General features: G+C 37.1%; 4 protein-coding genes, 1 long non-coding RNA gene and 1 pseudogene across 5 annotated transcripts; 3 read left to right on the top strand and 3 right to left on the bottom strand.

The window, feature by feature from the left end:
- Window positions 1-26611: 26611 nt before the first annotated feature.
- Window positions 26612-26889, top strand: LOC113046215 (uncharacterized). The gene is made up of 2 exons (XR_003276064.1): window positions 26612-26666; window positions 26818-26889. It is a non-coding gene; the product is annotated as an uncharacterized LOC113046215 (long non-coding RNA).
- A 1267-nt stretch (window positions 26890-28156) lies between these two features.
- LOC113046210 (uncharacterized) lies at window positions 28157-31796 on the bottom strand. The gene is made up of 8 exons (XM_026207149.1): window positions 30671-31796; window positions 30429-30499; window positions 30179-30358; window positions 29944-30002; window positions 29793-29864; window positions 29657-29719; window positions 29428-29574; window positions 28157-29280 (listed from the first exon to the last, which is right to left on the bottom strand). Exons 1-8 carry the CDS (start codon window positions 30886-30888, stop codon window positions 29266-29268), a joined length of 825 nt encoding a protein of 274 aa, XP_026062934.1. The 5' UTR covers window positions 30889-31796; the 3' UTR covers window positions 28157-29265.
- Window positions 31797-34596: 2800 nt separating this feature from the next.
- LOC113046211 (SLAM family member 5-like) lies at window positions 34597-51080 on the top strand (annotated as a pseudogene).
- Window positions 39336-41580, top strand: LOC113046209 (putative nuclease HARBI1). The gene is made up of 2 exons (XM_026207148.1): window positions 39336-39986; window positions 40069-41580. Exons 1-2 carry the CDS (start codon window positions 39500-39502, stop codon window positions 40428-40430), a joined length of 849 nt encoding a protein of 282 aa, XP_026062933.1. The 5' UTR covers window positions 39336-39499; the 3' UTR covers window positions 40431-41580.
- A 2837-nt stretch (window positions 51081-53917) lies between the features above and the next one.
- LOC113046208 (uncharacterized) lies at window positions 53918-58964 on the bottom strand. Its single transcript, XM_026207147.1, has 2 exons — window positions 55019-58964; window positions 53918-54912 (listed from the first exon to the last, which is right to left on the bottom strand). The coding sequence occupies exon 1, from the start codon at window positions 58961-58963 to the stop codon at window positions 55592-55594; it is 3372 nt and encodes a 1123-aa protein (XP_026062932.1). The 5' UTR covers window position 58964; the 3' UTR covers window positions 53918-54912; window positions 55019-55591.
- Window positions 58965-59061: 97 nt separating this feature from the next.
- LOC113046489 (uncharacterized) lies at window positions 59062-62982 on the bottom strand. Its single transcript, XM_026207332.1, has 4 exons — window positions 62539-62982; window positions 60007-62432; window positions 59384-59562; window positions 59062-59205 (listed from the first exon to the last, which is right to left on the bottom strand). Exons 2-4 carry the CDS (start codon window positions 61757-61759, stop codon window positions 59062-59064), a joined length of 2076 nt encoding a protein of 691 aa, XP_026063117.1. The 5' UTR covers window positions 61760-62432; window positions 62539-62982.
- Between the last annotated feature and the right edge of the window lie 9107 nt (window positions 62983-72089).

The raw sequence follows: 72089 nt of genomic DNA, 5'->3' as shown, positions 1-72089 counted from the left end.
CTTGAAACAGTGATTGCTGTTACTGATCGTGTGAATTAAGGTTCGCTGAGTCATCGGATAGGGTCGTGCGTTGTTTGTCTTCTCATTGTGCCTCCATCAGCTGGGATTGCGGCCTCGTTGAATCAAGCTGCCGTCGTCAGGATCGCGAGGACAATCGCTGAGGGTTAGTGAGTGAAGAAACAGTACCCTGCCATCCATTGGACATCTTTCAGCACCTCATTCATGAACCAAGAGTGGTGATAAAAATTATTTTCCTCTTTTCCTTCTGAAAACTGGTAAGCAAACTGCCATTTTCTGTAAGTGAGTCATCTGAACTGTGAAATCATACAGATATTTTGATGGAACTGTGATCAGTGAATTTTCCTGCGAAGGGATTCATAGTCTTTCTTTTGTGTACATAACTGAACTTTTTGGGACTGTGAACTCCATATATGGATAGAGTATAACTTTTCACCTTTTTTTCCTGGATTTTTGAATTGGATCTTGGATTTTTGAGCCGGATTGAAGTGAACTTCAAAGTGTACTTTGTTTGAAAGGTTGAGTTAACTGTGAAACGTTTTGTTTAAGGTTACTTACAATAAGTGACACTGATTCTTACTTTCCTCAGATTGAACTGTAACTGACACAAATCTGTTGATTTTTCATCTCTATTATTTTCCACATTTCTTTTATTTCACTTTGATTTGTTTACACTTGAAATTGTTTTGTAAACTTTGTGAAAACAAGGAAAACGTAATCATTTAAAATCTTGCAGTACAAATAAATGTAAAATTTGTTTGTTAACTGAAAACTGTTTATGCTAATTTTGAGTCACTTATACTAAGGAGTGGGGGCGTCTTACCTATCCTGTTAGATTCAGGGGAGGGCGGGTTTTGCAGTTAACTAGGTTTACCTCCTGAGTTTTCTACATACACACACTTCAGGTGGCTGCCGTGTATTGAGTAAATCCTGAAGCCCACCTCGCTGATTCTTGAGCATTACACATTGCAACACGATAGACACTACATACAACTAGTCTAACAGTTGTACAAAGACTAAAAGCATTGGGTGGGGGGACTAGGATCCTGTTGCTCACTCAGTCATCCTTAGTATAGTGCTGAATATTTCCCCCACAAGGCGGTGGCATATTCCCCTCCGCCACATATTGGCGTCACGAACAGGATCAATTCCTGGTTCCTGATTCAGTGTAAGTTCATGGTCCTAGAGCCGACACTATGGCTGAACTGGACGAGTTAAAGAAACAGTTTGAAGAGATGCAAAGGCGTTTCGGTGAGCAGACATGCATGTTAGAGCAAGCCAGAGCCGAACAGAGAGAGGCGCTTTCCCTCGCTAAAACTGTTATTGAACAACAGGCTGCCGCTCAGAGAGCACCATCTACTGTTTACATCCCTAGGGATCGTAAGCTTCCAGAGTTCACCGGATGTCGTTCCAAGCCTGGTGAGTTGAGTATAGAAGAATGGATAAGTTCAATGAAGTCCGCCTTCAAGGTGATGAAAATTCCTGAAGAAGACAGAATTGAGTTTGTTAAGCAGTATTTAAAAGATGAGGCTAAGATGACAGTCAAGATCACACTCAACGGAAAGGAGAAGTCAGTGGATGAGATTTTCGATGCTTTGGATCAGACTTATGGGGACAAACTTCCCATTGGCAGCAGACTGAAAGAGTTTTATGACCGCAAACAAATGCCTGGAGAAACAATCCGTTCTTATGCTTATGACTTGCAGGAGAAGCTAAGTATCATCCAGAGTCGAGAGCCGTCTAGAGTTCCTGATGCTGATGGAGTTTTGAAGGAACAGCTTGTGTTGGGCCTGAAAGACGATTCGCTACGGCGTGAAAATGAAGAGGTAGAGTTAAAACTGAGAAGGACCTGACATTCATCCAGCTTATGCAGGAAGCTATTACTTGGTCTGAAGAAGAGGAGGTGCAGGTTCCAAGCAATCCGAGAACGAGTACTCGTCCACGTGGTGTCGTTCATGCTACCACTGCAACAGAGAGCTCTTCAGCCCCTCTCACCCTGGAGTCACTCCATGAAGCCCATTCAACAGATAGCTGCCCGACAAGAAGAACTGTTTCAGATGGTAAACAGCAAAGAAAAATTGAAACCTGCAGTGAAGGAAACAAGGCAAAAAGTGCACCTTTGAAAGATAGTGAAGGAAGGTACATCTGTTATACGTGTGGTAAGCCAGGACACACAAGCCGACGTTGTCTTCAGAGCAGAGAAAACTCTAGTAGAGTGCAACCTAACACAGCAGAGATAGAAAAGACAGCTGACAGAGACACTTCAGTGCTAGAGAGTCCAGGTCCATCCGTTATAAGAAGTCATACTGCAGACTGTGATACAGAGAACGTTTCCAAGTCACTTTGTGAAAGTGCTTTTGGTGATTGTATAAACCATTGAGGTGAAAATTGCGGGAATCAGAACAATCTGTCTCTTGGACACAGGGTCAGAAGTGACTACTATCACGAGTCACATTTTAAGAATCACTTGGAGAAGTTGTTCTGTCGTCTGCCAACTGGGTCCGACTTACAGCAGCAAATGGCCTAGACATTCCCATCATTGGATGTCTGGAAGCAGACATAGAGTGTTTTGGGAAGACGTTGCATGAAAAGTGCGTGTTTGTGATCAAAGAGAGCGATTCTAATGGGACAGAATTGAAAGGATTTGCCTGGCATTATTGGGATGAATGTGTTGAGTGAAGTTAATGATCTATTCATGACTACTAAAGACATGAAGAAGATGGACAGGTATAGCCATGGTTTTTAGGGAGGCAAAAGTCCAGCGAGTTTTAGCTAACATAAAGATGCAGACTGAGGCACTGAGTTGTGGTGACAAGATTGGCTTTGTGAAGGTTGCTGGGAAGCAATCAGTAACTATTCCACCATTCAGTGAACGTGTTTTAGAAGGCCGCTGCAGGATACCACCAAAAGTGAGCTGTCAAGTGTTGGTTGAGGCCTCGTCAAATGTCAGTTTGCCTAAGAGTGTTCTGATTGCTAATGTGCTTGCTAAGACTGCCGATGGTAAAGTTCCAGTCAGAGTGTTAAATTCTAGTGAAAAGCCTGTAAAGCTCCCACCACGATGTAGGATCGCAGCACTGTCCAAGCCCCAGGAAGTTGTGCCAAGGGTGCTCGTCGAGTTTGAGGAAAAAGAGAATGCTTTGCATGTTAAAGCTGTGCAGCAACATAAGGTGAAGGCAGAGATAAGCACTTCAGAACAGCTGCCAGTTCCAGTGCAAATTAATCTAGAGAACCTCACAGAAACACAACGTTGCAAACTCCAAAACTTACTGGCTAAGCACAGTGATGTGTTTTCAAAGAACGATTGTGACTTCGGTTATACAACTGCTGTCACACATAGTGTTCCAACAGGAGATGCTCCTCCCATTAAGCAAAGACATCGCAGAATCCCACCTCAGGTTTTTCAGGAAGTGAAAAAACATGTTCAAGATTTAGTATCTCAAGGTATTCTCAGAGAAAGCTGTAGCCCATGGGCATCTCCAGCTGTGATTGTGATCAAGAAGGATGGCAGCGTACGCATTTGCTGTGATTACAGAAGGTTGAATAAAGTGACCTGCAAAGATGCTTATCCTCTCCCTCGTGTGGAGGAATCGTTGGATGCCTTGGGAAATGCACAGCTGTTCTCCACACTTGATCTTACCTCCGGGTATTTCCAAGTAGCGATGAGTGAGGAGGATAGAACAAAGACGGTGGTCACCACTCCCTTTGGACTGTTTGAATGGACCAGGATGCCATTTGGACTTTGCAATGCACCTGCAACATTCCAGCGTCTGATGGGGGTGGTGCTCGGTGATCTAACGTTTGACATACTGCTCATCTACCTTGATGACATCATTGTTTTTTCGAAAGACTTCGAAACCCATTGTCAAAGACTGGAAATAGTATTCAATCGATTGAGACAGCATGGTTTGAAACTGAAACCCAGCAAGTGTTTCCTTTTGAAACCCGAAGTGAAATTCTTGGGTCACCTTATTTCTTCCCAGGGAATAAAGGTGGATGGAGAGAAAACTCAGGTTTTGGAATCCTGGCCTGCACCCACGAATGTCAGAGAGTTAAGACAGATCCTTGGATTCATGAGTTACTACAGGAGGTTTGTTCCTGGTTTTGCTCAGTTAGCCCGGCCCCTTCATGCCCTGGTTGGTAAAGGAGGGAAAGAGAAAATCATTGAACCCCTTAACCGGACAACAGAATGTCAAACTGCATTTGACAAACTCAAGCAGTGTTTAATGTCTCCGCCAGTTCTCGCGTACCCAGATTTCAGTCAGTCTTTTGTACTCACAACTGATGGAAGCCTGCATGGTCTTGGACCTGTGTTAAGTCAACGACAAGGAGGGGTTGAGCGTGTGATTGCGTATGCAAGTCGGGGTCTTAAGTGGATCAGAAAAGAATTATAGAAATTACAGTGCTTTCAAGCTAGAGCAACTTGCCTTAAAATGGGCTGTAACTGAAAAGTTCAAAGAATACCTGATCTACTCCAAGTTCTCTGTGATAACTGATCACAACCCTTTGCGCTACTTGGCGACTGCTAATTTAGGAGCTGTTGAACAACGGTGGATAGCTCAGTTGTCAGAATTTGATTTTGAAGTCTACTACAAACCAGGACGGCAAAACACAAATGCCGATGTGTTATCACGGATTCCATCCAGTGAGGAGCCTGAGCAAGAGGACTCTGCTAAAGACTTCATTAGGATGAATTCAGATGAAGTGCGTGCATGTTTATGGCCAGTTGCCAACAAGCATCAGATAGTACAAGCATCGGTTCAGGTATCAGTGACAAGGAAAGTCCCCGGATATAGCTGGAGTGATATAGAAGAGCAACAAAAGATCGACCCTCATATAGCTCCTATATACCGTACTGTACTAACCAACAAGAACCTGAGTCCAGTTGAGCAACGCAATATGGATGTTGAGTTAAAAAAGCTTTCTAGACAATTCACACGACTCAAGCTTAAAAAAGGAGTGATGTTCCGTTCCATCTTTGATCCCCGGGACGGAGAAGAAATTTGTCAATTAGTGGTTCCAGAACCCTTGCGTTACAAAGTGTACGAGAGTCAGCATGATCATTGTGGCCATTTTGGAGAAAGAAGCACGCTGGAGCGCATGAGGCGGAGCTATTACTGGCCGACAATGAGTAAGGATATTCAAAACTGGATTCAGGAATGCAAGAGATGTGCCCTTGCTAAAGACGTTTTTCCTAAAATACGAGCCCCAATGACATGTACTAATGTATCTGCCCCGCTGGAAGTCCTTGCTATGGATTATACAGTCTTGGAGGAATCTTTGGGAGGATATGAAAATGTCCTCGTCCTAACTGACATGTTTACTCGTTTCACGGTAGCAGTGCCAAACAGAAATCAGACCGCTCATACCACTGCAAAAGCCCTTGTGCAGCATTGGTTTGTCCACTACGGCTGTCCTGCACGACTACATTCCGACCAAGGTCGATGTTTTGAAGCAAATGTCATCAAAGAACTGTGTAAAGTCTATGGAATCGGAAAGAGTCGCACCACTCCGTATCATCCACAGGGTAACTCCCAGTGCGAAAGATTTAATAGAACCATGCATGATATGCTAAGGACGTTACCCCCGGAAAAGAAAAGGAATTGGAAACAGTATCTGCCCGAGTTGGCGATGGCATACAATAGCCGAATCCACACTTCAACTGGCTATTCGCCATTCTATTTAATGTTTGGGAGGGATGCCAGAATGCCGATGGATATCCTTAATGGGAGAGACTTGGAGGACAGTAGAGCTGACAATCTTGATGATTGGGTGAAAAACCATCATGATAGATTAAAGACCGCTGTTGAAGTAGCCAACTCAGCAGCACAGGAAGCTTCAAGGCGAAGAAAAAGAGCTTATGATCGGAAATCGCATGCCGCACTTATGAGACCTGGTGACCGTGTTCTGTTACGGAATCATTCACATTGGGGAAGGAATAAGATACAAGACCATTGGGAACCCTTGCCTTACACTGTAGTGAAACAGAATCACGCAGACACTCCAGTTTACACCATTCGCCCAGAGAAAGGGGGCCCATGTAAAGTTGTACATAGGGATCAACTCAAGCCTTGCACTTTTCAGTCATCACTACCACCTTGCACATCTAGACGTGAATCTAGAGCACACATAGGTCAGGCACACACTGATTCAGAAGATTCTGATGTTCTTCCAGTCCCTGTTGTTACATTTGCACCCGCTACACTCACAGACACACAAGGTAGAAGGGCAGGTGGGGATGAATCAGAGATAGGTATCAGGGACCATGTCGATGAAATGTCAGCTGATGATTCAGTAGAACAGTCTGTACTTGAGTCTATGAGTTCAGGTGGCTCCGAAGCTGAAAGTGAAAATGAAAGTATTACTGAACCTAGACGTTCACAGCGTTTGAACAGAGGTACTTTACCCATTAGGTATAGGACTGACTATGTCTTGAAATAAGCTTATGTCAACCTGAAGGTTTGTATGTTTCTTTTAATATGAAGGTTTTTCAATCTTGCTAAATGAAAGTGTTTAATTGCTGTACTTGATGTTTTCTTGTGTGGAAAGAATATTTACCTGCTATTCTCTGTCATTTATTTTTCAGGACTGAGTTGCTGAATGGAAGTCCGGTGGCATGGCAGGGTTTAGCAGGGGGGAATGTAGGGGATTTACATTTTTCTAATATGTGGAGACTTTTATTTTGATGTTTGTCGTGGGCGCCGCCATTTTGTAGGTTTTGACGAGTTGCGCGGAGAGAGCGAGAGAGCGGAGAAGAGCAGCGGTGAGCTGAAATTGAATGTTGATCTCGGGTAGTCAATCGCGGGAAAAAGTCCCGTTTAGACTCGCGACATATATAAGAGCTGCATGACGTTGCTTCTGAGTCTTCGTGTATATGAACAAGTTTAACGAAGTAAGCGTTAAAATGAGTTTTCTGCCGTGTTCATGCATGAAGCTGGACAAAAGGCCTGTTAGTTTCATTAAGTCTCAGTCACGTAGGAGTTAAACAGTCTCGTGTTTTCTTTGCTTCAAACAGTTTTTGTTTCATTTGTTCAAACGAACTTGAAACAGTGATTGCTGTTACTGATCGTGTGAATTAAGGTTCGCTGAGTCATCGGATAGGGTCGTGCGTTGTTTGTCTTCTCATTGTGCCTCGATCAGCTGGGATTGCGGCCTCGTTGAATCAAGCTGCCGTCGTCAGGATCGCGAGGACAATCGCTGAGGGTTAGTGAGTGAAGAAACAGTACCCTGCCATCCATTGGACATCTTTCAGCACCTCATTCATGAACCAAGAGTGGTGATAAAAATTATTTTCCTCTTTTCCTTCTGAAAACTGGTAAGCAAACTGCCATTTTCTGTAAGTGAGTCATCTGAACTGTGAAATCATACAGATATTTTGATGGAACTGTGATCAGTGAATTTTCCTGCGAAGGGATTCATAGTCTTTCTTTTGTGTACATAACTGAACTTTTTGGGACTGTGAACTCCATATATGGATAGAGTATAACTTTTCACCTTTTTTTTCCTGGATTTTTGAATTGGATCTTGGATTTTTGAGCCGGATTGAAGTGAACTTCAAAGTGTACTTTGTTTGAAAGGTTGAGTTAACTGTGAAACGTTTTGTTTAAGGTTACTTACACAGGGCTTGAATTTCGGTGCGGGAATGCGGGGATTGCGCATAATTTAAACCATTCCCGCAAGGTTAGCTTTTATAGTGCGAGAAATTCCCGCACAAATATATTTGCTTCATCTCAGAGCAAATGATTAAAAAATAAATTCACAGATGCGAGAAAAAATATGTCAAATTGTCTAGTCAAATTGTCTTTTATTTTCAAATTCAACTCCTCAATCAGCGCTGGACCGGCATTTTCTGTCTCAGCGCTGAGCTCATAGACAGTAAACGGCGGAGCCCTGGCTGCTGTAGACAGATCATGTTTCACGCTGTCAATGCAGCGGTCTGCGTTGCGCTGATCTTATTCACACTATCAAGTGTAGGTGCAGCATTCTAACATTTTGAGTCAAAATGAGCTGTTTGTGAAGAAATTATCCGCTTCCAAATTGTCGTTGTAATAACGAAACTGAAACATTAAAAAACATTTTGCTCTTTATGGTGTGCGAGTGATAGAGCGCGGCAGCAACGAACCAACTGATCAGCTTACAGCGTCACAACATTGAATGCTCGGTCGAACAGCTGATCATAGCTGTACAGGGCGCCTTTATTATTTTTCATCTCCATAAATCTATCTATAAATATATCTAGTAATAAAGTTAACGCAAGGGCTAGAAATCAATTAATATTTTGCTGATCCTTCTTGTCATCATGGAGAGCGCAGTTGGTTGCATGGCAACTGACAGACGCCACGAGAGTGCAAGCGCTTGTGGAAATGAGACTGCGGCGCGCGCGCCCGAGCTTTCCACTTTTTTGAGCATGTGACTGTGCGTTTCCCCTTGTTTTCTATTCATTATGCGCAGCATATTTCCCGCGCGCACAAACACGGCCACAGACAATGAATTGTTTGGTTAGCGTAGTAGTTTAAATATGGACCGTTGGCTGAAGCGAAAGACAAGTTCGGATGATGCAGATCACGATCCAAAGAAAAAAGTTTTCACTGAAATGGAGAAACTCATTCAGACAGCCATGGTCATACCAGTAGCGAGTGTGTCGTGTGAACGTGGATTCAGCACACAAAACAGGATCAAAACTAAATTCAGAAATTCACTGAATAATACAAGTCTCACAAATCTAATGATCATTTCAGAGCTTGGACCTTCCCTTGAGCAGTTTGACTTCAACAGAGCCATCATCAAATGGAAAGAAATGAAGATGAGGAGACAGATGAGAAACTTAGAATAAGTCACATGAAAAAAAGAAATGGAAAAAAAATGACTGAAATAGAACTGAAATGTATGAAAGACATAAATACTTATAGTTTAAACTGAGTTCTTAATATCAATTTACGATATCAATATCAAAAGTTAAAAAAAAGCAAAGAATTGAACTGAACTGAAATACATGAACTGAAATAGACATTAATATATAGAATAGGCCTAGTTTAAACAGAGGTCTTAATGTCAATTTGAAGAGCATGATGTATTTTGTATAAAGTTTTTTTTTTTTTTTTTTTTTTTTTTGTTAACTGATTTGAGAACTGGAAATGCACAATTCATGCATACAAATCTGTAGATATTAATAAATGAACATGATTAAATTAGACCGATGCATCAAAAGTTATTCTCCCCCCCATAATCTTTAGATCCCCCCCATGTGACCCATGTAAGGGGGGAATTCCCCCCCAGTTTAAAAAACGAAATTCAGGCCCTGTTACAATAAGTCACACTGATTCTTACTTTCCTCAGATTGAACTGTAACTGACACAAATCTGTTGATTTTTCATCTCTATTATTTTCCACATTTCTTTTATTTCACTTTGATTTGTTTACACTTGAAATTGTTTTGTAAACTTTGTGAAAACAAGGAAAACGTAATCATTTAAAATCTTGCAGTACAAATAAATGTAAAATTTGTTTGTTAACTGAAAACTGTTTATCCTAATTTTGAGTCACTTATACTAAGGAGTGGGGGCGTCTTACCTATCCTGTTAGATTCAGGGGAGGGCGGGTTTTGCAGTTAACTAGGTTTACCTCCTGAGTTTTCTACATACACACACTTCAGGTGGCTGCCGTGTATTGAGTAAATCCTGAAGCCCACCTCGCTGATTCTTGAGCATTACACATTGCAACACGATAGACACTACATACAACTAGTCTAACAGTTGTACAAAGACTAAAAGCATTGGGTGGGGGGACTAGGATCCTGTTGCTCACTCAGTCATCCTTAGTATAGTGCTGAATATTTCCCCCACAAGGCGGTGGCATATTCCCCTCCGCCACACTTACTATTCTCTGTCATATCTTTAAATGGTTAAAAAAAAGGGATATGCAGTTCTACTTTTCAGTCAAAGTTGTTGTCTTCTTCTCTAGCATTGGTTTAATATATTCATTTCAAACTTCCACAACCAAGTTGTCTTAATATTTTTGTGTGTATTTGGAACTTTTTTGTGTGAATTCTGAATTTGATATTGTTACACAGAACATATACCGTCTAAAAAAATAAAAGTGAGCAATATTAATGGAAATAAAAAAGACTGTGGCTCCACATGAAAATGAGCAAACACTGGAGGTATAATACTGACGTCACCTCTCATATTATATTTAGCAAGTAGACATTTGAATTCAAAGATATCCAGTACAAACATGACTTATACCTCAAGTATTACTTGTAGAGTTGCCAAATTACAAGTCTTGTCAGTCCATTTTGACTGAAAACCACTAGATGGCGACATTTAATCTTATTTCCGTCCAGTCGTCCATTTATTTATTTATTTAAAATCGTATTTCAATTATGCTTCTGTTGAATCTGTGGTGTATTTTGCCGGTTCTCCAAAGGATCAAATTCAGTCAGGGATTTTTCTCTCAGAAGAAAATACTTTATTTTAAGCAAAACAAAGTTGAGAGCTCGTTGCAAGGAGTTCTGTCTAAATGCTAGGTTGCATTTCATTATATACCCTTTACAGGGCGTTTCCAAATAGTCAAACTTTTCCTTAGGCTTGCAATTTTGATCCCTCCCTAGGGAGACGCTATGGTAAAGAGAAGAGACCCATTGCATGTTTTTCCAGATGTTTCCTGAGACTTGCTATGGTAAAGAAAAGTGGTGGTCAGGATGTTTTTTTGCAGACATAGGCACATTCCTTTCACACAAAGGCTATATGATTCTAATGGAATAAAACATGTATGTATATATATGACTAGATTCATCTTGATCATACTTGATTGAGCAAAATCCCACCAATAAAAATCTTCCACATATTCTCCCCTTTGAGACTTAATAAGTCTCACATTTGATTATTCTTATCCAGAGTGCTACTCCATAATCCAGTCATATTATTTACACTATCTAGTGACTAAATAAGTCACATTGTATTATCTCCAGTGACTAGATTATGAAATTCCACTCTGAGGGATTACTGGACCAAACATCTCTCTCCTAATTTGACATGGAGTGAGTAAAAGATCCAGTCTCCCTAACCCCTCTTTAATAGTAGACATTGTTAAAAACATGAATGTGCAATTGGTTCAGCATTTGCCTGGTTATCATAGTTTTGTATAAAAGGCGTAAAAATACATACACATACAAATACAAATCACATCACACATTGAATATCACAAGATTATAAGAGTTGATCTTCAGCTTAGATACCTTATGTATCCATTTCCCATTATTTTGATATCTTTGAATTTAATTTGCTTAACTGTGGCTTTGACTAGTGACCTCAATATAGGAAGTATACAGTAAAAGAGTAAATCTCCTGTCATTAATGCCATTCCTAAAAACTTTCCCTATTTAATTATAAACTATGCTCCACATGTTCCTAATTGTAAATCAAACCAGTCTTACATTTTATTATCTTTTCCAACATTTTCTTTATCACCATTCTTAGCCTTTTCAATTTGATCAGTTCTTCATTAAATGCTCCCTTCTATAAATACAGCATTTTCCCCAAACATAACACATACTTTTCCTTCTTCAATTCACAAATCTTGAGCTTTTCTATTTTGCTCCTTTCATTCTATTTGTTGCATCAAATTGCTCTATTTTCCCTTCAAATCTTCCTACATCCATATTTCCCTTCTCATAACCTTCAAATTCTTCATCTACCATTACTTAAAATTCTCTTTCCACCTTTTCTTTTCTATTTGTTGGCTCATATCTGCACCCAAGTATTTTGATCTCAGTAGCAGTCCCATCATTCTCTCATTCCATCTTCACCAGGGAGACTCTTTGCGAGTCGTTGCAATGGTCTTTCCCTCGTTGGCAAGGGTGGGTCGTTACTAGCACGCCCTTCATCCCTCACTTCATGCTGTGTGGAGTTGTTGAAGCTGGTTGGCGTATTTTAAGGTTAGAGATGTGAACTCAGGTGTCACTCTGTAACCGTTTTTCTGATTCATGCAAGGCTCTCGAGATCATTTCTGCACCCTCACTGGTTCTCTTTGATGGGGCGAAGCATTCCTCACCTGTAAATGGAAAACTTAAGAATTTTTTGTTAGTGTTATCAAGCATGCTAATTTGTTCATCTTGCCAGTCGTCCTTCTTGGTGTGACCTGTGGAATTGTAATGTGGGTTGAGGGCTGTCTTGGCCCCTTTTTGAGTTTTCACAATTCCAGTGCTGTCTTTACTATTTTTTAATTCCTTTCAATTTTATTCTCAACAATTTGCTTATTTAGTTATCTTTTTATTTTGTAAACTGAGTTCCTCTATATCACTGGATATTTTATCTAGGCCTATGTTGCTCAGTAACATAGGCCTTTTGACCTGGAAAACACTCAACCCACTGTATTTATTTTAACAGTCAGAAAGATAATATTTCTCCTTTTGACACAATCAGCTCCATCATGATATGCTGAAAAGAAAGTTAAATGTTGGTTAGACAGAGCAAGCTTGCTTTGCTCTGCCTTCCCATGTTATACGCTGCGCATGTGTGGCACTGTTTTTCTTTCTGCCACAACAAAGACCTTGGTACTGACCAGGAAACTTAACCAAATTCATCCATGGTCATTATTTTACTGGGCATAAGTTTGCCCTGTGGGCCCACATTCAAATTTGTATACAGCTGTTTGGGCAAATTGATTGAATTGCCTCAGTGTCTCGTCAGACACTCTCTTTCATGCCATACAACACCATCATTCATACTTTTTCACATACTTTCACTCCCCCCTTTTTTTTTATTTTTTTTTTTTTTTTTTTTTTTGCCAAAAACTTTTCTTTTCTTTCTTTCCTTCCTTTTTCCAAAATCTCCTAGATGAATTTGTTTAGAATTTTAGGCCTAGGCATTGAGCATTTGAGAGAGCCAATTATCATTTCTCAAATGTCATGTGTTTGTCTAATTTAAAGTTTAGTCAAATACTTTTTTGTTATTGCTCATGAGCAACTCTGAGAAGAGGATTGGAGATCTCTGTAAATCTTGGATCCATGACCATCTACATTTCCATCTGGTTATCCCCAGTGATGACAGTATATGTGATTTCATGATTTTGGATCTTTGGAATAATCTTTTATTCATTATTATTTTATTCAGTTTTACCTTAGAAAATTACCTTAAAACAAAATGGAGTGACCAATATTTCTATTTTTTCAACCATATAATTTTTTCCTATTGTTCATCAGGATACCCTTTTTTATTTATTTATTTATTCTCTTCTTTCCCAAAGCGCTCAGCATTGTTGTCAAGTATTTAGTTGTGCATTTCCCCCAAGTTGTTTAATGAAACAGCCTTACTATGCCAAATCCAGCTCCATGTTTATCTGATTGGTGAGTCAAGTACTCACTTCTGTCTGTCAAAGTTATTATTTTTTTCTTTAAGACATGAGGCTGGACTGGAACCTAATGAAAAGCAGATTGAGAAAGTTAGTTAAAACACAGAATTTAAGGAAGTGCTGTGAGACCAGTGAATAATCAAGATTAAAACATAGCAAATAAAATAATCAAATAAAATAATTAACATTTGAAGCAGTCTCTATAGTGTTCATTGAATATGCAGGACCTGTGCACTGAAGGCATGGAAGTCCTTCTGGTCAGATCATCAGCCTGGGCTGTTGTACTGGGTCGTCAGTCTGTGATGGCACTCAAAGTCCTGATGTTGTGGCGTACGGTCTCCGTTGTTTCTCTGCTTCTTCTCAGTCTGGCTTCTGGTTTCTTTCTGCCAGAGTTTTGCATTTCATAATGTTCTTTTCACCCTCAGGAAAAGTCTCAAGTGAAAGATTCACCTTTTCCTGCTTTAATTCTTTCTTTCTCCATGCTGAAGTGTGTTCTTCTCTTTCAGGAGGGGAGGGGAACATCCATCAGCCCCTCCCTCTTCTTCTCTCTGCAGCTGTGTTTGCTGCTTTGCCATTCCTCGACAGACTCCATTTCATTGCTTTCCTTTGTCAAGGCACTGTTCCAGAAATCATCTGAAAGTTTAACACTCAGAGACTGCATTAATCAAATGCACCTATGTAACTTCTTACCAAATTGTTTCTGAGCAATCAGCTCTTTTTCTAATTTTCACTTTTCAACCTCTTCTTTCAGTGGTCCCTTAATAAAAACAAAATCATCTGGTTGAAAACAGCAGTTCTCTTATTCTTTGTTAGTAAAGCAAGTTCTTCATTGCAGGAAAATAGCAAGCATTTTTCTTCTTTGCAAAATGCAGAAATCAGCTACCTTTATTATCTAAGTATACTGCAATAAAATAAAATAAACCTTTTTTTATAACAGCATGACATGCGTATGGTAAAATAAAGACTTCAATCATCATTTTTCTTCTAAATTTGCATACATGATTCAGAATAATCTGGTATTTGTGAATTAATGTTTCCTAACCAACATAAAATAATTCCTATTATTGTAAATAAAATAATTAAATTTAATTCTTTAAGCAACTAGTTTCCTTCCTATTGTAAAATGCCTATAGCTTTTGAATCAAAATGTCTATTAACTTGGTCACCCAATCTTGCTTTCATTCCACATTGCACAAGTTATTTCTTTTATTTTTACATTTACACAAGCCCAATCTCTGAAACTCTGTAATGGATTAACTTTCATACTGTGTCCTAGGGATAACAAGATACAAATTTTAGATGTCTTCACATATTAAAAAAAGTTTTAAGCACGTGCATCTTTTAAATTAATCTATTCAGACAAGTTATTAAATAATAAATACATATCTTATTAATTAATTTATTATTATTTCTATATTCCACCATTTCTGCCATCTCTATATTAGTCCATTTCTTGGAACATTTGTATTTATTTTTCTCTAAAACAACCTTCCTTCAGTTAACTTTATTGTTTTAGGGCTCCTGCATTCCTTTCTCAACACCAGCCACCCCCGTCTCTGTAACCTAATCACTCCCAAGTGATGGTCCAGGAGCGGAGAGCACCTCTTGCTCCACCCATGTAATACAACTTTACTGTGGAAACGTCCTCCTTTGTGCTCACTCCCACTACACTGGGCTCAGAAAATTTTTTCCCATTTCACCCTGACATCCTAAATGCAAAAATCTATTATAGATCTTGGTTCAAACTTTATTGATACTATTTTCCTAACCTCATTCACACTTTCTGCACTCTTTATTGAGCCAGAGTGCTTATTCTTGCATACTTTTCCCCTTTATCTAAGGGATAATCACACATTAATTGTCCTTTTATTATCAAGGCTCATAATACATTCATCCCCCTCAAGTGGATACTAGCTGCGTCCAACTCCACCCAGCCACCCTGAAGTGACGGTCCAAGAATGGTGCGCAACTTTTACCCACCTAACACAGAATTTCTTTGTTCACACATTCATTCAGTCCGGACACAGATACATTCACACAACAAAACACAGCTCTTCCTAGAGCTCGCTCTACCTAGAGCGTCCTTAAGGGCCCATCTATTCAGTCCTTCGAGAATTTCACTTATACATTCTCAAAGCGGTATCCATGGGACTTTTCCTCGCGATTCCTTAACTAATCTGCTTATCCGTTTATCACTGTCCTACCTGGCACAGCTATCCAATAAACACAGACCACAGCATGCCATGTCTTTCTGCCTACACCATATTTGTCTTAAATCGAGGTTGCCTTTCAAGGCCTTCCCATTAATAACCGAAATATGTGCATGCAGTTATTTCTTCTGGAGTAAAACCCCTTTTTCAATTTAGATATCATATTATTTTTCTAAATTTGGAAGAGCAGATTTTAAGTGTCCTTACCACTCAGAGCTGACCAGTCAACAACACACACTAATTATATAAGACAAAATGCTTACCTTATTCTATGGTGGCCACCACTGTGTGTGTGTTGCTCATCAGTCAGCTCAAGAGCAGTCGTCCACTCTGCTCCTTTCCAGTCCCATCTGGGGTGCCAAATCTGTGGTGTATTTTGCCGGTTCTCCAAAGGATCAAATTCAGTCAGGGATTTTTCTCTCAGAAGAAAATACTTTATTTTAAGCAAAACAAAGTTGAGAGCTCGTTGCAAGGAGTTCTGTCTAAATGCTAGGTTGCATTTCATTATATACCCTTTACAGGGCGTTTCCAAATAGTCAAACTTTTCCTTAGGCTTGCAATTTTGATCCCTCCCTAGGGAGACGCTATGGTAAAGAGAAGAGACCCATTGCATGTTTTTCCAGATGTTTCCTGAGACTTGCTATGGTAAAGAAAAGTGGTGGTCAGGATGTTTTTTTGCAGACATAGGCACATTCCTTTCACACAAAGGCTATATGATTCTAATGGAATAAAACATGTATGTATATATATGACTAGATTCATCTTGATCATACTTGATTGAGCAAAATCCCACCAATAAAAATCTTCCACAATTCTTGGCTTAGTCTTGGAGATATATTTACCTGAGAAAACACTGATGAAGCTTACAGAGACATACACATCACACAGACAATAATACATTTATACACAAATTAAAAATCAATTCCCACCAAGTAAGAATTTGCTCCCTTGTTTTCGAAACTAATTTTCTTCATTTTAGATAATCATGGCCACAGATTAAGAATTTGTACGCACTAATTTGTTCCCTTGCTTTTATAATGTTAATTTGTTGTTTTCCTTGTTTTGATTTAATTAAAACCACCCTTACGAAAAATAACCATGGTTTTATTATAGTAAAACTGTAGTAACCCATGGTTTTCTGGCGTGTTGACCACCATTTGTATAACCACAGATTTACTACAAATACCATGGTTAAACTATGGTTAATATAGCAAAACCTTTGTTATTTTGTGGTTACCATGGTTTAACTATAGTAACCATGGTATTTTGCTTTTATTTGTAGTAAAACAAATTAGTTTATTTTCGTAAGGGAAGGGAACAAATAAATGAAATATGACCAGTCTAGTCATAAATCATAACTTAATGTACAAACTGAAAGAGGTTTAACATCTTTGTTAGAGCAGCCATGAGTCAGGAATTGAAATCAGGAAGTCAGATATCTGTAAGCAGCAATGTTTTAGACAACAGTGCAAACCAATGCCCCAAATAGCATCATAGCGCCTCACTGATACATCTGTCATTTCACAGCAGCTGTCAGACTGTCATCTAATGGGGAACTTTTCATCACCTCCCAGTGCAGGGGTCAACCTGATTTGTGAAATGCGAAAATATTTAGGCTTGAATGAACTGTAAACAATCTTCTAAAAATTAAAAATCTTAAAAAAATAAAAATAAGGTAACAATATTACACAATATTTTTGAGTAATTTTTCAAGCTTGATTTTTTTAATCTAATCTGCATGAATAAATCATGTGAAATCTCCTAAATTAATTAATCTATGACACAATGAATTTAATATAACAAGGGGAATGTGCTCATTTATTTTAAGTTTCTCATAAGTCTGTGATTTTGAGTGAGGTCTGTTTGTATTTTGTTATTTATACAGCCAAACAGCTCAAGAAGGAAAGTACTTGAGAAATACTGGAAAGTGCTGCACTAGCACTAGGAAATCTACTGCTTATTAACCAAGGGTTAGTGTTTTAGAGGAGCAGTATTCATAACCACAAGCTCTACTCCTCTGCACAGTGGTAACGATTGCACTGTGAAATGGAGACTTCAATGTAACAGAAACTCTTACAAATGTCAAACATAACTGAACATTAAACATTAATAGATGCTTCCCTTCACTCAAAAACATAACATAGCATTTAATTTAAACATTTACTCTACATATCCAGCCATATGCAAAGCATGCTGGGAATTAACAATCACCTCTAAAATAAAACTGCAAAATTGAGCTTATTATCTTAAAACAAATAGGCAGCCTTCTTTCCTTAATTATTTTAGTTTAATCAGCTCCCCAATTCAATCAGCAAAACTGCTTAAAAAATGTAGGAAAACAGATCTCTTGGTTTTATTAGTAAAAAGTCCTCATTATTTTCACTGAATCACAATTTCTTTAATGAAATCCACACATTATTTTTAATTATCACTTTATAATTTTTTTTATGAAAATTACAAGAGCCATGATTCATTTTTTACAGTGCAGTCATGATTTTTCATTTGAACTGGTGCTAAAGCTAAAAGGAAAGGATATAGAGATTCATCCGTGTTTATGAAGCTGAAGTCACATATTTAACTTCCTCCATTGTTACATGGACAGAATCATTGTTTTTGTTTGCTGTGATGATATTTGGGCTGCTACTGTCATTTGTTCTTCTTACATACAACAAAGGTACACAATCCTATAATACATATTTAATTAACAAATTATTTTGGTGACAATCACTTAAGTGAAGGGCAGTTTTATTCTCTTTGAAATGTAATTTTTAATTCTTAATGTTTAGATTACTCAATCTGTGTATTTGACCTTAAATGTTTTAATACATGTGTGTTTCAGATGAAGCAGAAGCTCCTGTCCTGACTGTAAACTCAAACTGGTCCATCATGAACCCTGTACCTGTACATGTATTGCGAGTAACATTACCATCAGCTTCATCTATAATAGTAGTAGCTGTCCTCCAGAGGAAGTGACATCGTCTGATCACTACACCCTAAAACTGATCTGCAGTAATGACTCCATCGTGTGTAACTACAGCAACCCAGTGAGCTGGAAGACTGACACAGTGAATGTTAATGAACACTGCAGTGTTAATGAAGGTACATACTGTATCCACTCTGAGCTGTAAATACACTCACAGATGAGGAAACAGAAAATAATTAAGAGAAAGTTAGTAAACACTGAACTGAGAGTGAGTAAACACTGGGAAAGCTGATGATCTATAAATACTGTCAGTGTGAGAAGCATCTCTTTTGCCTGTTGATAAAGTTTGCTGTTAGATGTCTATTTCTGTTTCTACAAGAAATAAGTTGATTCTGAGAATCTAAGAGGCTTTTTGTTTTCCTATCCTGAATTTTTCTAAACTCATAACATTCTAAATCAATATTCAAATAATTAATATTATATTAACCCCTTAACTGTCACTCACATTTTTGAACATTGACTTTTTAGTGCACGATCCAAACTTAATTTTTTATAATTCATGAATGAAAATATTTTGTAACATGATACTGATGTACAATTTACATGATAATGCAATGTCTGATTTTAAAATGGGTTTTAAAGGATGAATTTTGAGATTTTAAGTTTTCATTCGATATATCATTTCTGATGATTTCTAAAATGTTACAGAGAAAAAGGCAACAAAGAAGTCTTTTTTTTAAACAAAGGTCAAAACTCCAGTTATAATTTAGATTTTTTTTTATGGGTTGCTGTGGGGGGTGAATTGTTATGTAGGTCAATCTTACCAATTCAGATTTTATAAGATCTGTCTAAACCTCTTGTTGGTTAGGTTTGTGGTGGGAGGTTTTAGGTGTAGGTCAGTCTTACCAATTCATAACGATTTCATAAGATTTGTCTAAATCCCAGTGTCGGTTAGGTTTGTATGGGGTCGGGGGTAAAATATATACGAATTGACGTGAGATCGGGTTTCCTCTCCCCTCAGCGTGTTTATGGGATTATGGTCTGCTACTGATTTGACCAGTTTGGTCCATTTGGCCCTTGTCTTAAGTGCATTCAATGAATTAGATAAAAACCTTAACGGATGTGATGGCAACTGACCAACACCCAGCCACCAAAACAACCACTAATTAAAAGTAGAAAAAAAGCCCTTAAAAGTGAAGTAAGTTCTGAGAAAAGATCGATCATCTTTAGTTGTAGATGAGATGTGGTCTGACACTGTGTATTTTGTGTGGTTTAAGTCCGCTGGTATATGGTGATAACGTACCATGTGTTTAGTTTAGAGAGTAGTTTCTGTTTTCATCTAAATAAGGTTATGAGGATATTCCCATTCCTCATCCTTCATTCATTCTGATCAACATTTGTTTCTTTAGTGAATTGGTAAACTCACACACACTGCTGAGGGGGAGTAGGAAGTGCCTCAACCAACTGAGCACCGGAAAGTTTGGTTCAGTTTTTTCAATGCTTATGTTTCCACCACAGACTGAGCTGAAGTTGTGTAAAAGTTAATTAAACACTTTTAATTTGGTGTGGTAAAATACATGCAAACACCTGCACATTAATAATGAGATAGAGAGATGTTACTGAAATGTGTTTCTACACTTGAGTTCCCATTATTTTGTTTAATTTCTGATTAAAAGCGAGGACCTCTGAAGGATCAGCAGGAACTTGTTTTTTACGTCAGTGCGACACTGAACTTCCGTATCTACTAAGTCAATGTGGCGGCAGTAATTTTGAGTTTTGTTTCTTATTAATAAGTTTTGTTTCTTTTTTAGGAGGATGTCATTGAATCAACTACTCTTATTACTTATTTTTCTTCAGACCTCCAAAACAGGTAAAAAAAAAATATATATTAAATTTTATGCAGCATACTGTTCTCGTCTAACAGCTTATAAAAAAAAATGAAAATTTTATATTGTTGTAGTAGTTATGAACAAATACAAAGATGGAACTCTTTTTATGCCTGTTACATCGTTTGGGTTATTGGGCTACCTTGTTAAACGCATAACATTATATTTCACACACTTTTATTAATTAGTCCAACGAACCATTCAGTAAATAATGCGCATCAAGTACCGTACCGAATGGTTCAATACGAATACGCGTATCGTTACTCCTCTAATATATATATATATAAATGTTGAATTATACAAATGATTGATTATTAAAGGTTATTGTGACAGTGAGGACCACCAAAAGCATGGTTCATGTTTCACTGAGCATTTACTGAAATACTCACTATAGGATGCTACTTCATACAATAATTTAGTCTACTCTCAGTTTTTGAAGATTATCAGTTTTTAATTTATAAAAATGTTCTGAAAGAAACGTACTCTTACACACTCCTTTAAGTTATTTAGCTATCAAAATCTCAAAATCTCAAACATTAATATTTTCGATAATTCCTATTTCAAAAATAAATAAATAAATAGATAAAAGTACAATCGGTGTTGTGTGTTCACCAGCTGCACTCAGAAAACAAGTATCTCTGTCTCCTCAGGGTTCAGTGCTGAGATCTCTGTGTTTGTGCAGACAGGAGATTCTGTTCAACTGGATATACAGACACAACAACTACCAGAGTTTGAGCTTTTATACTGGATGAATGATAAATCAGAGAATATAGTTAGATACAACAGTGATTCCAAAAGAGTAACACCTCATGATTCTTACAAGGACAGAGTGGATTACAATGATGTAACCTTCTCTCTGACTCTGAAGAACATGCAGAAGAACGACAGTGGACTCTATAGAGCACAAACAATTGGATCAAAAATCACAGATTTGGTCTCATACAGAGTATCTGTAATAGGAGAGTGTGATTTTGCTTTGTGTGTTCAGCTCATAAAAAAAAAAACACTTAATTATGTTGATGTTTTACTCTGTGTGGTATTATATAGCACAAGTGGTGAAATGAATCACATTTTCCAATCATGCTTTACACAGAGATGATTTAAAGAAATTATATGTGGTAAAATAAAGATTGGTATTAGTCTAGCCCTATCAGATTAAAGACAAAAGCACTGCTGTGATTAAACATACACCAAGACTACAGGCAACTTCTTACTACACAATCAAATTAATACAAACTCTAAATAGGATTAAGTTTGAGGATGTGTTATTGTTTTTTTTTTTAAACACAGCTGATCAACTAATCTGATGTATGTTTGTGGAATATATATTCTGTCAGACTCTGTGGAGGCTCCTGTCCTGACTGTGAACTCAATCTGGTCCAGCAGTGACTCCTGTACTGTGAACTTCACATGCAGAGCTCATGAGCTCATGATTAACTCCAGCTATCAGAACAACAGATGCTCTCCACAGGAAGTGACATCACAGATCAACGCTCTCACCCTGGACTGTAGTGAGGAATCCATCGTCTGTAACCATAGCAACCCTGTCAGCTGGAACCAAGACAGAATAGATATTACACAGCTCTGTGATGATAAAGGTACACACACAAACAGTGCACATTAATTCTCAAATCAAATATCTCATTTTGGTTTACCAAATAGTCTAACTGCTGACATGTAAAGTAAACTCAGAAAACTGCTGTTAACAGTAGTTCTTATTTATATACTGTACATCTCATTTTCCAGATGAAAACCAGATCCAGCAACCTCTCCTGGGGAAAGCAGTTGGTTCAGTGGCAGTGTGCATTGTTTTGATATTTTTTATTTTAATCGTTCTGTACTTCAAGTGTAGAAAAGGCATGTCCATTTTGGCTCACATACATTCTCTTTGAAAAACTGATTTATGTTCATCAATTTGATCAGTAAAGTTAAGTGAAATAATAAAAAAAATTATGGTGATATTCCTTCAGCTTTAGTTAACTGTAATACTGTGTTCTTCCACTTAATTCTCGTGTTCTTCCAATAATTCTCGTCTCTACAAAATATCCTCTGATAAGATCATTCTTACCAACCAGTTATTAACCAACAATAAAAGATCTTTAAGAACACTATTCATCTTAAAATACAGTACATTTTATTTTTTTTACAGATTAGACCTTACTTTTGATCAATAATCACCTCGACACAACTCAACCTGTTCAGGTTTAAATCTCACAATGTTTGTAACAATGATGAGGACAGAAACATATTTGTTATTTGCTGGTGCCAAAAAAAGAGAAATGAACAATCATTCAAGAATACAGAGAATAAGCAGTAAAGGCAACACAAATGCAACACTATAATTATTATCTTCATTTCTAACAGAAATGGTTTACACTACTTCTGTTTTCAACTGAGTACATGAGGAAAGCCTCAGATGCCGAAGTACATAATACAAAAGAAACTCAGTTTAGAGCAGTTTGGAATTAACAGCCAATATAAAAAATATATAATCTGTTTCTTACTAAACCACATGGGTCAAAATCACCATAGAGTGCCTTTCAACCCTCAGAATACATTTTGGTCTTAATTTCCCATTCGCTTTATGTCATGTCATAAATAGTAGACACTTAAGTAGGCTACTATATATTAGTTGAGCTCCAACACATTTTGTTTTAGATAATTATGACAGTAATTATAAATATGTCAAAGATTTAATGTAAACCCTGTGTTTTTAGAGAAACTCATACAACTTGCAGATATATTTTTTCTTATTTGGAGAAAAGATATTTGGATTAAGTTTTTTTATTTATTTTTTTTTTTTTTTGCTGCATTTTATTGCTCCCACACCTAGCTATTGAACACACTGGATTACATAGATATGACTGAACTGTTATTTTAAATATTAATTTAAAATATCAAGAGGATGGGGTGGACACATGATGCAGAACACACAAAGCATAACAAAATATGACAATTAAACATATTCAACTTAGGGACAAAATAAATCTAATAATAATAAATAATTGAATTACTGTCTCAATCATATGAAATAGTACAATAGCATTTCATTCAGTTATAAAAACAAAGTAGCAAACAGGCATTTTTGATAAATTCAGCAGATTTGAACAATGCAGCATACACAGCTTGTTCATTTACATTTATTCATTTAGCTGTCACTTTTATCCAAAGCGACTTACAATTGCTACATATGGCAGAGGTTGCACGCCTCTGGAGCAACTAGGGGTTAAGTGTCTTGCTCAGGGACACATTGGTGTCTCACAGTGGATTAGAACCCAGGTCTCTCACACCAAAAGCATTTGTTTTATCCCCTGCGCTAACACCACCCCAATGAAGGAGTGGTAAAGCCTTCATGAAGCCTAAAAAAAATAGTATATGCACATACTAACTTTTACACCTTGACAGAACATTATACAGTAAACTCAATCATATTTCCAATTATTTTATAACAATATTAATTACAAATTAATGCTACTGTATATCCACCCTGTCATGTATATGTCCAACCTATCAAGACTAAGTGGCAGACAGGGGGGACATTCTGAGCTTCAATTAACATATTAGCTTACAACAAACTGTGACTAGCTAAATAGTTAGTCTAGTTGTTGAAGAGATTTTGGTTTACTCAAACTTAAATATTTTGAAAATACTGTATTCTTATAACTTGCTGCATATTTTATGCTGACAGGGTGAACATGTTGATCTTAAGCAAAGCAAGAAAGCAAACTTATATGAAGAAATATTTCCCTTTGAAAAGTCACCAACTTACTCCTCAGCCGCCCGCCACTAAAGAGATAAAAAAAAAAAAATCTGTTTTCCTTATGTCACTAAAGGACAAACTTCTTTTTTATTAAATACAAATATTGATTTTATTACCAAATTACCAATACACTCAAACTGAGTAATCTCTTGTTTAATAAAATATTAACAGGAGAACAACATTTTTAAATTGTATGATTTGACTATATTCTAACAGGGGTGTAGATTACATGGGGGACGTGGGGGACCACTTTTAATATCATGGAAAATTGTCCTCCGCACTTTTTCAGTCAAATGTGTTTGCATAGAGGTTTTCAAGAGCTGGTGTGAATAAATATAGATTTAAACTCAAAGAGACAGGATAGTCTGTGCATGGCCTGATATTTTATTCGGACCCAGAAGCGCTAAACACTCGTGCAGTGTGTGTTTCATTCATCCTCGAAGCCAGAGCGCGCTCTCGCGCAGAAAGTCATAACAGGAAACTCCTAATATGGGCAACAGCGTCCAACTATCACTGTATGAAAGCAGTTGTTTTGACAGAAGAACTGAAACTTTTGGAAACACGAAGACATTAACATACGATGTGGACAATATATGGTTTTTCAAGTCATCTCCAGCAGGTGATAAAAACAGTATATCATCAAAACAATGCTAATTGACAAATGTATTACAGTATAGAAACTATTCTGCCTTATTATGTGATAAATAAGTGTTTTTAGTATATTAAAAAAAGAAATGATTATTATTTGTTATTGTCAAGCAGTTATAGATGTCTAAGCAAATTAAAAGCTTAGAAATTAGAGAATAATGAAAGTTGCCCATAGTATTCACTACCAGTCAAGTCTCTTCTGTTCACCAAGCCTGCATTTATTTGATCCAAAGTACAGCAAAACAGTAAACAGAAATAATTTTACTAGACTATTTAAAATAACTGTTTTCTATTTGAATATATTTCAGAATGTCATTTATTGAGATTTTAAAGCCTTCTAAATAAAAGTATTCATTTCTATAATTTATTTTCCATTATTTTTGAATGATATACTGTATAATGTTGCAAAGGCTTTTTATTTCACATAAATGCTGATTTTTTGATCTTTCTATTCATCAAATAATGCTGAATTCTTTTTAACTCATGTTTTAAATATTGATAATCAGCAATTCAGCATATTAGAATGATTTGATTTCTTAAGGACGTGACACTAGACTGGAGTAATGATGTTGAACATTCACCTTTGATCACAGGAATAAATTGCATTTTAAAATATATTCAAATAGAAAATAGTAATTTTAAATAGTAAAAACTTTTAAAACTTTAGCTGTACTTTGGATCAAAAATTAATGCTGGCTTGGTGAGCAGAAGAGACTTCTTTGAAAACATTAAAAATCTTACTGTTCAAAAACTGTTGACTGTAGGCTATAGATTACAGAAATGTTCTATTGTAATGTTTTATATTATATTGTAATGTGTGTGTGTGTGTACAAATATAACATTTCTAAAAAACATTCCCTGTTCTAAAATATATTTGATTTTAGAATATATTCAAAACTGTATCAAAAGAGCCAAGTAATGCTTTGCTATGAATAGAAACATTTAGCCTAATATAATACAACCTTTCATAGTCATTTTTATGCTATCATGGTAAATTAGGTATTTATGTACAGGACACTAAAAGGCACTCTACAGTGATATTAACCGACATGCTAAATTTATTTTAATAAAATAAATAGTTTTTTAGATGCATATATTAATATATTCTTTATTATTTGAGAAGTCTTGATGCTGATATGTTGCTGTACATTGTAAACCTCACAGGTTCTCAGGAGGAGGTAGAAGGTAATACAGTCTATGCTCAAGTTGAGGTAAGCTTCAAACTACTGTTCATCATTAGCTTGCAGACATCATTGATATGTTGTTATGTGGTATAGTTCTATGTTAGACATCAAAAACATTCATCTACACAAATCAGTGGCTTCCAAAAATGTAACAAAAATATATATCTGCTGACATGTGGTGATTATTATCACAGCTGAAAACATTTAGACACATTATTATAGACGCTTATTTAATAATTGAACCTTCTCAAGAAAACAATGATATGACCAATACTGAATAAACCCTTCAGCAGCTAAAACCAATTATTTTAACTGATTAAAGTTTACTTTTTGTCACCAGCAAAGATAATCAATTTGTTTGTCATTAATGTGATAAGAGTCATGCAGGCTCACAGTGAAAACAATTAGCCTAAAAAATAAATAGTAGATGTCAAAGTAGTACAATAGCATTTCATTCAATTATAAAAACAGTAGTAAACAATCATTTTGATAAATAGAGCAGATGTTTAACAATGTAATACACAACTTCTTCATGAGGCCTTTTTTTAAGTGTATGCATATACTATTACTCCTTGACAGAATATTATACAATAAACCAAGTTTTTTTTTTTTTTTTTTTTTTTTACATTTTAGGCTGGAGAAATGCAGAAACTCAACAGTGACTGCAATCCTTATGACATTCCTGACCGGGTGAGAATAATCTAGTTAATCGTTAACAGGTTATGATTTTATAAAATGCTTGTTGTATATATTGTAGGTTTGTGAATGCTTAATTAAATTCTTTAGTTTACTTGTTCAGGAATGCATTTTAAAAATACTTCTTCTATATGTATTTCATTAGGTTCAAGCCGAGACACAAGAAGAAATGGCAGATAAACAACCCAGCACAACCTACTGCACAGTAGGACAACACCAAAAAACACCAGTCCACCCTGAAACAGACCACACAATTTATTCAGCAGTGTTCAAACAACAAAACAAGAAACCACCTGTCAAATCCACCAGTGACACTTAAAATAAAACTGGTGGCCATTTCTCACATGAGGAAGGTATCACAAGATCTGATCCCAAAATATCATTTCTACTCTCACTATCTTTGTCATATCTTTATGTGGAAGAAATAATGAGAACAATATACAAGTGTGTTATTTTGAAAATCCAATTTAAGTGTGCTTTCTCAAGCACTGGTTTAGTATATTAGATTCAAACATCCAGATCCAAAAGGTCTTACTTTTTTGTGTATGACTGTGAATTATATCTTAGATTGGTTTTACTACACAAAACTTCATAACTTTTAAATATAAAAAAATATTAAATGCAGTAAACTGTGACAACTGATCCCACATGAGAATTTAGTATCAGAGGTGGGTAATGAATTACATTTACTTGAGTAAATTGTCTGGGTAACTCATATTTTTATAGGATATTTAAATATGGGTATTTTTACCCTTACTTAGCTAAGTACTCTTACTTGAGCCAGAGACACGTTTTTACAGCACTGCGCGTTATAACCAATCACACAAGATTCTGTTGAGCTTATGAATGCAATGGCCAATCAAATAAATAATGCTTAATAATAATTTGCAATATTTTGCTGTTGTGGCTTCTGTGTGTCACAAGACAGAAGAATATTCATCAGTGCACTTGGTTCGTTATTGATTTATTTATATTTTTTTCTAGTGTTTTTAGTGCACTTTCATTGATTACCACTAGAGAGCATTGTATCTTATTTCTGGCCATTGTTTTCTCATGAAGTGAACAATTTTTTTTATTTTTTATTTTTTTATTTTTTTTTACTTAAATCTTACTTAAATTTTACTTTTGTTGATTTTTGGATTAGTCTTGGAAATACTGTTTCCAGAGAGAGCCTCTTAAACAAATTCTGGCACTCAACACTGGATATCATTCGCATTCTCAGGGGGGTATTCCAAAAAGCAGGTTATGTGACATACCTGGGTATGTTTAAGGGTAAATTCGTGGATAACCTCAACGTTCGGTTCCAAAAACAGAGGTAACTTTCTGGGTATGTATGTAACCATAGCAACTGACTCTCTGAAGATAACCTGCTCGAGAGCAGGTTATGTTTCAGTGTAACTTCGTTTCAGAAGGTTTGGTGAGCATGGCGTGCCCTTTTGACGAGGATCCTGTGGACGTAGAAACACAAATTATACAAGGTTTTTTTCATCGGGAGAGGGTTATAAGACCGCGTATTGATGTGTTTGCATACCCTAATGAATATTTAAAAGAGCGTTATCGTTTTTCAAAAGATTCATTAGTTTATTTAACACGTCTTTTAAAACCGCATATCGCAAATGTGACAAACCGCGGCTCTGCGCTTAGCACAGAAAACATTCTGTGCATAGCACTTAGGTTTTTTGCGTCTGGCCATTTTTTGTACAGTGTGGGCAATTCAGAGCATGTGGGAAAGGCAACTGTGTGTAGAGCTGTTCGTACAGTGTGTCTGGCACTTAAACAGTTGTTACCCACGTTTGTACAGTTCCCTGGCAATAAACCTTTGCTTGTTATTAAAGACGAATTCCACAGAGTGGCAGATTTGTCCTTTGTAGTAAAATATATTACGCATATTTAATATTTAGTCATATTATAAATATCTATACATGTATTCATTATGCACACACTTCATACTTCCATAACTTTCTGTTTCAGGGTTTCCAAATGTAATTGGGTGCATTGATGGCACTCACATTCCTATTAAAGCTCCATCAATAAATGAGGGAGACTATGTTAATAGGAAATCTATTCATAGTATCAATGTAACCACTTAATTTTTTCCCCTTCTTAAAATCAAAGTCATTACTTTTTCCACTAACTATAGGTAATATTTGAGGCAACCCAAATCATCACCAATGTCGAGGCAAAATGGCCAGGGTCTGTGCATGATGCCAGAATTTTCCGCGAGTCATCAGTCTGCCCTATTTAATGACACCCTACCCTGAACCTGAGCCTGGACCACAGACACGGTTTAACCTGGCTCACAGCCGAACACAGGCCAAGGTGGAGATGACTATAGGGATCCTCAAATCTCGGTTTCAGTGTCTGCATGGGCTCCGGGTTAGTCCAGAGAGGGCATGCAACATTATTGTGGCTTGTGTTGTGCTTCACAATATTGCCACTATAAGAGGAGAGAGCCACCCTCCTTGTATTGAGGAAGATGGCCCAGAGGAACACCAACAGATTTTAGAGGCAAACAGAGATGGAAGACTTTTGAGAGACAGGATTTGTCAAAATTACTTTTATTAGTTTTTTTTGCACTGGTCTGCCAGGCAGTTTATTTCTTCATTTCCTGAAAAACAATAAAAGTAAGATTCATTAAAATGTTTTTTTATATATATTGCTTTACACATACATACAGATAGATAGAGACAGACACAGACGGACAGACAGACCACTTTTAACATGCAACAGATTAATATTCAGACCAAGTTCTCACCTTAAGGCGATTCTCAAGTAATTCTATTTCAAGTGCTGCTTTTTTAATGAGGAGCCTTTTCTCTTCCATTTGAAGCTGTATAAGGTCCATGTCGCTTTTTCTTATTTGTTTTTGAAGATGGACCTTATACAGCTCCTTTGCTGGCAACTAAGGTGGAAAAATGTAATGAATGAGATTGTTTGCTCAGACAATAAAATTCAAATATGGACACATGTACACAAATTCTTACCCTGCTTAGATTGTGTGCTGAGGCTGAAGGACCCTCATCTGTGGGCAAATCCCTAGGTATGTACTATGAAAGGACAATGACAGTTTGTTACTCTAATGCAAAAAGGGGCCATACATCATAATGGTATGCATCATACCTCAGTGGATCTACCAGCATTGTCCACTTCTGTCACAGCAGATGTGGTCTCTTCATCGTCATCATCTTCATTCTACAAGACAAATATTCAAGTATACATTATTTGGCAAAAAAAAAAAAAAACTAAAAGTACCTGACAACAAATCACTTACAACTGTGAAAGACTGTGTTCTTTCTGGAGAGTCCAATAATACACTCTGTCCATCAGTATCTATAAGAAAACACAACCCGTTAAACTCTCAATATTATCAAAGAAAATAATACATCATATGCAGTTAAATAAAATAAGCCTACATAAAAATTAATCTGGTTCAAAAAGCCTTAAAGTGACAGAGATAGTAATTTATCAGGACAAAAAATGAAAACAAATCATAGAGGTAAACTTACATGTCACCCTTTTTTCACCATCACTTGTGGTGCATAGTATGTGTGATGAACTGTCCCCTGGAATGCCAGCAACCACTGGTCGCCCTTTATTAAGGGACAGAGCCAGCTCCTCAGATGGGGTGAGGGGAGGTGGTGGTGGCCCCCCGCCAGTTAGACGGGCTTCAGTCTTCTTTCTGTTAGCTGCTTGACAGAATGAATATACTAAATCCTGTTATAATAATAGTTCAGTAATTGTGTAATCAAATATTACCTTTTTGCAGAATGTTTTTGTGTTTCATTTTGACTTGGCTTAAAGTTCTTGTGGCTCCAGAAGGATTACACCTTATTAAATAAGAAATATACATTATTTCAAGCTAAAGAAATAAATGGCAGGAAAAGTAAATGCTTTCATAGTGATTTAACATATTCAAAAGGATGTATAAGTCATACTTCCTTATTTTCCATTTCAATAAAACAGGAGCCAATACCAAATTTGTAATTTAATACACTCACGCATTTACTCTGTCCGTTATTTTTTGCCAAGCCAACTCTCTTGCTTTAGCCGATGCAGCTGTATTGCTTCTTTTTAATATTATTGGCTTAAACTCCTCATAAGCATGCATTAAAACTTCCAACACCGCCTCTGTGAAATACGCCGCTCTCTTTTTTTCGCTTTGAGTTTCCATGGTGACTCGTGAAATCGGCGATCCATTGAAAATGTCTTTATACATGCACCGTGCACGCGCATTAACTCTGGGTAACCAGTCAGAGGTTGATTAAACTAACTCTCCTCAGGTGTTTTGGAACCGACATACTCATGGTATGCCTGTTTGGGGTAAATCAACCCAGAGGTTATAGTTTATCAAATGGTAAGTTAACCAAGCTTTCTGGAATACCCCCCAGGTGAAGATTATTGAGATGGAACCAAATTGAACTAGTTTTCTGAGGAACATGACTGTAGATCCATCAAAATGCATGTGCACAACTATTAAAGTAGAATATAAATATGATAACAAATAATGAACAAATTAGGTTTAATACATTGAGACAAAATAACTATTCTAAAGTATTTTCATCATATTGAAAAGAATCAATACAAGACATTATCGAGTCAACAGCACACAGACTCTTTGAAACATTTCTGATTTGTAGCTGATAAACCAAGTGAAATGATAGCGAAACGAGTTTGGTTGATCAGTCACTTTAATAGCCAAATGGCAGAAAAATTACAAATACAATGCACTGTAAATGTATTTATAATTTGATTCTTTGACAAGTTCACCATAAACGAAATATGGTTGATTTTTATATAGAAATTTATTGAGAAAATTTTCATATATTAAGTTTTTCGCATAGTTTTTTGTTAACAACATACAGTATTTGCTTAAATAGGGTTTTTATGAATTCTCTGAAGCATGTAATCCACTTTATTTTGTAAGTAAACTCTTTTCTTTGAATGTGCGAGACTTACGCCTCAAGTGTATTAAACTGTAAACTGTGAGACAAACCGATGTGTTTGTGACAGTACATTAAAATAATGAGGAAAACAACCAGCTTGAAATGTCAAATATTAAGCACCTTCATGAGCAGTAGAGAAAAAAAGAAAGGAAAAATATATAAAAATAATTGAAAGCTAATAACCCAGAAGCCTCACACATTTAACTTACAATGGTCACTCTCTCTTTTTTTCTGTATTAAAAAAAACATTTTCTGTATTAGTCAATCTACTGCATATTCAAAACAAGTTTTTTTAAACATTATTTTTATTCATTTTCAGTGTTTATGTAATATGTTTTTGTCTTTTTTCATGAATAAAAAAGACTAGATGTGTTTTATGTGAGTTTCATCTGCTGTCTTTAAAAATAAAATTGTTAGATTAAATTTAAATCTTCTCAGATGAATTTGAAATGTGTTTTTTGTCGCTGGAAACCATGATTTAATGTGCATTCCAGGTTTAACTAAAGAAAACATTTCTGTAAGTTTGAACCAGTCATGGGTCAGATGATTTACACAGGAAGTCGGGTTTACCCTTTTGTTGTTAATGTTTTAGGGCAATCCGGTGCTATAATAGTAGACTATCATACAACTGCACTGATGTGTCTGCCGTTTCACAACAACTGTTAGTCACCAGAAGGATTCCAGGACTTGAACTGTTAGCAGAATAAAACTATATAGAGTTCACACTTAAAATAATGATAGATCTATAATGTATACCTATAGCTACAAATTATTTTTGTGAATGAACGGTGAAGCTGCTCACTGTTATAGCGTTTTATTTTATAAGCATATTCACAAACTGAGCTGGTTAGGTTATGATTTTGAAGCTGTGTACACCTTTGTACAGTACTTGCATTTGGGGTCCTTAATGTAGAGATGTTTTGTGAAGCGACTGACTACAAACAGGATGTAGATAAGTGTGGATAAGTGTTAAAGAAGTGAGATGAAGGGTGAATAATGAAGTGGAACACTACGCATAGACCCTGTGGAACAAAAACATTTTCATTTACCTAGTACAATGTTAAAGTTATTTCATTTTGTTTGACTTTGTTATGCAGCTCTTCTCCATTTTGACTTTGTGACTCTTTAGGGTGGAATTTCACGTGAGCTCAAAAGTCAGCTATATTCAGTGGCGGCTCTAGACAAATGTAACTAGGGGGGCCAAGGAGGGGCTAGTGTTTAACCAGAGGGGCACATTAAAAATGGCAACATCTTTTATTTAAATGTAATGCAAATAAATACAAAAAAAGTAATTCTTGAAAAAATCTACACAGTAATTGTTCACAATCTAAACATGTTAATAAAAACAAATTACTATTAGTACTCTTATAAAATTAAATCAGGCAATCATACAGTTCACAATTTAATATTTATATATGAATGTCAAGAATTCAGAAGTGTATATATTTATAATGCTTTCACTACACTACACAGAAATAATATACAATTAAATTATGCTTATGTTAAATGTATTGTGCAGGCTAAAAATATAATAAGCTTTTAATAATCTTTCAGTGCGCAAAACAAAGATAATATGAAACGCTTCAAAACTGAGCTCACAAGGTGATTTTAAAAGTTTACGGCTTTTAAAACGTGTGTGATCTAACAGGCACAAGCGAGTCTTTTAAAAACAGCAACAAACATAAGATACAAATACACAAAATAAAGTCATTTTATGCAAATCCACATCCTTTTTATCTACAGATCAAGCATTATAATGTGAGTATATAATATTGGAGAGAGTTTTACCATGCATGGATACAGACGGTTGGTCTGGGAACGCCCCGTCACATGATGTGAATTTAGCCCGTGGGGGAAACCATTGCCTTGGCGCCAACTGAAATACATGGGACAATCACGCCGAAGAGTTGTTGTGTTGTATTCTGTACCTCCAATAAACTAACAAATTATGAAGTTCTACATCCTTCCTAATAAACATACAGAGCCGGAAAGGATGACAAAATGGCACCAAGCAATAAGTTGTGAGGATGATCAAGGGAAGTTGTGGAATCCCAAGACTAAGCATGTGTATGTGTGCAGTCGGCATTTCATCACAGGCAGGCTATATTAACATCGTGTTCATTATTAACGTTATCAAAACTGTGTAAGGTTGTTTCAGAAAGTGGCATGCATATAATTAGCCTTATCATTCTACCTGAAGAAAAACTATGTAACATTAGCCTAGTGTCGAACATAAACCCACTTAAACCCACAAACGCGCTATTTGAATACTGAATGGAGAATGATTGACAGCCGCAGAGGAGGGAAAACAAGGTTTCCGTAAACTTTTATTTAATGATGTAAATAGTTTTCTGTCCATAACATTAAGCTATGGAATTGCTTCAGATGACTTTGAGAAATTATAATCGGACCTAAGTCACCCAAACTGATGTGGAAAAAAACGGGAGGTGCCGAAAAGCACGATGTTTGCATCCCTGAATATGATTAAGTTCCTAAGTGTTTGGGTGCGCTGCACTAATTTACCCGTGTAGAACGTTGCATCACATTAGTTCTGCTTTTGGCGCTCGCGTGTAAAATCATATTTCTTCTTTTTTTTTCAGCATGGGGGTGACCAGCAGGCGGCAAGGAAGTCGACCGCACAGCTACTAGAAGATTTACATCTGTCAGACAGGTTGCTGATGTCATCAAGTTTAGTTTGAGTCTGCGCGTCAGAAACGGAAGTGCTAAATAACGCTAAAAAATGGGCTTCACTTGTCTCAATTGAGTTCCAATGGGGTCGCTGTGTCCATTTCTTTTACTGTCTATCTTCTGTGAATCTTCTGTGCTTTTTAAATTTTGTGTGTGCATTTGTGAATTTTGTGCGCATTTGTGTATCCTGTGTGTGTATTTATGAATTATGTGTGTGCATGTATGAATCCTATGTGTGCATATGTGAATGTAGTGTGTGCATTTATCTTTATTGAGACTCTTTTGGCTCCATATTTGTGAGCTTCAATGGAGTTTAGGCTGCTGCTGACCTTAGTTCTTTCTACACACATCACAGGTACGAAATCTAATCGTTTTACTAATGTGAATATGTCTTGGATTAATGATTTCTTATGGTGACAAATCACTAAATTGACGGCCAGTTTTAAAATTCTCTCTTAAATTAAAGTTTTTATTCCTAATGTTTGGTTACCAGGCTTATTTTTTTTTACATTTATAGGTAAGCCCAGAGGCTGCATGCCCACCTGTATTCTACTCAACTTTTAGATAGATTTTTCAGATAATAAGAGTTTTTTTAAATAGGAAAACCTGATTACCAGATAATGAGAGACCAGACAAAGATCCCATGCCATTCCTCTGGCATGATAATTTTAAGAGCAAAATATCCCACCGATAACTGGTCCATGTGGCACTAAAAGTCAACACTCCATATATGATCTAAAATGCAATTTTCAACATGTTTTGCCACAGGACTTCAATTGCAAGAAAATAATAAGTATATTATACAAGTAAATACATCCTCTGACCCCCTCATGCTTGGGCCATGAGGTTCAGTTATCTCCTCTTATCAGTGCCCCCGATGACAAGTAATTTCACAGCACTGGACAATCTTTTTATTTTCAAAAGCATGTCAGTGCTTCATTTTCAAATTAGACCAATGCTAAAACACACAGGAACAAAGTGCATCACAATATTGTGTATTCATATATCTATTGCTGAACTGGGACCATATTAAAGTGCCCCTATTATGGATTTTTGAAAATATAGCTCCCATGCAGTGTGTAATAGCTTTAAGTGAATGAAAACATCATGCATAGTTTTAGAAAGAGCACCTTGTATAAAGTTATACTACGGGGCCATTTAACACTTGAATCTGATTGGCTGACGAACGATCTAAAAGGTGTGCAATTATTTTCAGGGAAACGCACAGAGATGTTTCTGTGGATGAAACTGTTGATGTACCTGGGTAACTGTGCAGTGTTTTTGTACTTTTGTTTTCTTGCTCGATTCACGTGTTCTTTCTCAATTTCACAAGCAATTAAAAATGAATGGCAAGTAACACACTGAATTATGCATAATTTTTTATTTATTTTTTTATTTAATTAATTTTTTCTCAGTGATGGATCAAAAAATGATGCATTTCATTAGGCTGAAGACCAGACACAAGAGAAAACAGGAAATTATCGACCCATCACAGTCTACTGGACATTAGGACAACACAAAAAACCTACAATCCCCCCTGAAACAGACCATACAGTTTATTCAGAGGTGTACAAACAACCAAATGAGAAACTATCTGCCATTTCAGCCGATGACACTTAAAATGAATCTGGCTATGTGTCTTGGGGAAGTTGTTATGAGACTTGATCTCAAAATGGCTTCCTTTGTTACATGTCGCATGTTTTGTATTTCTTGTGGTTTACTTTACCGCTGTACTTTACAGTGAATTTAAATTGCAGTTTTATTTTCAGTAGTTTTGATCATGTTACAGACTCTTACTATTCTCTGTCATATCTTTAAATGGTTAAAAAAAAGGGTATGCAGTTCTACTTTTGAGCCAAGGTTGGTGTCTTCTTCTCTAGCATTGGTTTAATATATTCATTTCAGACTTCCACAACCAAGCTGTCTTAATATTTTTGTGTGTATTTTGAACTTTTTTTGTGTGAATTCTGAATTTGATATTGTTACACAGAACACATAACCATCTAAAAAAATAAAAGTGATAAATATTAATGGAAGTGAAAAAGCCTGTGACAACTAACCCCGATCGGCTCCACATGAAAATGAGCAAATACTGGAGGTATAATACTGACCTCACCTCTCGTATTATATTTAGCAAAGAGACATTTGAATTCAAACATATCCAGTACAAACATGACATATAACTCAAGTATTACTCGTAGATATTTTTTTGTAGAAGTCCTTTCAGTGCATTTTAACTGAAAACCACTAGATGGCGACATTTAATCTTATTTCCGACCATATGTTTCTCGTCCAGTCGTCCATTCATTTATTTATTTAAAATCGTATTTCAATTATGCTTCTGTTGATTCTTGGCTTAGACTTGGAGATATCTTTACCTGAGAAAACACTGATGAAACTTACAGAGACACACATCATGCAGACAATAATACATTTATACACAAATTAAGAATCTATTCCCACAAAGTAAGAATTTGTTCCCTTGTTTTCTAAACTAATTTCCTTCATTTTAGATAATCATGGCCACAGATTAAGAATTTGTACACACTAATTTGTTCCCTTGCTTTTATAATGTTAATTTGTTCCCTTGTTTTAATTAAATCAAAACAAGGGAAAAAAATTAACATTATAAAAGCAAATGAATGAAATATAACCAGTCATAAATCATGACAATGTACAAACTGAAAGATGTTTAACATCGTTTGTTGGACCAGCCATGAGTCAGGAACTGAAATCAGGAAGTCAGATATCTGTAAGCAGCCATGTTTTAGACAACAGTGCAAACCAATGCCCAAAATAGCATCATAGCGCCTCACTGATACATCTGTCATTTCACAGCAGCTGTTAGACTGTCATCTAATGGGGACCTGATCATCAACTCCCAGTGCAGGGGTCAAACTGATTTGTGAAATGTGAAAATATTTAGGCTTGAATGAACACTAAAGCTGCCTCCCACACACTGTAAAAAATCTAATAAGCTATTTACTTTAAAAAATAAGGTAACAATATTACACATAATATTTTGAGTAGTTTTTCAAGATGGATTTTTTAATGTAATCTGCCTAAATAAATCATGTGAAATCTCCTAAATTAATTAATCTATGACACAATGAATTTAATATAATAAGGGGAATGTGCTCATTTATTTTAAGTTTATTCTCAAAAGTCTGTGATTTTGAGTGAGGTCTATCGAGTGAGATTCATGCCAAAACCTCTCACACACACAAAATGTGTTTTACTCACATTTACACTTAGCTATCAAACAAATACAGTACGTTTTACATATACAAAGAAACTTATGTCTTCAATGACAAAAATATCCTCCAAGTACAAATTAAAATCTTTCAAGTACAAAACAAAATCCTTCAAATACAAAACAAAATACTTCAAGAATAAAACAAAATCCTTCAAGTACAAAACAAAATCCTTCAAGTACAAAACAAAGTTCTACAAGTACAAAACAAAATTCTACAAGTACGAAAAACTGTCACGTGACTTTTGGCACAAATTTTCCGCCTTGCTGATCTTGGATCCACACGCAAATGCCTTCAGATCTGTCTATGCTTCAGATCCACACACATGCTAGTAAACTGTCATGTAATTCGCACTCCATAACAGCAGGTGGCGCTGTTAGCGACTTGCTTGCTTGCCGCCACCGACATGGAAACAGGAGAGAAGAAGAAACGCTAGCGTGAGGGACGTTTTGAACACGATGAGCGGCCAACAGGTGAGTTTCCAGTCATTGCTGGTGAAAAATCAGCCTGAAGGGGTTGTTATTCGCTTTAACAACCGCCTCGCTATACACGATCCCACTTATCACATTGCTACCTACAAAATAAATAAATAATTTAACAAAAGTTATTGATTTTAAAAACGATTGTATTGCTTCCGCTAAAGAAAATAGTTTTTAATAGTTCCTGCAACATTCTCTCAGTAATTTAAACACCTGCTGTGAACAAGCAAGAAAGAAAGAGAAATAAGAACACAAACTACAACTTTCTTCAGCCACAGTCGCAGGTGAACAGAAAATACAAGACTTTAAATCTCTCAAGATCTGAATAAACAACTCCACAGGGCAAGGCAAGGCAAGACAAGTTTATTTATATAGCACATTTCGTACACAATGGTAATTCAAAGTGCTTTACATAAAAGAAAGTAAAACAATAATGAAGAACAAGAATAAAACAACCAATTTTAAAACTTTTAAAATTATAAAAAAATTGACTTATTTAAAATGAATTTAAAACCGTTAGAAAATTATTTCACATAGAATAAAAAAAACTAAAAAATAGTGAAAATATAATGCAATCAGTTCGGACATCCATAAATGCACAGGTAAACAGATGAGTTTTAAGTCTCGATTTAATTGTGACTAGTGTTTTAGCACATCTGATCTCTTCTTGAAGCTGATTCCAACTGCGAAGTAACTAAAGGCGGACTCCCCTTGTTTTGTGTGAACCCTTGGTATTTCTAACTGACTCGATCCTAGTGATCTGAGTGCTCTGTTAGGTTTATATTCAGTGAACATATCTGCAATATATTTCGGTCCTAGGTCATTTAGTGACTTATAGACGAGTAAAAGTACTTTAAAATCAATCCTAAATGTAACTGGAAGCCAGTGTAAGGACCTGGGGTCTCATGTATCAACCTTGCGTACGCACAAAAACTTTGCGTACGCCAGCTTTCACGCTCACGGTCGGATGTACTAACAGTGAAATTAACGCAAGAATGTGCGTTCCTCCAAGCCAATTTCATGTCTGGCGTACGTTCATTTCTCATTGTTTTTGTCCGTTGGCGACTCTTACAGGCAATAAAGTGAAGTTGCAAACATTACACAACAAATTGTTCTACAAGTCTCGCACCACCACCTGTGGGAAGCATTGCAATTAATTTGCAATTTATAAAATAATTGACATATATTGTCACACGAGCCTTTTTATAATTATATAAATTATGCAATTAAATAAGAACATATAAAAGCATAACGGTTGAAACAACCCTTAGTCTATGGCAATGGCAGCGTTAGCCTTATTAGAGGACATTGCTAATGGCAGAATCAGAAGAGAACGAGTTTTTAGGGACCACAATGATTTTCTGGCCCAGGATGATGACTGGCTTATCAGCCGTTTCAGATTTCCAAGGGCTGTCCTCTTGGAGCTCTGTGCTGAGTTGGGTCCGAATCTAGAGAGAGAGACAATGAGGAGCCACGCAATACCCGTTCCCTTGCAGGTGCTGACAACACTTGGTTTCCTGGCAACTGGTTCTTTCCAAAGGGAACTGGCAGACTGCTCAGGAATAAGCCAGTCGTCTTTGAGCCGGGCAATGCCAGCGGTATGGGACGGGATCATCCGCATGTCTGCCAGGTATATCAGGTTCCCATATGATGCATTTGACCAGCCAAACATTAAAATGCAATTTGCAGCGATAGCCGGTTTTCCTAATGTTATCGGAGCGATCGACTGCACACACATTGCTATAAAGGCGCCATCTGCAGAAGAATTTGCATATGTGAATCGGAAACATTTCCATTCAATAAATGTGCAGATAATATGTGATGCACAAATGCGCCTAACAAATATTGTGGCAAGGTGGCCTGGGTCAACCCATGATTCATACATCCTTACAAACAGCATGGTTGGGATGAGGCTCCAAGCTGGCAGGGTGCGTGATGGGTGGCTTCTTGGTAAGTGCCTTTAAAGTTATGATCCTATCTAATTGTAATTTTTTTTTTTTTTGTTGCATATAATTATTAATTAACCCTTCAGGAGACCGCGGTTATCCACTAAAGACGTGGCTTTTAACCCCCCTCACCAACCCACAAACTGACCGAGAGCGCAGATACAATGATGCCCATTCTCGCACTCGTTCAGTTGTAGAGTGGGCGATTGGGCAGCTGAAATGTCGGTGGCGCTGCCTTGAGAGGACTGGGGGGATGTTGTTATACCGCCCTGACAAGGTGTGCCGCATTGTGCTGGCCTGTGGTGTGCTGCACAATGTCGCGCACAGGCATGGCATACCACTTGGTGAGGCGGCAGCACCGCCAGATGACCCCGACCCAGGACCAATTTATGTGCAGCCCAACCAACAAGCCGTTCATGCCCGCCAACATGTGATTGCGACAATATAAATGGTAATCAGAGACAAAAGTTCACTTTTTGACCAATTCCTTTAATGAGTGGCTTATGTCTGTGAGTGCGTCAGTGATATTTTTCAGGTGACTGTTAATTTCCCCGATGGCCATAATGATTTGCTGTTGTGACTCCAAAACAGCATGTGTCAAGACGCGACCAGACGGACGGGCGTCAGCACTGGGGAGAGCACTGGAAACGCTGGGCACAGTGGGCGCTGGCTGCTCAGGAGGGGCAGACTCCGAGTGCCCCTCCTGGGAAGTGGATGTTTCGGCTGTTGCGCCATATGGGTCTAAATAAAAAGGCAAATGTTAACTGTAATTTAAGTACGTTCCATTTTTAAGGGGCACACACATTTGCAATAAATGAAATGGATCCGTAAAATCTCTGGTGTATACTTTTGGTTCGCTACACCGAATGCATTTGACAATGAAATATAGGTACGCTATATGTACCAAAGTAAAAACAAACGAGAAATTGGTTACCTTCGTCGCAATCCTGTAAATCGGAGTCTCCCACAGCAGAAGATACTACTCCAGAGAGTAAAGTGTCACCCATAATTGAGGCAACTCTCTGCTCAAAGGGTGTAAGTTCATCGACCCCTTTACCACTGCCTGTTCTGCCAACACTTTGTCGGTGCGCAGCAGTTCTCCGTTTAACGTCCACCTTTATATCAGACCATTTCTTTTTAAGCTCATTTACAGTGCGACTTTCAGATCCCACTGCATTGACGGCTTCAGCCAAACTCTCCCACTCATATTTTTTCCTTTTGTTATTAATTCCAGAGGACAACGTTCCAAATAAAATATGTTTTCTAGTCTCTACCTCCGATAGTAGCACCTCCAATTCACTTTCAGTAAAGTTTCGTTTCTTGCCGCTTGCCTTAGCCATTTTCTTACTGCTATCTTTTGCCAAAGTGGACTCATTACCATATTTAAATTGATTTAATTAGGGGAGGAGACTGGGTGGGGCGTTGTGCTCGTGCATGTGCGCTCAATTTTACGTTAATTGGGATGTACAAAGAGAATATGCGTGGAATCCTTCGTACGCAGAGATTCATACATCTGTTTTTTTTTGTGCGTACGCACATTTACAGCTTTGTCCGTACGCAATGTTTTAGTATGAATTCAACGCAAGTCTTTGTACATGAGGCCCCTGAGGACTGGTGTGATATGCTCAGATTTTCTGGTTCTAGTCAGAATCCTGGCAGCAGCGTTCTGGATGAGCTGCAGCTGTCTAATGGTCTTTTTGGGAAGGCCAGTGAGGAGCCCATTACAATAGTCCACCCTGCTGGTGATAAAGGCATGAACTAGTTTCTCCAAGTCTTGACTTGAAACAAAACATCTAATTCTTGCAATGATTTTTAAATGATAGTATGCTGATTTAGTTACTGCTTTGACATGACTACTGAAACTAAGGTCTGTCTCCAGCATCACACCAAGATTCCTGACTTGATTTTTAGTTGTTTGACCCCTAGAGTCAAGGTATGCATTCACCTTGAACACTTGATCTTTGTTTCCAAATGCAATGACTTGTTTAACTGAAGAAAGTTCTGGCACATTCAACTATTAATTTCATCAATGCATTGGCAGAGGGAGTCAATGGGGCTGTAGTCATATACAGGCTAAACAAGAGCGGTGCAAGAATTGACCCTTGTGGGACTCCGCATGTCATGGACATCCACTTAGACTTACTGTATGCTCTCCTATACTCACATAATAGCCTCTACCTTCTAAGTATGACCTGAACTATTCGAGTACCATCCCAGAAAGCCCGACCTAGTTTTCCAGTCTCTCTAGTAGTATGTTATGATCAACAGGGTCAAACGCAGCACTGAGATCTAGCAATACCAGCACCGATAGTTTGCCAGAGTCACAATTTAAGCGAATATCATTTATTATCTTAATGAGTGCTGTCGCGTGCTGTGATGCCATCGAAAACCATATTGAAAATTGGTCCATTTGAGTTTAAGTATTTGTTCAGCTGATTAAAAACTACCTTTTCTATAATTTTGCCTATAAAAGGAAGATTACATATTGGTCTAAAATTGCTCAAAATGGTGTAATCAAAATTGCTCTTTTTCAGGAGGGGCTTAACAACTGCAGTTTTTAAGGAGTTTGGAAAACCACTTCTAAAAGATCTGCTTCTAAGCAGTCAAGCACACTTGACTGCTTAGAAAAAAGATGTGGGAAGTGTGTCAAGATAGCAGGTTGACGATTTTAGGTGCTGCACTATGTCTTCCAGAATTTTGCTATCAATTTCTTCAAAAATAAATCTTTTTGATATTGTGGCCTAATCTGTCTGACCTCTGCATTTCTTGAGGATGTGCTAATCGCCTTCCTGATATTGATGATCTTCTCAGAAAAGAAGGATGCCAACTCATTGCATATGCAGTCTGAGAGCATTTCACTGGGAATCTGACTTGGGGGGTTTGTCAGTTTCTCAACACTGGCAAAAAGAGTACGAGTGTTATTTAAGTTACTGTTTATAAGGTTTGAGAAGAAGTTCTGTCTAGATGTGGCTAGTTTCACATTAAAAGCATGAAGGATGTCTTTATAGATGCTATAGTGAATTTCAAGTTTTGTATTCCTCCACATAAGCTCTGCTTTTCTGCATTGTCTTTTCATAGTCTGAACTGCCGTTGAGCACCTTTCAGCACAATCCCTAGGTATTCAAAAGACAAGTACTGACCACATGACACTTGCTTGCATTGATAGACATCTGTAAATAGAGCAGCTACACCCCCACCTCTCCTAACAGTCCTGTAAACACTCATGTAAGTGAAGTTAGGAGGGGCTGCTTCATTAAGGACTGTTGCATTGCAGCTGTCTTCAAGCCATGTTTCGTTTAGAAACATAAAATCCAGATTGTTTGTGGTTATAAAGTCATTGATTAGAAATTATTTATTTTTTAGTGAGCGAATGTTTAAAGATGCTAACTTGATGCTAACACAAACAGCATTACCAGCTTCACTTGTAGTAATACTAACCAGTGTAGCAGAAATGAGTCGAACCAGACAAATCAAAGAGTCTATCAGAGCTGTGTGCATTGAAACGAGAGCCGAACTCCTCAGGAAGTCATGAATCAGTTCTAGTGCCACAAGAACCAAGCAAGATAACCAACCAACCAACTTGTTCACACAACAGCTTTCAACATTAACACCAATAGAACAATTATTAACAATTTTAATTCGAAGAAGAGATTGTCAAATTTATTGTTCGTGATTGAAATGCAACGCTGGACATCACATGTAAACCCAGGAGATCATGTTAAATACTTGCACTGACTTCCCCCATCAGGCAGAACCAGACTGAAATTCCTAAGGGGGAAGGGCTTTAAACCTTTGTCTTCACAGAAAAGTCCCTTTGCCAGAGAATGGCAAAGAAACTGCTTGTTGAACATTATATATGGACCAGAATGAACTCAAAAGGACTTATAAATGAATCGTTCCATTGCTTAACTCCATATTCATTTACGTGTAACCCACACATTTGACTATCATGTATAATCACTTATTGTGTATGTCTTTTGATAACTATAGGATACATAGTCATGTCTAGTATTGATGTAATCGAATTTTCTTGCTTGATATTGTCCTGACAATCATTTATTTGTAAAATATATCATAATCGTGTTATAGGAATCATGTCCAAAATTAGACCCTGTGAGGCAAGAACCACATGCTTGGTAAGATAAACAAATGATTTACGATACCCCCCCCCCCCCCAAGACCATATCTGATTGGTCAAGGCAACATTTGAGGGGTGGCCAACAAGGAAGTTTAAATACTTTGGACACGATGTAATTTCGCTTTTAGTCTGCTTTTAGTTCCAGCCTTGCTCGTGCTATCAGTCATGCTATTAGTCATACCTGCTCTTAGCTTTTAGCTTGTAGCTTTGCTACCTAGCTTTAGCTTGTAGCATCTAGCCATGCGGTTAGTCATCATTGTTCTTTGAGCGCGGTTCCAGCGTGCCACAATGTGCTGCTACTATGCCACAATGAGAAGGAACACAACCTTGTCTCGTCAAACTTTATTTCTTTTCTTTTCCGTTTGAGAGTTTCGTGTTCTGAGTTAAGTTTTGTAACGTCGACCTCGTCTGCGCGTTTGAACTCCAACTAGCCACACAACTCCAGCTTCAGCCAACGCCCAAGCACGGGCTCCCCAAGATGTCACTTCAGCCAACTGAACTTCCAGCCAATCAGCGACACCGGGATACCCCTTTCAACTGGAGTCCCTTTCACAGCAAACAAAGGCAACGTATTCCCAGATATTTGTTGTGCTGGTGTATCTAATATAATTTTAACCCCATTGAGGAACTCAATGCGAGCGCTAATTACGTGATTGATGGTTGTTCATGTCTATGCAATTTAACGTATTGCTGTTAACTTGGGATTCCATATTTCCATTCTCTTAAACTCATCTTTCCCTAACTTTCGATCTTCCTGCAACTTGTGTGAATGTGTGTGTGAGTGTGTTTATGTGTTAGATTAGTTTATATGTCTTAGATTTATCTAATAAAGCCTTATTCATATTGAAAAGAGAAGTATCTTGTGTTTTGTGCTTACAAGTTAATGTCTTAAACTGCCGATCTTGTTACTGTGCTAATTGATAGTGTTTTCACTATAGTTTGGATATTAGTATCCAGCGCAGATTTGATGTTAAACGGCTCGTTCACTGAACCGCAGGCGCGTCTCCGTGAACAGCCGTGAAACAGTGATTCTGTTCAAATTCCCTTTAAAATCTTAAATGATTCCCTTTGAGCTAAATTGAGCTGTTTCCCTTACACCAGAATGATTTTTTATTTCTGTCATGCATCTACAGAAGTTCTTATTGAGAATTCACAGAGGTTAAGATGTTGATGTCTTAATTAAAATGTTTTTTTGAGATCACCATCATAGAGATCAGGGTTTGCTTCATTTGTGCTCTAGACCCTCAACTTTTGCTGCGATACTTTTTTTCTGCAGCAGTTCCAGTTGTTTTCAGAAAACATTTCTGCATATATAAAGCAAATCAACAAGTCTGTTTTAATAACAACCAATTGACTGCACTTAAATGGTTTAAGTGACCCAACTGATTTAAAAATAAAAAATTTGAAACACTGTTGTGGTTTGTACACTGATGTTTAACAGTGAATAAATATTGTCTTTGTTAACTTTTTGTTAAAAACATGTTTTAGGTTATTTATACACTCACAGACATCAACATTTGGCGTATTAAACACAACAATGGTGACATATTTCATGCTAGCATACAAAACATGTTCATGGCTCCCAGCATGCATTGCTGTAATTCTTTTTTCGGGATTGTCACCACTGTTGAGGATTGTACGACAACAATACAAAATACAACATTTTATTGTTTTAATGCTACTGTAATCACAGCAATACAGCTGTATAAACACAGAATTTTATTCTATTAAATCAACAGTATATTTCTTGTATGTTACTTGCTGTAAATTCTCGGCAATTAGTTGCCAGGAGTTTCCTGTAAAAATACAATACATTTTTAACAGTGTGCCTTTGGTGTGATAACATACCACTTGTTTAGTTTAGAGAGTAGTTTCTGTTTTCATCTAAATAAGGTTATGAGGATATTCCCATTCCTCATCCTTCAGTCGTTCTGATCAACGTTTGTTTCTTTAGTGAAGTGGTAAACTCACACACACTGCTGAGGGGGAGTAGGAAGTGTCTCAACCAACTGAGCACCAGAAAGTTTGGTTCAGTTTTTTCAATGCTTATGTTTCCGCCACAGTCAGAGCTAGCTAAATTTGATTCTTGTGACATCTCACTGTTTCCAAGCAACAGAGGTTCCTCTTTGTAGCCCTTTGTCATTTGTGGTTCTGTATGCACCTTGATATTAGTGCAAAATGTTTAGTGTGTAAAACGTGTCAGAAAGTGTATTTTGCTGAATTCAGAAGTTCTTGCGCTTTTGCTGTGAGAAAGGAAGGATGTGGTGCAAAGTTGAAGTGTGAAGTTGTTGTATGCAACACTCTTTTTCTTTAAAATTTGTGTAAAAGTTAATTAAACACTTTTAGTTTGGTGTGGTACAATACAAACACCTGCACATTAATAATGAGATAGAGAGATGTTACTGAAATGTGTTTCTACACTTGAGTTCCCATTGGTTTGTGTCTGATTAAAAGCTAGAACCTCTGAAGGTTCAGCAGGAACTTGTTTTTTTTTTTTTTTTCTATCAGAGCAGTTCCGTCAGTCTACTAGGAAGTCAATGTGGCAGCAGTCATTTTGAGTTTTGTTTCTTTTTAACCTGTTAACTTTTATAACTGTTACCCAGCCCCTCGGTGGTCCATCTAAGTTTACTTCACTATATTACAATTAAATCGTAATCTAATCATAACAAACTATATTTCGTTGAAAAGGTCTAAGACTCCTAAATAGATATATTTGTTGTTAACAATTATTTAGGGAAAGTAATAGATTAATTTATGACAATAGAGCTCTGAACTTTGTCAAAAAAGTCTTCTTTGTTGCATTTTTTCTCTATCACACTTTAGAAATCATCAGAGATTATATATCACTTGAAAATTAAAAATCTCAAAATTCATCCTTTAAAACCCATTTTATAATCAAACATTGCATTAGAATGAAAATGGTACATCAAAATCATGTTACTAAATGTTTTCAGTCATGAATTATAAAAAAAATTGGTTTGGATGCACTTTCAAGTCTATGTTCAAAAATGTGAGTAACATTATTGTTACTTTATTATGTTTATGTTTATTATTATGTTATTATTTATGTTATGTTTATGTTTATTATTGTTATTGTTATATGTTTATTGTACAAATTATTGATTATTAGTGGTTATTGTGACAGTGAGGACCACCAAAAGCATGGTTTATATTTCACTGATCATTTATGCAATAATTTAGTCTACTCTCAGTTTTTGATGATTATTAGTTTTTAATTTGTAAAAATGTTCTGAAAGAAACATACTCCTATACGCTCCTTTAAGTTATTTTGATGCTTTTCTTTTTTAAGTTACTAAACAAGCTGTTTAAAACCTTGATTTTTACTTTATATTTATAAAAACACTAGTGCTAATATCTGTTAGTAATTTTGTTAGAGTATGGAGATTAACTTTTCCTAATGTGACAGTAGTTTCTCATACCTTTTATTTTCACCTCTGTTGCAAGCACAATAATAAATGTCATCATTTATAGGTGTGGTGAGTTTTGTTCAAGTGTGTGAAGTCATAATCAAACTTTTTGGCAGTTCTGATCACCAAACTCACAATTAACATAATATCATAAAGCATGTATTTACAGCATAGCTGTTTACTGAGACATATCTCAGTGTATCTTGTAATTAGGAAATGTGAAAAGAGTCTGATCATATAAGTAATACAACATTAACTTATATTACCTGAATTAATGATAGCTGTCATTTGTGTTTGTGCTCCTTATTGGATTTTTACAATACTTTTATTTAAAAATGTACTCTCCATATCCAGCCATATGCAAAACATGATGGGAAGTTACAATCACCTCTAAAATAAAACTGAAAAAATGTACAACAAAGTTACACAAACCTATAATACATATTTTATTAATATTTTATTTTGGTGACAATCACTTAAGTGAAGGACAGTTTTATTCTCATATTTGGAGACAGTGATTCATGCCTTTATTTCAGCCAGGCTGGATTATTGTAACTCGCTGTACCTTGGGCTGGCTAAGTCTTCCTTATCCCGCCTACAAATGGTACAAAAGCTCCCGCCAGGCTTCTTCCTGGGATTCGAAAGAGGGAACATATTTCACCTATTATTGCTTCACTTCACTGGTTGCCAGTTGAACACCGTGTCAAGTTCAAGGTATTGTTGTATGTGTTTAAGGGGTTCTATAAATAAAAATGTCTTGCCTTGAAATGTAATTTTTAATTCTTAATGTTTAGTTTACTCAATCTGTGTATTTGACCTTAAACGTTTTAATACATGTGTGTTTCAGAGTCAGTGAAAGTATAAACACAGAATTTTATTATACACAGTATATTTCTTGTATGTTACTTGCTGTAAATGTGAAGTTGTTGTATGCAACACTCTGTTTCTTTAAAATTTGTGTAAAAGTTAATTAAACACTTTTAGTTTGGTGTGGTACAATACATGCAAACACCTGCACATTAATAATGAGATAGAGAGATGTTACTGAAATGTGTTTCTACACTTGAGTTCCCATTGGTTTGTGTCTGATTAAAAGCTAGAACCTCTGAAGGTTCAGCAGGAACTTGTTTTTTTTTTTTTTTTCTATCAGAGCAGTTCCGTCAGTCTACTAGGAAGTCAATGTGGCGGCAGTCATTTTGAGTTTTGTTTCTTTTTAACCTGTTAACTTTTATAACTGTTACCCAGCCCCTCGGTGGTCCATCTAAGTTTACTTCACTATATTAATTAAATATATAATTAATAATTAATAATTATAATTAATATATATAATTAAATCGTAATCTAATCATAACAAACTATATTTCGTTGAAAAGGTCTAAGACTCCTAAATAGATATATTTGTTGTTAAAAATTATTTAGGGAAAGTAATAGATTAATTTATGACAATAGAGCTCTGAACTTGCCTTGAAAGAGGGAACATATTTCACCTATTATTGCTTCACTTCACTGGTTGCCAGTTGAACACCGTGTCAAGTTCAAGGTATTGTTGTATGTGTTTAAGGGGTTCTATAAATAAAAAATAAATAAATAAAAATGTTCTATAAATAAAAATAAAAATGTCTTGCCTTGAAATGTAATTTTTAATTCTTAATGTTTAGTTTACTCAATCTGTGTATTTGACCTTAAACATTTTAATACATGTGTGTTTCAGAGTCAGTGAAAGTTCCTGTCCTGACTGTAAACTCAAACTGGTCCATCATGAACCCTGTATCTTTACATGTAATGGAAGTAACATTACCATAAGCTTCATAGAAGCAACTGTTCTCAAGAAGACCACAACATCATCTGATCTCTACACTCTAAGACTGATCTGCAGTGCTGACTCCATTGTGTGTACAGTAACTACTTTTTTAGGAGGATGTCAGTGAATCAACTAGTCTTATTACTTATTTTTCTTCAGACCTCCCAAACAGGTGTGTTTATTATACAAATGATTGATTATTAATGGTTACTGTGACAGTGAGGACCACCAAAAGCATGGTTCAGATTTCACTGAGCATTTACTGAAATACTCTATGCTACTTTATGCAATAATTGAGTCTACTCTCAGTTTGATGATTATCAGTTTTTAATTTGTAAAAATGTTCTGAAAGAAACATACTCATACACACTCCTTTAAGTTATTTTGATTTTTTTCTTTTTTTAAGTTACTAAACAGCTGTTTAAAACCTTTTTTATTTAATAAATAAATAAATAAAAGTACAATGGTCTTGTGTGTTCAGTTCACCAGCTGCACTCAGAAAACAAGTATCTTTCTCTCTCCTCAGGGTTCAGTGCTGAGATCTCTGTGTTTGTGCAGACAGGAGCTTCTGTTCACCTGGATATATAGCTTTTATACTGGATGAATGATAAATCAGAGAATATAGTTAGATATAACAGTGATTACAAAAGAGTAACACCTCATGATTCTTACAAGGACAGAGTGGATTACAATGATGTAACCTTCTCTCTGACTCTGAAGAACATGCAGAAGAACGACAGTGGACTCTATAGAGCACAAACAATTGGATCAAAAATCACAGATTTGGTCTCATACAGAGTATCTGTTATAGGTGAGTGTGATTTTGCTTTGTGTGTTCAGCTCATTAAATAAAATTAAAAAAAAAGAACAAAAAAAACACTTAATTATGTTGTTTTACTCTGTGTGGTATTATATAGCACAAGAAATGAATCACATTTTCCAATCATGCTTTACACAGAGATGATTTAAATAAATTATATGTGGTAAAATAAAGATTGGTATTAGTCTAGCCCTATCAGATTAAAGACAAAAGCACTGCTGTGATTAAACATACACCAAGACTACAGGCAACTTTTTAATACACAATCAAATGAATCCAAACTCTAAATAGGATTAAGTTTGAGGATGTGTTATTGTTTTTTTTTTTTAAAACACAGCTGATCAACTAATCTGATGTATGTTTGTGGAATATATATTCTGTCAGACTCTGTGGAGGCTCCTGTCCTGACTGTGAACTCAATCTGGTCCAGCAGTGACTCCTGTACTGTGAACTTCACATGCAGAGCTCATGAGCTCATGATTAACTCCAGCTATCAGAACAACAGATGCTCTCCACAGGAAGTGACATCACAGATCAACACTCTCACCCTGGACTGTAGTGAGGAATCCATCGTCTGTAACCATAGCAACCCTGTCAGCTGGAAACAAGACAGAATAGACATTACACAGCTCTGTGATGATAAAAGTACCCCCCCCCCCACACACACACACAAACAGTGCACATTAATTCTCAAATCAAATATCTCATTTTGGTTTAATGAATCCAGTCTAACTGCTGTAAAGTGAACTCAGAAAAACTGAACTGTCAACCGTAGTTCTTAATTATAAACTTCTCATTTTCCAGATGAAATCTCAAAGAGTGATTCATCTCGCCTGGGTATAGCAGTTGGTTCGGTGGCAGGGTGCATTTTGCTTTTAGGTGTTTCAGCCGCTGTGTGCTTCAAGTATAAAAAAGGTATGTCCATATTGGCTCACATACATTCTCTATAAAAACTGATCGCTGTGTTCATCAAGTTGATAGATTAAGTGTTTTACTGCTTTTGTAAAATAATTAAAAAGAATGATGTTGATATGTCTTCAGTTTTAGTTAACTGTAATAATTTAGAATGGGGTGTTCTTCCACTTTTAATAATTCTTGTCTCTACAAAATATCCTCTGATCAGATCATTTAAACATCCTTAGTACCGACCAATTATTAACCAACAATAAAATATTTTTTAAGAACACTGTTCATCTTAAAATACAGTACTTTTTTTTTAGATTAGACCTTATTTTTTCTCTATATTCAACTCGACACAACTCGACCTGTTCAGGTTTAAATCTCACAATGTTTGTAACAACGATGAGGACAGAAACATATTTGTTCTTTGCTGGTGCCAAAAAATGAAGAATGAACAATCATTTTATAATCCTGAGAATAATTAGTAAAAGCAAAACAAATAAAACACAAATTTCCAAAAATGTAATAATTATCTTCATTTCTAACAGAAATGGTTTACACTACTTCTGTTTTCAACTGAGTACATGAGGAAAGCCTCAGATGCCGAAGTACATAATACAAAAGAAACTAAGTTTAGAGCAGTTCAGCATTAACAGTCAGCCAATATAAAAAAATGATATATAATCTGTTCTTACTAAAGCGCATGGGTCAGTATCACCATAGAGTGCCTTTCAACGCTCTGAATACTCACACATTTTGGTCTTAATTTCCCATTGGCTTTATGTCATGTCATAAATAGTAGACACTTAAGTACTATATATTAGTTGAGCTCCCACATATTTTGTTTTAGATAATTATGCAAATTATTTTCTGAAAGTTGCAATGTCCCTTTCCTTAACAGGGTTATTTGTTTGCTTTCAAATTATAAATATATAAAAGATTTTATGTAAACCCTGTGTTTTTAGATAAACACATACAACTTGCACATGTATTTTTTTCTTATTGGAGAAAACTGTGATGTTTGGATGCATTTTTTGTTTGTTTGCATGTTATTGCTCCCACACCTAGCTATTGAACACACTGGATTATATAGATATGATTGAATTGTTATTTTAAATATTAATTTAAATTATCAAGATGATGGGGTGGACACATGATGCAGAACACACAAAGCATAACAAAATATGACAATGAAACATATATTCAACTTGGAATTGTTGAATTGATTGGAAAAGATAAATCTAATTATAATAAATAATTTAATTACTGTCTCAATCATATAAAGTAGTACAATAGCATTTCATTCAATTATAAAAACAAAGTAGCAAACAGTCATTTTGATAAATACAGCAGATTTTATCAATGCAGCATACACAGCTTGTTCATGAGGCCTAAAAAATAGTGTACTGTATGCACATACTAACTTTTACTCACCAACTTACTCACCTCAGCCACTCGCCACTAAAGAGACAAAAAATCCTGTCCTGATGTCTCTAAAGTGGACAAACTCTTCTTTTTTATTAAATAAAAATATTGTTTTATTACCAAATTATTAATTCACTCAAATTGAGTAATCTCTTATTCAATAAAATGTTAATAGGAGAACAACATTTTTAAATTGTACGATTTAACTACTCTAATTCAAATTGATGAGAGGTGTATGGGACTTGGCAAAATAACATGCGTCCTCTTACACAAAACAAAACACAAATCTAAAAAATGTATCGAAAGAGCCAAGCAATGCTTTAGTATCAACAGAAAAACTTCTATATAACAATATAACACACACTATCATAGTCATTTTTAAGTTATCATGGCAAATGAGTAGATGCATACATGAATATATTCTTTATTATTTGAGAAGTCTTGATGTTGATATACTGCTGTACATTCTAAACCTCACAGGTGCTCCGGAGGAGAAAGTATAAGGTAATACAGTCTATGCTCAAGTTGAGGTAAGCTTCAAACTACTGTTCATCATTGATATGTTGTCATGTGGTATAGTTCTATGATAGACATCAAAAACTTTCCTCTGCACAAATCAGTGGCTCATATCTGTCAGAACATGCTGACGTGGTGATTATTATCACAGCTGAAAACATTTAGACACATTATTATAGACGCTTATTTAATAATTAAACCTTCTCAAGAAAACAATGATATGACCAATACTGAATAAACCCTTCAGCAGCTAAAACCAATTATTTTAACTGATTAAAGTTTACTTTTTGTCACCAGCAAAGATAATCAATTTGTTTGTCATTAATGTCATAAGAGTCATGCAGGCTCACAGTGAAAACAATTAGCCTAAAAAATAAATAGTAGATGTCAAAGTAGTACAATAGCATTTCATTCAATTATAAAAACAGTAGTAAACAATCATTTTGATAAATAGAGCAGATGTTTAACAATGTAATACACAACTTCTTCATGAGGCCTTTTTTTTAAGTGTATGCACACATACAAACTATTACTCCTTGACAGAACATTATACAATAAACCAAGTTTTTTTTTTTTTTTACATTTTAGGCTGGAGAAATGCAGAAACCCAGCAGTGACTGCAATCCTTATGACATTCCAGACCGGGTGAGAATAATCTAGTTAATCTAGTTAACAGGTCATGATTTTATAAAATGCTTGTTGTATATACTGTAGGTTTGTGAATGTTTTATTAAACTCTTTAGTTTAGTACTTTTTCAGCTAAACATAAGCGTTTCAGGAATGCATTTTAAAAATACTTCTTCTATATGTATTTCATTAGGTTCAAGCCGAGACACAAGAAGAAACAGGGGATAAACAACCCAGCACAACCTACTGCACAGTTGGACAACACAAAAAAACACCAGTCCACCCTGAAACAGACCACACAATTTATTCAGCAGTGTTCAAACAACAAAACAAGAAACCACCTGTCATATCCACCAGTGACACTTAAAATAAAACTGGTGGCCATTTCTCACATGAGGAAGGTATCACAAGATCTGATCCCAAAATGTCATTTCTACTCTCACTATCTTTGTCATATCTTTATGTGGAAGAAATAATGAGAACAATATACAGGTGTGTTATTTTGAAAATCCAATTTAGGTGTGCTTTCTCAAGCACTGGTTTAGTATATTAGATTCAAACAACCAGATCCAAAAGGTCTTACTTTTTTGTGTATGACTGTGAATTATATCTTAGATTGGTTTTACTACACAAAACTTCATAACTTTTAAATATAAAAAAATATTAAATGCAGTAAACTGTGACAACTGATCCCACATGAGAATTTAGTATCAGAGGTGGGTAATGAATTACATTTACTTGAGTAAATTGTCTGGGTAACTTAAATTTTTGGAGGATATGGGTATTTTTACCCTTACTTAGCTAAGTACTCTTACTTGAGCCAGAGACAGACACGTTTTTACAGCACTGCGCATTATAACCAATCACATAAGATTCTGCTGAGCTTATGAATGCAATGGCCAATCAAATAAATAATGCTTATTAATAATTTGCCAATATGCTGTTGTGGCTTCTGTGTGTCTCATGATGAACATGACGGTAGATCCTGTAGTGTATTTTCGTCTTCCATGGATCTGAGCAATCATACTATCTCAGGGTTTTGTTTCCATAAGAAAGATTTTATTTTCAAGAGAAAATAAAACCGAGAAAGCTCTGCAGAACAGTCTGTCGAGTCTGTGTCGGTTCTCTATTTTATACATTGCTTCTGAAGGCGTGCCCATGTTCAATACATTTCATACATATTATGCCCGCCCTTAGTCATGACGCGAAGGCTGAGGTTCTTTAACTGATGTTTAATGTGTTCTGGACTTAGACTCCAACACCAACACCGTAGAACTGAGTAAAAAAGGGTGAATATACAACAAACATGTCATACATTCAGTTACATGTAAAACACACATGACTTTAAACTCGTACATAAACAGAAAATACATCCACATACCACTTTTGCCTGCTTATGAGCTAAGAGAGGGGTTATCTTGAAGCTTCTTTATCGGATGACTTCTAAATAGAAATACTTTAAACTTTGCAATGATTACATCATTCCATATGATCAGCAGAATTGCTCTGTGAAACTCGGACCGCAGTTCTGACTCGTTCTCCGTGACAAAACAGGAAGTGACATACAAAGGCACGATGGGAGCAAAATAAAATATAACCAAAGAAAACTCTTAGAAAGAATAAATATTCCTCAAATATACAACAGTTGAGTATATAAATCACAATAAGCATTATAAAATAGTCGAAATATAAAAATATACAGATTAGACTGATCAAAAAGTTACTGAAATAAATGAGTGTTGAAGTACACAAGCGCCATCTAGTGGAAATAAACATTATAGATTCCGAAAGCTTGTAACAGCAAACACACTCCCACCATCACGCAATGTGTGATTCTTAAAAGAATTTACTTTATAAATACTCAGTAACTCAACATGAACTAATAAACATTTAGTGGATAAGTATTTGTACACGTTTAACATACACAGTTAAACACTTTTCAAACTTAACCCTTTTAATCAGCTTCAAGTAGTAACACTGTTTTGTGTATGGGTCTTTCTAAGTAGACTGACTTATTTGTGCGTGCACCCTTGCTATCTAGTGTTGCATCACTAACAAGAAGTTTAAGTCTTCTCACCATTCCATCAGATCCTGGGAAAACTTCTACCACTTTAGCTAGCTTCCACTGATTTCGTGATGCCAAATCATCTTGAAGCAGAACGATATCATTTATTTTGGTGTTTCTCCTGCTCTTATTCCACTTACTTCTCTGCTGCAGATTCAACAGATATTCCTTCCTCCACCTGGTCCAAAACTCATTTGCCAGAAACTGAACTCTTTTCCATCTTTTCTGAAGATAAAGATCTTCCCTCACAAACTCTCCAGGAGGTGGTGCAATGATGGTGGACTTCATTGTTAGTATATGATTCGGCGTCAATGGTTCTGGTCCCACAGGATCATTGAGGTGCTCTGAGGTCAATGGTCGACTATTTACGATCGCCATTACTTCATACATGAATGTTCTTAAGGAAGAACTGTCCAGTCTTGCTGCAGACTTGTCTAGGATGGACGTTAGTACACTCCTTACAGTCCGGATCTGTCTCTCCCAGACACCACCCATGTGACTGGAAGCAGGCGGGTTCATGATAAAGGTACAGCCTAACTCTTTCACACGTTCTTGATCCATTCCCTTCATCAACTTCAGGAACTCTCCCTTTGCACCCACGAAGTTGGTACCTTGATCACTATAAAGCTGACTTACATTGCCACGTATAGCAATAAGACAACGCAGTGCATTAAGAAAGGCATCAGTACTAAGATCATCCAGCACCTCAAGATGAACAGCTCGCGAACACATGCAGGTGAAAAGTAGTCCGTATCTCTTCAACTCTTTCCTTCCCTCTTTAACATAGAACGGACCGAAGCAGTCCATGCCACTATAGGTGAACGGAGGGGTAGCTTCCATCCTTTCTGGTGGCAGGTCAGCCATCCTTTGCTCCTGATTGCATTTCCTCAGCTTCCTACACTTAATGCATCTGTAGATGAGAGATGAAACTTCGCTACTGCATCCCAGAATCCAAATACCATTGGAGCGGATTTCATTGATGGTCATGCCACGACCTTGATGTTGCACCTTTTCATGGAAGTGTTTTATGAGTAAACGAGATATATGATGTCCTTTAGGAAGAATGGCTGGATGCTTGACATGAGAGTGAAGTTCTGCCTGTGTCAATCGTCCTCCCACTCGTAAGACATCATGGTCATCGATAAACGGACTTAACTTGTACAGCTTGTTGAAAAGACTTGAATTAACTTCCTTGCCTTGTCTTAGATGCTTGATCTCGTCACTGAACACTTCTTCTTGAACGATGTGAATTATGAATTGTTCAGCATCCTTCCTTTCTTCAAGTGTTGTGGAATTGTTGGATCTTTCTACCAAACCTTTCGCACTCCTTGCACAACGTTTGAGCCTTGCTATGGCTTTCACTGCCCTCTTCCAATCTGAAAACCTTTGCAAGCGATCTGACAGACACCACTCTTCCCTTGCCTTGGTCATTAGAACCTGTGCCCTTTTGAGTTCCGGGTCTCCATCATTAACTTCTCCCACCTTAATGTCATCCTTAGGGAGTTCTCTTTGCCATAGGAAACTTGGACCAGTAAACCAGTTCGATCCCATGAGTTCCTTTACGGTGAGCCCACGAGAGGCATGGTCAGCTGGATTTTGTTCTGAAGCCACATATCTCCATTGACTAGTCTCAGTGCTTGTTCTGATCTGCTGAACTCGGTTGGCTACAAATACATGGAAACGTCGTGCATCGTTGTTAATATAGCCAAGGACAACTTTGGAGTCGGTCCAGTAGTATTCACGAATGCCATCCAATTCTAGTTCTCTTTTGAGCAGATCACCAGTTCTTGTGGCAACCACTGCAGCTGAGAGCTCCAGTCTGGGAATTGTTGTTACCTTTGTTGGAGCAACCCTAGCTTTACTCATAACAAGAGTGCAGTAGACTTCTCCAGACTTGGTTACAGCTCTGAGGTATGAACATACTCCATAGCCTGACACACTGGCGTCTGAGAAATGGTGTAGCTCATATTGTTGAACATCCTTGAATGTTGATGGCACATAACAACGTGGTATCTTCACCAAAGACAGGTTATGGAGGTCTTGCAACCAAGCTTCCCAATGCGGCTTGAGGTCATCAGGAAGTGGTTCGTCCCAGCCTAACTTGTCTTGACACATCTTTTGTAGAGTCCTTTTCCCAACTAAAATGAAGGGAGCGACGAATCCAAGAGGATCAAAAATGGAAGCAACTGTAGACAGCACACCTCTTCTAGTAAAAGGATTTTCCTTTACTAACACTCTGAAATGGAACTTGTCTGAAGCCACGCACCATTGGATGCCGAGCGCCCTCTCTACTTTAGGTTCTCCTAGGGTCAAGTCAAAGTCAGTTGCCCCTTCAGTACATTCCTCCTTTGGAATTGTGGCAATCACCGTCTTGCTGTTGGTGATGAATTTATGCAAGCGAAGCTTTCCGGTATTACAGAGACCCCTGGCTTCCTTTACAAGCTGGATTGCCTCTGCTTCAGTGTCCACACTCGCTAAGCCATCGTCAACATAAAAATTACGTTGTATGAACTTCACTGTGGCTTGATTAAACTTGCCTTGACCTTGTACGGCAAGGTATTTGAGGCCGAAGTTTGCACATCCAGGCGAGGAGGCCGCTCCGAACAAATGGACCTTCATTCGAAAAACTGAAGGTGAGGCTTCCATGTTTCCATCTTCCCACCATAGGAACCTGAGGTAGTCCCGATCCTTTGGAGCAACGTGGAACTGGTGGAACATACGCTCCACATCACACATGATGGCTACTTGCCCTTTCCGGAAATGACACAAGACTCCAACAAGGGTATTTGTGAGGTCAGGCCCAGTCAGTAGATGCTCATTCAGAGAAGTATTCTGAAATCTTGCAGAGCAATCAAAGACGATACGAATCTTGCCTGGCTTCTGTGGGTTATATACTCCATGGTGAGGTATATACCATGCTGGTTGACTACTTAACTCCATCTCTGGGACCCTTTCAGCATCGCCTCTTGCTATTATGTCCTTCATGAAAGCCATGTAGTCCTTTTGGTACTGTTCATCTCTCTTTAAACGCTTCTCTAGGGATTTGAGTCGATGCTCTGCACACGCTTTGTTGTTTGGCAAATCTGGCCTCTCACCCTTAAAAGGCAATGGCATCTCATAGTGTCCATCTTGCACTTGCTTAATGCCTTCATTCAATTTTGCCAAAAACCTTAAGTCTTCTTGCGACGTTGAGACTTCCTCATTATCCCGTTCTACAAAGTCTGACTCAAAAACCTTCAATATCTCTGCCGGAGTGATCATCTCTTTAAACTTGTTCCTCTGTACAAAGCAGACTTCAGACTTGAGTTTGTGAGATGGATCACGAGCTGGTAGAACTTGCTTCATGATAATCCTGTGACTCACACCGATTTCATCTTCATAATAACTGTCGTCATGGTTGTATCCAACGATACTCCAACCCAACACGGATCTTTGTGCAAATGGCTGATCTTCATTGCCACTGAGAACATCCCTGGGAAGTAAGGCTTGAGGGCAGTTGTAGCCTATTAACAAACCTACTTCACAGTCAAGTGCAGGAGCCATTTCATCTGCCAGATGTTCTAGATGAGGCCAATTCTTTGCGGTTTCACATGTGGGTATATGAGATCTATTTGCAGGTATGTAGTCTCTAGTATAAGTTGTTGGAAGTTTGATTTTAACTTCAGACTGAATGCCTCTTACTTGTAGACCATTCAATTTGTGACTGGACACAACCTTCGTTTTGGATGTTATGGTGGAAATCTTGAGTTTGACAGGCTCTTTCTTGATATCAAGTGTCTCAGCTGTGTCCTTTAAAATGAAAGTAGTGTCGCTCTGAGTATCAAGCAAGGCATACACTAAAATCTCCTTCCTTGGTTCATCTGTTGTTGAGACATATACTGAAATGATTGATGACGTATGAGTGCCGTTCCTTTCTTGAACTACTCTGTTTGAAGTCACAGGCTTAGACTCTTGTACCTTCTGTGATTCGGCTGTTCTATCTGCAGATCCGTGATTGACCTTGAACTGATCTTGACTGGTTCTAGAGCTTTGTCCTGGGTATTTATTTACACGGTCCTGGTGTAGGCTTGTTGGGTGAGCCTTCTCACATTTTTCACACACACTCCTAGAGGTGCAGCTTCTGGAGTTATGACCAGTCTTAAGACAGCCAAAGCACAACTTCTCAGACTGTACAAACTTCAATCTTTCCTCAATTGGTCTTTCCATAATTTTGCGACACTTATGAAGAGTGTGGCCTAATCTCTTACAAAAGACACACATAAGGCTAGTCCTTTCACTGGAACTAGTGGTGAATGTCTTTGCACTTGAGTTGCGATTCCTCTGAAACTTATAATGATCTTGATCTGATTGCTTGAACCTTTCTTGCTCTTCTGGCTTTATCGCTTGCAGTGAGGTGATAGGATTGCATGCGATTCTAGCTTCCTTGTTAAGAAATTCAACAAAGTATTTGAAATCTGGGAATCCTTTGTATTCGTCTTGAAACTTGGTGACTGCTCTATTCCAACGTGAACTCAACCAGTCTGGCAATTTGGCTAATATTCTTTTATTTTCAACACAGTCATTCAGAGCTTGTAAACCTTGTACATAAGGCATTGCTGATTCAACACTGCTTAGGAAATCTACAAATTCCTGGAGGTCTTTGCTGTCTTTGGTAGCAATCTTGTGCCAAGACTGTATTTTGTCACGGTAAGATTTGCCAACTACGAACGGATTGCCGAACCGGTCATCAAGGATGTCCCAGGCTGCCGTGTAAGCCATTTCTGTTCCAGCCACAAAATGTCCTTCAATCGCTCTCTTGGCCGGACCACCTACATACTTGCGTAGAAAGAATAGCTTTTCTTGTGATGGCAAGTTCTTGCGATCAATTAACGTCTGGAAGGACAGCTTCCAGTCATTATACTTCAGGGGATCTCCAGAAAAAACAACAGGTTCTGTAATTGGAATCCTATTGGCTGTAATCGCTTCAGCCAATGCCTTCACAAGATCATTAGAAGCTTCGTTGGGAGCAGGCCATGTAGGTGACTGAGAGATATGAGCTTGGGGTAACCTTTGTTGAAGAAGAGGAGCAGAACGCTGTTCTCCCTCATCACCTTTGATGCTTTCAGCATAAACTTGCAGCCTTGCTTGTGCTGCGTTATGTCTTTTTAGTTCCTCCAACCGTTCCACTTCTTTTTTCTTTTCTTCCAGCTTTATTTTTCTAACAGTGCTTTCTGAAATAAATTGAGCCCTTTTCCTTGCATTCTCCGCTTCGGTTTCCCTTTCTTGAGCTTCTCTTTCTGCTGCTAACCTTTCATCCTCTGCCTCCAGTTTCCTAATTTCCTCTTCATGTTGATGTTGTGTCTTCATTATTTTAATCACTTCTTGTGTAGACGCTACTTCAGCCGCTGCTTCTTGTCTTTTCTGCAGAGAATCACTGTAAGATTGACTGGACATCTTGGAAACAGACTTTGACTTACTGGAGTTTGCTGAGATGATGCTGGACACAGTGGCTTCAAACACTGAATCTGAATCAGGCCAGGGAATGTCCTTAGGATCACCGTTGAGGAATCTTTGAGACTTCTCATTTGCAGTGCTAGTAATGGCAAGGCAAGTGTCATTTTTCCTCCGAATTTCAGGTTCAGGGCTTGTGATGCTTCTTATATCACCATAAATATGGTCGACCTCAGACTGAGTGGCATTAATGGTGCTCACAACTTCACAAATCAATTCTGCATCATCATTGTTCTTAATGGCTCTTTTCAAACCATTGATGTGATACTTCCACCTTCTATACTTCTGCTCAAAGCTTCTTTTCAGATCATTTAGTCTAGCGTCTTGCAGCGTTTTACCCTTCTCGGTAAGCGTGCGTGCTCGCTGGCTTCTTCTAATATCTGAGAGCTGTGTATTATCTATGTCCACCTGAGGTTGTTGTACTTGTGCAGCCACTTCAACTTGTTCAGTTATATCAGCCTGCTCTGATGGAATGACCTGCTCTGCATTGTCTACGTCTTGTGCAGTAGGGGTTGTATAGCTAACTTCTTTAGTAGCCAGCAATGTATTTTCACTTGTGTTTGACATGCTAAACCTGTGTTGCACTATAATGTGAATATTCAAAGAGCAACCTAAAGTTTAGTGTAAAGCGGTTATCTCAGCTACACTTATGTGATCCAATCATGTAAATGATAACAAGCTACAGAACTGTCAAGAAGTAGTCTATGAATTCAACTTGTAAAAAAAAAATGTGAATATCAACACGCTTAAATGATGAAGTATACACAAATACTTGAATACAACAGAAAATTCAAACTTTAGTCTTATTTAATAGTAGCAAAATTGTTTATCTGTTTAGTCCCTTTTAGTTTCTTAATAAGTCAAACGATAATAGAAAAATGTCCAACTTTATCTTAGAATGGGAATGATGGAAATACCAGAGCAATTGAAACTTCAGTGACAGTTCACAAGACCTTGCGCTGCTTCCAAGTCACTAACTTCAAAAGTGCTTGCTTGTTCAGCCTTTGCTTGCTTCAGTCAAGTCAATTGCCATCTTTTCATGTTGTACTTCCCTCATTCAACATGTGGCGCCTCTTGATGGCCGATTTCCTCGTGCAGCTTTACGATCTGATGCAGTTGGCCTTCACCGACGCAGAAAGTGTTCTACTATGCCCGCCCTTAGTCATGACGCGAAGGCTGAGGTTCTTTAACTGATGTTTAATGTGTTCTGGACTTAGACTCCAACACCAACACCGTAGAACTGAGTAAAAAAGGGTGAATATACAACAAACATGTCATACATTCAGTTACATGTAAAACACACATGACTTTAAACTCGTACATAAACAGAAAATACATCCACATACCACTTTTGCCTGCTTATGAGCTAAGAGAGGGGTTATCTTGAAGCTTCTTTATCGGATGACTTCTAAATAGAAATACTTTAAACTTTGCAATGATTACATCATTCCATATGATCAGCAGAATTGCTCTGTGAAACTCGGACCGCAGTTCTGACTCGTTCTCCGTGACAAAACAGGAAGTGACATACAAAGGCACGATGGGAGCAAAATAAAATATAACCAAAGAAAACTCTTAGAAAGAATAAATATTCCTCAAATATACAACAGTTGAGTATATAAATCACAATAAGCATTATAAAATAGTCGAAATATAAAAATATACAGATTAGACTGATCAAAAAGTTACTGAAATAAATGAGTGTTGAAGTACACAAGCGCCATCTAGTGGAAATAAACATTATAGATTCCGAAAGCTTGTAACAGCAAACACACATATGGTTCTGTTAATCAACTCTTTTACCTTTTATGGCTGTGTCTCCAGCTTGCTTTTAGGATGTACAATTTATTTTAAGTGAAACGAGGAGACCTAATCATATATTTTTTTCTTATGTCAAAACAGGGTGTCCAACTTTACTATATGCTGTATTTTGGTAATGTCTGCACCAAGGAGGTCTGATCATATATTTTGTCTAATGTCCAAATAGAGTGTGCAGCTGCACCATCTACTATACCCCTGCACTCTATGCACATTCCATTCTCACGCAGGCCTCTACACACAGGCAATTGCATGATTATAACAGTAGAATAACTTGATACATAAATGGCTAGATTCACATTGATTATGCCTGATTAGTTTACCTATTGACAAATAAAAATCTTCCACAATCCATCAAAATGCATGTGCGCAACTATTAAAGTAGAATATAAATATGATAACAAATAATGAACAAATTACATACAGGTTTAATACATTGAGACAAAACAACAGTATTAGACCGCAAATCCACATTCCACGTATAAAAGCACACATAAAAAAAAAAAAACACGCCAAAAACAAAAACAATTGGCTTTTATGTTGGAATCAGGTTCATCTTCAAATTCAGATAGATACTTGTCACATAAATGTGTGTTCTGGGGACCTTACTTTCTAAAGCAAAGTCATTCTTTTGAGTGGGATCTTCTCTATGATAGTAATTAAATATTCTGAAATGAGTGAAATGATAGTAAACAAGAGTTTGGTTGATAAGTCACTTTAATAGCCAAACAGCAGAAAAATTACAAATACAATGCACTGTAAATGTATTTATAATTTGATTATTTGACAGTTATCACTATAAATGTAATATGGTTGATTTTTAAATAGAATTTTATTGAGAAAATATTCATATATTAAGTCATTCGCATAGTTTTTTGTTAACAACATACAGTATTTGCTTAAGTAGGGTTTTTATGAATTCTCTGAAGCATGTAATCCACTTTATTTTGTAAGTAAACTCTTTTCTTTGAATGTGCGAGACTTACGGCTCAAGTGTATTAAACTGTAAACTATTTGCGAGACAAACCGATGTGTTTGTGACAGTACATTAAAATAATGAGGAAAACAACCAGCTTGAAATATCAAATATCAAGCACCTTCATGAGCAGTAGAGAAAAAAAGAAAGGAAAAATATATAAAAATAATTGAAAGCTAATAACCCAGAAGCCTCACACATTTAACTTACAATGGTCACTCTCTCTTTTTTTCTGTATTAAAAAAAACATTTTCTGTACTAGCCATTCTGTATTAATCTACTGCATATTCAAAACATAGTTTTTTTTACATTATTTTTATTCATTTTCAGTGTTTATGTAATTTGTTTTTGTCTTTTTTCATGAATAAAAAAGACTAGATGTGTTATATATGAGTTTCATCTGCTGTCTTTAAAAATAAAATTGTTAGATTAAATTAAAATCTTCTCAAATGAATTTGAAGTGTTTTTTTGTCATTTGGAAACCATGATTTAATGTGCATTCCAGATTTAACAAAAGAAAACATTTCTGTAAGTTTGAACCAGTCATGGGTCAGATGATTTACACAGGAAGTCTGTTTTACCCTTGTGTTGTCTATGTTTAAGCCAGTAGGGCAATCCGGTGCTATAATAGTAGACTATCATACAACTGCACTGATGTATCTGCCGTTTCACAACAACTGTTAGTCACCAGAAGGATTCCAGGACTTGAACTGTTAGCAGAATAAAACTATATAGAGTCCACACTTAAATTAATGATAGATCTATAATGTATACATATAGCTATAAATAGACCTGCTTATACGTGAAAAAATTTAGGTCTGATATCATTGTCGTGAATGAACGCTGAAACTGCTCACTGTTATAGCGTTTTATTTTATAAGCATATTCACAAAATGAGCTGGTTAGGTTATGATTCTGAAGCTGTGTACACCTTTGTACAGTACTTGCATTTGGGGTCCTTAACGTATAGATGTTTTGTGATGTGACTGACTACAAACAGGATGTATATAAGTGTTAAAGAAGTGAGAAAGGGGTGAATAATGAAGTGAAACACTACGCATAGACCCTCTGGAACAAAAACATTTTCATTTACCTAGTACAATGTTAAAGTTATTTCATTTTGTTTGACTTTGTTATGCAGCTCTTCTCCATTTTGACTTTGTGACTCTTTAGGGTGGAATTTCACGTGAGCTCAAAAGTCAGCTATATTCAGTGGCGGCTCTAGACAAATGTAACTAGGGGGGCCAAGGAGGGGCTAGTGTTTAACCAGAGGGGCACATTAAAAATGGCAACATCTTTTATTTAAATGTGATTAGATTAGATTAGATTCAACTTTATTGTCACTGCACATGTAGGTACAAGGCAACGAAATGCAGTTAGCATCTAACCAGAAGTGCAATAAGCAGTAAGTACAGAATAAAGGTCTATAATATGTACAATAACTATACAGGTAAGTATTATGGACATAATTTACAGATATTAAATACTATAAGCACGATATACAGATAGGTGTACTATGAACATACTATACAGATGGGCTATGTAAAAGTGTATGTACACTATAGGCAGAACTATGAACATAATTTACAGTATTGCAATGGACAGTAAAGTGCATAGAAAATATTTCAATGTGCAAATGGATTATACAGTGTTCCTGGATGAACAGCCAGTAGTGCAAGTAATAACAAGTTACTGTTTTTTGCTTGTTGTGAATAAATAAATAAATCAGAGTGTTGAAGAGGGGGAGGAGTCTATGTGTGGTGTGGGGGTGTTGAGGGGTGTCAGAGGGAAGAGCTCAGCAAGGAGACAGCTTTAGGGAAAAAGCTGTTCCTGAATCTTGTGGTCCTTGTCCGGAGGCTCCTGAAACGCCTCCCGGAGGGAAGGAGGTTAAACAGTCCTAGGTCAGGGTGAGAGGAGTCCTTGAGAATGCTGCAAGCTCGACGTAGACAGCGTTTCCTCTGGATGTCCTCAAGAGCAGGAAGTGGTGTCCCTGTGATGCGCTGGGCAGTTTTCACCACCCTCTGCAGTGCCTTGCGGTCAGCCACTGAGCAGTTCCCATACCAGACTGTGATGCAACTGGTCAGGATGCTCTCGATCGCACACCGGTAAAAGTTCACCAGGATGGATGAAGACAACTGGTTCTTCTTCAGTGTCCTGAGGAAGAAAAGGCGCTGGTGAGCCTTCTTGACCAGGCTGGAGGTGTTTGTGGCCCAGGACAGTTCCTCCGAGATGGTGGTTCCCAGGAACTTGAAGCTGGAAACAGGTTCTACAGCCAGCCCGTTAATGTGGATGGGGTCATGCGTGCTTCCATTCTTCTTCCTGAAGTCCACAATGAGCTCCTTGGTCTTATTGGTGTTAAGGAGCAGGTTATTGTCAGCGCACCATGTGGCCAGGTGCTGTATCTCTTCCCTGTAGGCAGTCTCATCATTGTCACTGATGAGGCCAATCACCGTGGTGTCATCTGCAAACTTAATGATGGAGTTGGATCCATGCACAGGCTTGCAGTCGTGGGTGTAAAGGGAGTAGAGGAATGGGCTCAGCACACAACCCTGTGGTACGCCAGTGTTAAGTGTGATGGTGGTGGAGTGGGTGTGGCCTGACCGAACATGCTGAGGCCTGTTGGTCAGAAAGTCCATAATCCAGTTGCAGAGTGAGGTGTTAATGTCCAGGTCTCCAAGTTTTGTGGTCAGCTTGGAGGGAATGACGGTGTTAAATGCTGAACTGAAGTCAACAAACAACATCCTAACATATGTGTTGTTATGGTCAAGGTGTGTGAGTGCAGAGTGCAGCACTGTGCATACTGCATCCTCTGTGCTCCTATTTCTGCGGTAGGCAAATTGGTGTGGGTCCAGTGTGGGTGGGAGGCAGTCTTTGAGGTGTGCTAGGACCAGTCGCTCGAAGCACTTCATAATGATGGGTGTGAGTGCTACGGGGCGATAGTCATTCAGGCACGTTGGGGAGGAGTGTTTCGGTACTGGCACAATGGATGTGGACTTAAAACATGTTGGCACAGTTGCTTGGGTGAGGGACAGGTTTAAAATGTCTGTGAAGACCCCCGCAAGCTGCTCTGCACATGCCCTAAGCACACGTCCAGGAATGCCATCCGGGCCAGCAGCCTTGCGTGCGTTGATCCGGCTCAGTGCAGTGTGGACATCTGAGGGGGTGAGTTTAAGGGGTTGGTGGTCTGCTGAGGGTGAGATTTTGGTGGCCGTCTCCTTGCTGTCGCTGTTGAAGCGAGCATAAAAGTCATTTAGCTCGTTAAGGAAGGAGACGTCCGTGACTGTTGGTGTGGAGTTGCTTGACTTGTAGTCACTGATGATCTGGATGCCCTGCCACATGCGTCGGGGGTCAGAGTTGGAAAAGTGTTCCTCTACCTTCAGCTTGTAGCAGTACTTGGCCTTTTTGATGCCCCTTTTCAGGTTAGCCCTGGATTTACTGTAGGCCTGAGCATCATCTGACCTGAAGGCAGCGTTGCGGTCTTTCAGCAGAATAAATATAATAAATAAATATTTAAAAATGCAAATAAATACAAAAAAAGTAATTCTTGAAAAACAGTAATTGAAAATCTACACAGTAATTGTACACAATCTAAACATGTTAATAAAAACAAATTACTATTAGTACTCTTATAAAATTATATCAGGCAATCATACATTTCACAACTTAATATTTATATATGAACGTCAAGAATTCAGAAGTGTATATCTTTATAATGCTTTCACTACACTACACAGAAATAATATAGAATTAAATTATGCTTATTTTAAATGTATTGTGCAGGCTAAAAATATAATAAGCTTTTAATAATCTTTCAGTGCGCAAAACAAAGATAATATGAAACGCTTCAAAACTGAGCTCACAAGGTGATTTTAAAAGTTTACGGCTTTTAAAACGTGTGTGATCTAACAGGCACAAGCGAGTCTTTTAAAAACAGCAACAAACATAAAATACAAATACACAAAATAAAGTCATTTTATGCAAATCCACAGCCTTTTTATCTACAGATCAAGCATTATAATGTGACTATATAATATTGGAGAGAGTTTTACCATGCATGGATACAGACGGTTGGTCTGGGAACGCCCCGTCACATGATGTGAATTTAGCCCGGGGGGGAAACCATTGCCTTGGCGCCAATTGAAATCAGGGGGCAAGGAACTCGACCGGAAGTTGAAGTCGGGTGGGGGCTGCCATATTTTAGCAGAACTTCACTTGCGTTAGCATTCCCATTGACTCCCATTCATTTTGGCGTCACTTTAACAGCGAATAACTTTACATCTGAGGTGTTTAAAGACTCCGTTTGTCCATTATTTATTTCTAAAGATAGACGACAATGTATAAAGGGCTCCATTACCTTCTATGTTACATTATGGCCCCGTATAAACAGTTTTTGTAAAAAAAATAGGCTAACGATTGCGTCATAACCACTCGTCTCTCTGTCGCATTACCGTACAGACAGGAGGAGAAGCTCGTAGGCAATTAACTTAATATGGCGTACTGGCGTTACATTTTAAAATAATATACAAAATAATTAATCAGAATACTTACTCCTGCTCACTTACGACAAAGAACTCCCCACTCAAGCTCGCCGTCTCTGCAAGATTAACGATTGCAGTTTGCATGCACAGCTACTAGAACATTTACATCTGGCAGACAGGTTGCTGACGTCGTCAAGCTTCGTTTGAGTCTGCGCGTCAGAAACAGAAGTGCTAAAAAACGCTAAAAATGGGCTTCACTTGTCTCAGTTGAGTTCCAATGGGGTCGCTGTGTCCATTTCTTTTACTGTCTATGATTGGAATACACGGGACAATCACGCCGAAGAGTTGTTGTGTCGTTTTCTGTACCTCCAATAAACTAACAAATTGTGAAGTTCTACATCCTTCCTAATAAACATACAGAGCCGGAAAGGATGACAAAATGGCACCAAGCAATAAGTTGTGAGGATGATCAAGGGAAGTTGTGGAATCCCAAGACTAAGCATGTGTATGTGTGCAGTCGGCATTTCATCACAGGCAGGCTATATTTACATCGTGTTCATTATTAACGTTATCAAAACTGTGTAAGGTTGTTTCAGAAAGTGGCATGCATATAATTAGCCTTATCATTCTACCTGAAGAAAAACTATGTAACGTTAGCCTAGTGTCGAACATAAACCCACTTAAAAAAGCATGTGGACACGTAACAACTTAGTTTTGTGTCAGAACTTTTACACTTTCATTCATAAAACGATTGAATCGCGGAATCCAGTCAAAAATAGAACTTGCTGAATAAAGCAGAACGTCACGGAATTTCACTATTTTTGACTGAATACATCTACATAAGGGCTGTAAAATGAATCAAATATCGATATGGACTAGTGTATGTGAATATTAAAGTTAAAAGAGACTACAATTGTTCTACATGTTTGCATACTGCTGTAAATGGACGAGGTGCGCGCTATTTGAATACTGAATGGAGAATGATTGACAGCCGCAGAGGAGGGAAAACAAGGTTTCCGTAAACTTTTATTTAATGATGTAAATAGTTTTCTGTCCATAACATTAAGCTATGGAATTGCTTCAGATGACTTTGAGAAATTATAATCGGACCTAAGTCACCCAAACTGATGTGGAAAAAAACGGGAGGTGCCGAAAAGCACGATGTTTGCATCCCTGAATATGATTAAGTTCCTAAGTGTTTGGGTGCGCTGCACTAATTTACCCGTGTAGAACGTTGCATCACATTAGTTCTGCTTTTGGCGCTCGCGTGTAAAATCATATTTCTTCTTTTTTTTTCAGCATGGGGGTGACCAGCAGGCGGCAAGGAAGTCGACCGCACAGCTACTAGAAGATTTACATCTGTCAGACAGGTTGCTGACGTCATCAAGTTTAGTTTGAGTCTGCGCGTCAGAAACAGAAGTGCTAAATAACGCTAAAAAATGGGCTTCACTTGTCTCAATTGAGTTCCAATGGGGTCGCTGTGTCCATTTCTTTTACTGTCTATCTTCTGTGAATCTTCTGTGCTTTTTAAATTTTGTGTGTGCATTTGTGAATTTTGTGCGCATTTGTGTATCCTGTGTGTGTATTTATGAATTATGTGTGTGCATGTATGAATCCTATGTGTGCATATGTGAATGTAGTGTGTGCATTTATCTTTATTGAGACTCTTTTGGCTCCATATTTGTGAGCTTCAATGGAGTTTAGGCTGCAGCTGACCTTAGTTCTTTCTACACACATCACAGGTACGAAATCTAATCGTTTTACTAACGTGAATATGTCTTGGATTAATGATTTCTTATGGTGACAAATCACTAAATTGACGGCCAGTTTTAAAATTCTCTCTTAAATTAAAGTTTTTATTCCTAATGTTTGGTTACCAGGCTTATTTTTTTTTACATTTATAGGTAAGCCCAGAGGCAGAATTAAAAAAAAAAAACATGCCCACCTGTATTCTACTCAACTTTTAGATAGATTTTTCAGATAATAAGAGTTTTTTTAAATAGGAAAACCTGATTACCAGATAATGAGAGACCAGACAAAGATCCCATGCCATTCCTCTGGCATGATAATTTTAAGAGCAAAATATCCCACCGATAACTGGTCCATGTGGCACTGAAAATTAACACTCCATATATGATCTAAAATGCAATTTTCAACATGTTTTGCCATAGGAATTCAACTGCAAGCAAATAATAAGTATATTATACAAGTAAATATAATAATCTTTTTATTTTCAAAAGCATGTCAGTGCTTCATTTTCAAATTAGACCAATGCTAAAACACACAGGAACAAAGTGCATCACAATATTGTGTATTCATATATCTATTGCTGAACTGGGACCATATTAAAGTGCCCCTATTATGGATTTTTGAAAATATAGCTCCCATGCAGTGTGTAATAACTTTTAGAATGTTCGTCAGTCAATCAGATTCAAGTGTTAAATGGCCCCATAGTATAACTTTATACAAGGTGCTCTTTCTAAAACTTTGCATGATGTGCAATTATTTTCAGGGAAACGCACAGAGATGTTTCTGTGGATGAAACTGTTGATGTACCTGGGTAACTGTGCAGTGTTTTTGTACTTTTGTTTTCTTGCTCGATTCACGTGTTCTTTCTCAATTTCACAAGCAATTAAAAATGAATGGCAAGTAACACACTGAATTATGCATAATTTTTTTTTAATTTTTTACATTTATTTTTTCTCAGTGAGGCATTAAAAAATGATGCATTTCATTAAGCTGAAGACCAGACATGGGAGAAAACAGGAAATGATCGACCCATCACAGTCTACTGGACATTAGGACAACACAAAAAACCTACAATCCCCCCTGAAACAGACCATACAGTTTATTCAGAGGTGTATAAACAACCAAATGAGAAACTATCTGCCATTTCAGCCGATGACACTTAAAAGGAAACTGGCTATGTGTCATGGGGAAGTTGTTATGAGACTTGATCTCAAAATGGCTTCCTTTGTTACATGCCGCATGTTTTGTATTTCTTGTTGTTTACTTTACCGCTGTACTTTACAGTGAATTTAAATAGCATTTTGTCCCATTCTGTTCTCGTTTCCAGTCATGATTGTAGTTTCTTTGCAGTAGTTTTGATCATGTTACAGACTCTTACTATTCTCTGTCATAGCTTTAAATGGTTAAAAAAAGGGTATGCAGTTCTACTTTTGAGCCAAAGTTGTTGTCTTCTTCTCTAGCATTGGTTTAATATATTCATTTCAGACTTCCACAACCAAGCTGTCTTAATATTTTTGTGAGTATTTTGAGCTTTTTTTGTGTGAATTCTGAATTTGATATTGTTACACAGAACACATAACCATCTAAAAAAATAAAAGTGAGCAATATTAATGGAAGTGAAAAAGCCTGTGACAACTAACCCCGATCGGCTCCACATGAAAATGAGCAAACACTGGAGGTATAATACTGACGTCACCTCTCGTATTATATTTAGCAAGTAGACTTGACTTGAATTCAAACATATCCAGTACAAACATGACTTATACCTCAAGTATTACTTGTAGAGTTTTTTTGTAGAAGTCCTTTCAGTGCATTTTGGCTGAAAACCACTAGATGTCTTAATCTTATTTCAGACCATATGTTTCTCGTCCAGTCG

The sequence above is a fragment of the Carassius auratus genome, chromosome 27 (assembly GCF_003368295.1).
Source record: "Carassius auratus strain Wakin chromosome 27, ASM336829v1, whole genome shotgun sequence".
Lineage (NCBI taxonomy): Eukaryota > Metazoa > Chordata > Actinopteri > Cypriniformes > Cyprinidae > Carassius > Carassius auratus.
Note: the sequence above shows the minus strand (reverse complement) of the source record. Positions and strands in the feature narration are given on the sequence as shown.

Coding starts and splice junctions, on each gene's coding strand:
- LOC113046208 (XM_026207147.1), bottom strand. CDS start 58,963: ATGATCACTCCGGCAGAGATATTGAAGGTTTTTGAGTCAGACTTTGTA.
- LOC113046489 (XM_026207332.1), bottom strand. CDS start 61,759: ATGTCAAACACAAGTGAAAATACATTGCTGGCTACTAAAGAAGTTAGC. Junction 59,563..60,006: donor TCAGAGGAATCGCAACTCAA/GTGCAAAGACAT, acceptor TCTCAACAACAG/ATGAACCAAGGAAGGAGATT. Junction 59,206..59,383: donor ACAAATTGAATGGTCTACAA/GTAAGAGGCATT, acceptor GTTTGTTAATAG/GCTACAACTGCCCTCAAGCC.
- LOC113046210 (XM_026207149.1), bottom strand. CDS start 30,888: ATGTATAAAGACATTTTCAATGGATCGCCGATTTCACGAGTCACCATG. Junction 29,865..29,943: donor GAACACAGTCTTTCACAGTT/GTAAGTGATTTG, acceptor TTTGTCTTGTAG/AATGAAGATGATGACGATGA. Junction 29,720..29,792: donor ATGCTGGTAGATCCACTGAG/GTATGATGCATA, acceptor GTCCTTTCATAG/TACATACCTAGGGATTTGCC.
- LOC113046209 (XM_026207148.1), top strand. CDS start 39,500: ATGAGGAGCCACGCAATACCCGTTCCCTTGCAGGTGCTGACAACACTT. Junction 39,987..40,068: donor GCGTGATGGGTGGCTTCTTG/GTAAGTGCCTTT, acceptor TTAACCCTTCAG/GAGACCGCGGTTATCCACTA.